General features: G+C 36.3%; 7 protein-coding genes, 1 long non-coding RNA gene and 1 other non-coding gene across 10 annotated transcripts; 5 read left to right on the forward strand and 4 right to left on the reverse strand.

Annotated features, from left to right (window-relative positions):
• Positions 1-245: 245 nt before the first annotated feature.
• Positions 246-9,227, forward strand: LOC106133598 (protein slowmo). Its single transcript, XM_013333386.2, has 4 exons — positions 246-415; positions 505-670; positions 1,976-2,170; positions 7,507-9,227. The coding sequence occupies exons 1-4, from the start codon at positions 384-386 to the stop codon at positions 7,798-7,800; spliced, it is 687 nt and encodes a 228-aa protein (XP_013188840.1). The 5' UTR covers positions 246-383; the 3' UTR covers positions 7,801-9,227.
• LOC132901993 (uncharacterized) lies at positions 1,964-3,229 on the reverse strand. Its single transcript, XR_009656971.1, has 2 exons — positions 3,119-3,229; positions 1,964-2,235 (listed from the first exon to the last, which is right to left on the reverse strand). It is a non-coding gene; the product is annotated as an uncharacterized LOC132901993 (long non-coding RNA).
• A 436-nt stretch (positions 9,228-9,663) lies between the features above and the next one.
• LOC106133597 (mediator of RNA polymerase II transcription subunit 11) lies at positions 9,664-10,669 on the reverse strand. The gene is made up of 2 exons (XM_013333385.2): positions 10,324-10,669; positions 9,664-10,243 (listed from the first exon to the last, which is right to left on the reverse strand). The coding sequence occupies exons 1-2, from the start codon at positions 10,397-10,399 to the stop codon at positions 9,912-9,914; spliced, it is 408 nt and encodes a 135-aa protein (XP_013188839.1). The 5' UTR covers positions 10,400-10,669; the 3' UTR covers positions 9,664-9,911.
• Positions 10,670-13,300: 2,631 nt separating this feature from the next.
• Positions 13,301-16,388, forward strand: LOC106133596 (large ribosomal subunit protein uL3). Its single transcript, XM_013333384.2, has 7 exons — positions 13,301-13,427; positions 13,710-13,902; positions 13,985-14,153; positions 14,421-14,743; positions 14,922-15,101; positions 15,322-15,500; positions 16,149-16,388. The coding sequence occupies exons 1-7, from the start codon at positions 13,425-13,427 to the stop codon at positions 16,341-16,343; spliced, it is 1,242 nt and encodes a 413-aa protein (XP_013188838.1). The 5' UTR covers positions 13,301-13,424; the 3' UTR covers positions 16,344-16,388.
• On the forward strand, positions 13,566-13,642 carry LOC132902397 (small nucleolar RNA U43). The gene has a single exon (XR_009657119.1). It is a non-coding gene; the product is annotated as a small nucleolar RNA U43 (small nucleolar RNA).
• A 1,538-nt stretch (positions 16,389-17,926) lies between the features above and the next one.
• LOC106133595 (nuclear FMR1 interacting protein 1) lies at positions 17,927-21,346 on the reverse strand. The gene is made up of 3 exons (XM_013333383.2): positions 20,919-21,346; positions 19,838-20,102; positions 17,927-18,751 (listed from the first exon to the last, which is right to left on the reverse strand). The coding sequence occupies exons 1-3, from the start codon at positions 21,162-21,164 to the stop codon at positions 17,982-17,984; spliced, it is 1,281 nt and encodes a 426-aa protein (XP_013188837.2). The 5' UTR covers positions 21,165-21,346; the 3' UTR covers positions 17,927-17,981.
• Positions 21,347-24,842: 3,496 nt separating this feature from the next.
• LOC106133581 (chromatin complexes subunit BAP18-like) lies at positions 24,843-28,136 on the forward strand. Its single transcript, XM_013333363.2, has 4 exons — positions 24,843-25,060; positions 25,203-25,294; positions 25,663-25,780; positions 26,668-28,136. The coding sequence occupies exons 1-4, from the start codon at positions 25,040-25,042 to the stop codon at positions 26,773-26,775; spliced, it is 339 nt and encodes a 112-aa protein (XP_013188817.1). The 5' UTR covers positions 24,843-25,039; the 3' UTR covers positions 26,776-28,136.
• Positions 27,560-28,626, reverse strand: LOC106133575 (probable RNA methyltransferase CG11342). The gene has a single exon (XM_013333357.2). It carries the CDS (start codon positions 28,331-28,333, stop codon positions 27,560-27,562), a length of 774 nt encoding a protein of 257 aa, XP_013188811.2. The 5' UTR covers positions 28,334-28,626.
• A 6,204-nt stretch (positions 28,627-34,830) lies between these two features.
• On the forward strand, positions 34,831-36,087 carry LOC106133584 (uncharacterized). Of its 2 annotated transcripts, none has more exons than XM_013333366.2 (4): positions 34,831-35,102; positions 35,182-35,374; positions 35,461-35,680; positions 35,792-36,087. In XM_013333366.2, the coding sequence occupies exons 1-4, from the start codon at positions 34,836-34,838 to the stop codon at positions 35,877-35,879; spliced, it is 768 nt and encodes a 255-aa protein (XP_013188820.2). In that variant the 5' UTR covers positions 34,831-34,835; the 3' UTR covers positions 35,880-36,087. The 2 variants fall into 2 exon arrangements, with proteins under 2 accessions (XP_013188820.2, XP_060802881.1); XM_060946898.1 differs by having other exon boundaries at positions 35,778-35,909.
• The last annotated feature ends 35,436 nt before the right edge of the window (positions 36,088-71,523 follow it).

Raw genomic sequence — 71,523 nt, forward strand, 5'->3', positions numbered from 1 at the left:
ATTGTAATGTATTGTATGGTTTTTAATGAATAAAAATGAAAACAATAAAAATATTAGAAAACCACAAAAAATTGTGAAAACGAAAATAAAACGACCCTATTTCTGTGTCTTTTTGGCGCGAGACAAAGGAGCGAAGAACGCGAGAGTGGATTTAGCGCCTTCAGGTGGTAGATTGTTGGCAACAGTGTTTGTCAGTGTCAGTCATTTTCGTTTCGTAAATTTTTTTATTCATTATCATGTCATTCATTTCGAGTAGTATTGTGGAGGAGTGTTCTTATTCTATCAACGTGATGTGAAAATAGATTAAATATATCTTTCCATTCGTTGAGATAAATTTTATCTTTATTAAGAACCACAAAGTACATCAATTCTACATTTTAAACATGAAAATCTGGACTTCAGAACACACGTTTAAGTAAGTACAATGTGACGCAATCTCTTACATACTTCGATTAAAACCTTTACTTGTCTGATTCACATAATCCATTATCATTGTTCATGCAGCCATCCTTGGGAAACTGTTGCCCAAGCAGCATGGAGAAAATATCCAAATCCAATGAATCCAGCAGTGATTGGAACAGATGTTGTAGAGAGGAAGGTCGTTGATGGGGTTCTTCATTCTCACAGGCTTGTCAGTTCCAAATGGTTTTTTCCGCGATGGGCGCAAGCAGTAAGTCCAAATTCCATTGTTATTTACGTTATTACTGATTTTTAAGGCAAATTTGAATTATATGTGTATGTTATATTCAATTGTAAGTAGGTAGATGTGTAATACAAAGTTGTATTATTGATTATATGAATTTCATAAAAAGAGAAGTGAAATGTACTATTCAATATATATTTTGATATAATATACATGCATATAAATGAATCTCATACTGCAATTAGATATCAATATGACATAGGTACAGACACCAGTTGCCTACAATGTGAAGATTTAACAACCTGCTACTGTAATCAAGATATTTTTAGTTACATATTATATACCTTTTTTATTTTACTTAATTATTCTTGTTCCTTTATTGTTTGACTGAAGGAAATCCCTTCATGTCCGCCATTGCAAGTGATTTATTTCTTTTATAATTATGTATGTACTATTTCTTGTAACTGTGTAAATTTCTGTGCAATAAGTATATTACAAACAAACAAACATTGTAAAACACAATTTTGTTCATTACACTATAAAATTGTCACCCTTTCCATTATGTCTCCTTGTTTTGGGTCTGTATGAAAAGATTTCTTTTAAAAAAAGGCAGACTCTATCTACTATTTTTTATTTTGTTTATTATTCGTGTATATTTTCTTTATAAAAATAAATCACGAAAAGTGCATTGAAAAAATACAATGACTAAAATACCAGATTAATTTACAATATTACAATACTTTATAATATGTTTACAAAGAACATATTATAAAGTTGTTGTTAATTAATTTGGTTATGAAAGAGTATAGCTTTTTTTTTAGGGTCAGCATTCCAAATTACATGCCCAAAATTCTTATTTAAAGTCAAAGCTCCAAAAAGCCTATCCCTTTAATCAGTATGTTAAAACTCTTCCATTACTGAGTGACTGACAAACATCACACAGCTGAAACTTCTGAGTGTAGAAAGTTGAAATTTAGTTCGAAGATTTGATACAGAGTATTCGGGAGCACTGAGAGAGGATTACCTGAAATTCCCGCAGGAACCAAATTTTTCGTTGAAGGCGGGTTTGGCCAGCCTCTAGTTTTTTATTAGATTATCTCAATGAAACAAAGCATTATAGCCAGCCAAAAGCCATTATACATTATAGTATAGCTGTACTGTGCAATGTTATTATTAAAGCCGTTGCTTACAACATTGTCTGCCTTAAAACTTTAAATTTTAACTTGTATAAAACTCGAAATTTGTCTCTTTTCTAATATTATAAGAGGAGGATTTTATAAAAAAAATATTCAAATTTGATTTCCCTTCTACATGTTCGAATTTTATTTTCAGATTATAGGAACGGCGAAAATATGCTATGCAAGTGAAAAATCAGAGGTGAACCCCCAACAGAGGCTTATGACTTTAAAAACTACGAACTTGACCTTCTGCCACTATATTGCTGTTGATGAAACAGTAAGATACACTCCTCATCCATCAGACTCTTCAAAGACACTCCTGACTCAAGAAGCAGTTGTTACTGTGCAGGTAAGTTTTTTTTTATATTTCCCTTACATTATGAAGTTCTGACATGAAAAGATTGATGAATGTGGCTGGAACAAAAAAAGGTATTCATGGATTTTGGCAAAGGGAAAAATGTAGTCTCTGCCTATGTCTCCGAGGAAGAGGATGTATTTATCTTGCTTTAAAAGTCTATTAAATATTTATGAATTTATCTTTACTAGCTATTGAATTGATACATGATTAAATTAGGCATGTAGGTACTTACAACTTTAATATTGTAGTATTTACTTCTGTTTTAGTTATAAACTTGTTCATACAAATATCAAGTTAGTATTCTTCTCAATTCATACTTAGACTGATAAAATATTTTCAGCATCAGGCAACAATTAGATAGAGTACAAAATTATCTCTTAAACAAAAGGAACCAAGTTTGAATTTCATAGCTGCAAATGACTCTTTTAAATGACTTGCATTAGTTTGAAACATAAAAAAATACAGTTATTAAACGCCCACAACATTAACATTAATAATACACTAATTACGAAAAAACTAAGTTACGTTAAGAAACCTGCAACTAAATCTAACATCCAACTATAATCCAAAAATGTAACTATGATCCAAATTGATTCAAATTTCCGTGTGAATAACTACCAGGTAGAAGGCTACATGGCGCTACTGGGAAGAACACCCGAAAGGATTACTTTTATTAATTTTTAGTAATCAATTAGACACTATTATTTGATAATTTACGAATTTTATTAAATTACCTACTAGATTCGTAGAATAAACAGAACTACAGAGCATGCCTTCGTTTTGTTTTCATTTCGACTTAACACTCAGAAATTACCCAAATCCATTCCATATTAATGGAAAAATGTTATCGGCAGTCGTTAAAGAGTTTTAATTTTAAAAGGTTGATCATCCCTGTAAAACAGCATTAATGATTTTGTTTTAAAGGAAGATAACAGTTACCTATTTATTTTTATCTGCCGACGTCACTTTAGATATCTGATAGAAATTTATCATGAAATTAAACATGTCTCGTCTCGTGTTGTCCGCACGTGCGTTTCTACGGCACATTGCCCGTGCTGGCCTTAACATTAGTATATGACCTGTTATCTAATATTGTGTACATATACTTACTAATAACTGCCACGTACTATTCTTGTAGACAGTATAGCACGTGCGTGGTAAAGTGCCAAACTACATTTTATTGTTTGAAATTCGTCATCTTGCCAACAAAACTTTTTTCTTGGCATTATATTTTAGTTTAATTGGCGTATAAACGTAAATCTATACAATACAAACTTTGACCTTTAGGGGTTGAATTTTGTAAACTCCTTTCATCACAGGAATACGTGGTAACATAAAAGTAATGTCCAAATTTCAATTTTGTAACTTCTATGGCTGGACGTAGATAAGACAGTCATCCTTTTTCTTTTATATATATGACAAATCAGCTACAACGCTACACAATTTCTCACAAATATAGACTACCTCGTCTTCTAAACAAGGCTGACTATAACTACCTACATTCCTTTCAATACTTAAAATATATGGAGCTAAATACGTAGTTCTAGCTCTTGAAAAAGAAGCTTGAAGATAGACCAGAACATTGACTACTTATTTAATTATGTATCATTTATCACCATTCTCCTACATACATACATATGGTCACGTCTATCTCCCTTGCGGGGTAGACAGAGTCAACAGTCTTGAAAAGACTGAATGGCCACGTTTAGCTATTTGGCTTAACGATAGAATTGAGATTCAACTAGTGACAGGTTGCTAACCCATCGCCTAAAAAAGAAACCCAAGTTTCTAAGCCTATCCCTTAGTTGCCTTTTACGACTTCATGGGAAAGAGATGAAGTGGTCCTATTCTTTTTTGTATTGGTGCCGGGAATTACACGGTACTACACAACCACAGTGGGCCTATTACTATGATCTTGGATTGTGAAAGGTCTTTACACAAAGCGACCCCGTAAGTCCTCCGCAACATTAAAAGAGAAACCAAACCCATATCATCATAGTTGCACATCCAGTTGCCAGAATATGCATGTTTCCTCACCGTAATAGCATCGGTTAGCAATGAAACTGGTGATATAAAAACAAGATAAGCGTCCAGACGTGCAAAAACGCAAATGGAAAAGTAGATACATTGATAAAATACATTGTACACTTTGAACCTGCAACCGGATGTAAAACACTCGTAGTTTTTGTAAAACTATGACCGCTCTACTTTTAATTAATGACTATACCTGCGTATATAAATATCGAGAATCTTTTGCTCACTTCCTCTTTAGTTGTTATTAATGTATTAGGTACCTAAAGGAATAAATGATATCATATTTCTTCTTAAAATTCATACATATGTATATATAGTCACTCTGTATCCCTTGCGGAGTAGACAGAGCCATCAGTCAGTCCAAAAAACTGATAGACAACGTTCAGCTATTTGGTTTTATGATAGAAAAAAAAGAAAATCTTCCATATCCAGCCATGCGATATACCGAAAATATTGCTGACTGCAGAATAATTGTCGAGTTAGGTAGGTATCTTAGAAAAACAAATGATCACAATTACACACTGTTAGAGGCGGGTGTGGATTCAGACTCTTAAGTAGAATAAATACCCATTAAGGAAAACAGTAGCATGGCTCATTGAATTGACATATAGGTACGTACTTTAAGTTTACGGTATACATACATAAAATCACGCCTCTTTCCCGGAGGGGCAAGCAAAGACTACATCTTTCCACTTGCCACGATCCCGATTCTTTTCGTCCACTTTTATTAAACTCTTCATACAAGCTCGTCAGTTTCGGTCGAGTACTCTTAACTTAGGTATCCCTCTGCCAGAACGTCTCCGATTTGATACAGGTTAGTACATTTTAGGCCTTCCCACTGTAACGTTCCTATGCACTCCCCTTGTATATTTGCTTAGTCAAAACTGTTCATTCATCCTCTCCACATAACCAAACTATCTAAGCTTTCCCTTTTCTATTCCTGTCACTATATCTTCTTTCACATTGGGATGTTGATTGACATTCCCTTATCACGCTGTTCCTTATCCTGTCACTTAATTTTACACCGATCATATTCCTTAAGATAAACTATGGTATATATTACCTATACTTCATCTACTTAAATTCAAAATCAAAATTTTTATTCATTTGGGACATTTCAAACATCACTTAATAATTTTTATATCATTTGGTTTCCGGAGGGGTAGGCAGAGACTACCTCTTTCCACTTGCCACGATCCCTGCATACTTCCTTTGCTTCATCCACATTCATAACTCTCTTCATGCAAGCTCGGCGGTTTCGGGCACTTTTGACCTGACCCTTCACCAGGACGTCCTTAATTTGATCAAGATATGTTCGTCTAGGTCTTCCCACCCCGACCTTTCCCTCCACACTCTCCTTGTATATCTGCTTAGTCAACCTGTTTTCATTCATCCTCTCCACATAACCGAACCATCTCAACATACCCTTTTCTATTCCTGTAACTACATCTTCTTTCACATCACAACATTCCCTACCCCTGCCTACCCCTCCGGGAAAGAGGCGTGAGTTTATGTATGTATGTATTTGGTTTCACAACTCCACTGTTGCAATCAAACCGCGTCGGTGATGACAAAAGCTAGACGACTTAATAGGTACCAATATGCTAACCGATGCATCGTATCTGAGAGGAGAATGATTGATTTCATACATGCATTGGAATATCTTCGGTTAAGAGTAGAATAAGTACTAACGACTTAGGTACTAAAGTATTAGTAGTACTAGACGTTATAACAATATAGGTACTGTGGCGTGTGGCAATCCATGACACAAAATGTTGTGAATATTGTAAAAACTACGTTATTGCATCATTTTTATAAAGGGGAATGGCATCGGCTATAAAGATTTCTATGACTAGCTGTGCCCGCGACTTCGTTCGCCTGAAATAGTTATTTTGGGTATCATTAAACCCCTTAAAGATGAATTATTTTTCCCGTTTTTTTTCACATTTTCCATTATTTCTTTACTCCTAATATGTAGTTGCAGCGTGATGTTATATGGTCTATTAAACACAAAAATAATTTTTCAATTTTTCAATATGAACCAGTAGTTCCTGAATTAAGCGCGTTCAAACAAGCAAACAAACTCTTCAGCTTTATAATATTAGTATAGACTAGCTGTGCCCGCGACTCCGTCCGCGTTGAATAGTTATTTTGGGCAACATTAAAGCTCTCATGATGAATAATTATCCCCGTTTTTTTTTCACATATTACATTATTTCTTATAGTTGCAGAGTGATGTTATATATCCCAAAGCCTTCCTCGATAAATGGTCTATTCAAGACAAAAAGAATTTTTCAATTCGAACTAGTAGTTCCTGAGATTAACGCGTTCAAACAAACAAACTATTCAGCTTTATAATATTTGCATAGATAATAGACCCCGGTGGCTATGCATTGGTAGACTGTAGTTAGGTACCACATAAAGTACTACTTATATTATCAATTTATTATCATAAAATAACTACTCCATGTAATTTGAGTTCTCACAAATATTCTAATAGAATTATAACCAGAAATATGTACCTACAAAGAAATGAAAATAAAGTTGAAACGCCTGTGCAATACTATCTAATTAAACCTATTTCACTTAAAAATAAATAATAAATACCTATAACTACTATAATTAATAAGAGTACCTATGCTAATACAAAAAAAAATAATATAAATTACCCGAAACTAACCTATCTAGTATCTAAAATCTATGCGTACTATTACTACTTAACCTAAAAATAAATAAAATAGAAACTATTAATAATTTAGAATTTAAACAAAACAACTAAACCTATTTTATAAAATAACAACAAAAGAAATTAAAATACACGTGTTATTGTGAGTCAACCATAAAAGATAGACTTATGCTGTCTTGGGATATTTTTTTAATAATTTTATATAGAATATTTCCGTTATTCATGGTTTGCTGTATCTTTAACCATTAAAGCTGCACACGCGACGGAAGCTTAAAAAATCAAGTAACTTCTCCCGTTTTCCCAACATTTCCTTTCACTGCTCTGCTCCTACTGATTGTAGCGTAATAAAAGAAGAATAACTGTACCAAGTTTCGTTAAAATCCGTCAAGTAGTTTTTGACTTTTGTTTCTATTAAGAACATACAGACAGACAGACAAAAGTTTTACTGATTGCATTTTTGGCATCAGTATCGATCACTAATCACCCCCTGATAGTTATTTTGAAAATATATTCCATGTACAGAATTGACCTCTCTACAGATTTATTATAAGTATAGTTTACTAGTGTTTGATTAGGAAGTGTTCAATAATTTATTTTTAACTTACAGGGTGTTCCTCTAAGCAGCTATATGGAGGATTTGCTAACAAATAAAATATCATTGAATGCAGGAAAGGGCCGCCAAGCAATTGAATGGGTAATAGGCAAAATTGATTCCGAAATCAAAGAACTTGCGAGCACAGCTGCTAAAAGTACTGACGAATTATTGTCACACACAAAGAAATCCCTCGACGATATAACATCTACGGCAAGACGATCAATGGACGACATTTCGACCAAAGCCAAGAGATCTCTTGATGACATTGAAAAATTCACAAAAGCAAACGCGAACCAACGAAGCTGAAAAGAGGAGTGATTCCGGCTTTGTCTAGTTTCAATTGAGCTTGTTTTGCTAAGTGCCATGGCACACAATTTAGACATGCGTTCAAACCTGATCTGTGTAATATTACTGATAATGAGCGATGTAACATAGTCTAATGTATTTATTAATTTTTGTAATAGCACAATTACTGACTTTATTTCAGGTTTAGTTAGGTTTCATTTTATAAATGTTGCTAAAACTAATGTAAAATTTGTAATTATTTTATATCCTTTCCAAGAATATGAATTTACTGTGTTTTATTTGTTATGATTTGTCAAAGTTGAAGTAGCAAATAGGAAATAGTTCGAGCGATAAATATTTTTTAAACTTTCAAAATTTTATATATTAAAAAATATTACATTCTTTTCATCTTCTCGTCCCCACAATGGACGAAAGCCAGGGTAGTAACTCTACTGTTGTGTAAAACCATATATATTTTCTTTTACTGCCAATGCTCATTTCGTTGATATTTACATGTTTTATAAATTACCTCTGATACCTATTGATATTTTGGTATTCATTTGTTTTTTTTTTAATATACCTACTAGTTTGGATCTCGAGCTTCACCGTGCCCACATTGAAGTGGCCATTGATTTATGTTTGTGCTGTATTCCTTCCAAACATCAATACTATTGAACAGAAAGTACCTACACATTAGCATTGGGCTATTCTCTAATAGTTATTGCTTCTGGTAGGGACAAGTGAAATATCAACCCTAGATTTGATATCATCTCATTGACTGGTGGTATACATACTCTTTTTTCAATTGAAGTTTCAATGATAGATAATGTATACAAAATAAATTACACAAATTGATTTAGCCTCAAAGTAAGTTCGAAACTGTGTTACAAGATACAACTCAACAATACTATTATTTTATATGAAATGTTTACATAGATAAATATCCAAGCCCCAGGCAAATCATAAGTTTGTTTGTCATCATGCTGAGGCCGTAATTCGAACCCGGGTCTTTAATGTCACAGACAATGCATCACCACAAGGCAGTTGTGTGAAAATAATGTAGGTAATTATGCACAGAACATTCATAGCTAATGGTTACGGGTATCAATTTGAGTAATGAGATTGACTCTTTGATAATTGAAATGAGGTATGACTGACAATACAACAGTTTAGTAAAAGAATATAACATCAGAATACAATAAGATTTATATTCATGCTTGCATGATCAATGCCTAAATTTATTGTACAGTTTGATAATGTGGTTATTAAAGGATAACAGGGGGTGTGTAGTTTGTAAATGAATAGTTGCTTGTGAGTGCAATGTAGAATATTTATTTATTTATTAATTACAAAAAATACTTGTGAAAATATTCTATGTCAAAACTACACTAAATGGTTTTTGTATCTTTCCCTATGTAAATAAAATGTCTAAGGTAATTTATAGACAAGTTTTTCATTTTATTTAACAATAAATTCTAGTTTTATTTTACATAAATTTTGGATGTATTTTGTTATACCAGCAGTTACAAATAACCACCCGTACATCTTTATGTCTTCAGCAGCTGTCGCAGTCACAAGTGAAAGATCACGTTTGAAATTTATTCAACAACAAGCTTTGCTTGCAGCTCTGCCTGCCCATGTTAAAATGGTACTATTTCCTTCTCTTTGCTTCATACTTTAAGTAGGTATGCAAAATTTCATGCAGATTGGCTTAGTGGTGTAACTTCAAAAAGTAAAAAACTCACTTTTGCATTTATATTAGTATATTATATTAAAAAAGATGGTACATACAAGTGAGATGTAATGTTTATTTGTACATAGCACACTGATAGATGAAATATTTCAATTCAATCCGGGGTATGTTGGCCCAAAGGGCAGTCAATTTGATAAGACTATCTCAAGGATCCCCAGAACAAGGGTGAGAAAAGGTATGACATTATGTATTTTCAAAGTTCAGGAATTATTGTCCCTCTGAAGCAGCTCGTAATTTATAAAGGAAATTATGAACACTGAACAATTGTAGTTATTCAGCATACATAAATATACAATACCAGAAAAATCCAAACAGAAGTTTCCACAGACATTTGATATCACACACCAGTTCAAAAAAACTATTAAGTTAATTAGTTGTATCATGTACTGGTTCCAGATGATGTCATATTTCCATTAGGAATTGCACCTGATGTAGTTCTGTTAGCAGCAGCCAAGTGTGAAGATTTAAGCCGATCTAGTTCATTTACCCAGGACCGCACATGCTCCAGTCTGTGCCAGGCCATCTGCAAAACTTTTTGTGATGCATATCCAGAGCCCTCATGAGGCTGGCCAGTCGACACTTGAGTTAAATAATTTATTTGATCACTGAGCTTTGATTCAACTTGATTTAGAGTTCGCAGGAATTGTGAAGTGTTAGTCTCTGCTTGTTTCTGTCCAGATTTTTCTTTGCTGAGTTCTAATAAAGTTTGAGCTGAAAGTATCAAAAATAAAATCAAAATTACAGGAATAATTAAACAATGCATCAATAAAACATAATGTTCATGATTTTACCAGCACACTGAAGACAAGTTAGAATATCCTTTTCGATATCATCAAGAACTTGAATCCTTTCCATGGGACCTCCCATTTTATAGAACGGAGATGGTTGATGTAATGCAGGTTTAAGTTGTAGAATTCTCGAAGGAGACGAGTATTTAAAAAAAATCTTTACAGCAGAAAAGACGCAACAAAAATTGCCACGCACGCTCGACTCGTGGGTGATTACAGATGATAATATTATACAATAGTGGTTATAGGTATTCTCTTTTGTATTTGACAACAACTCTAAAGAAAACAAGCGATTGTATGAAACGATACGGAATTTTTAAGGCGTTTATGTTTGAAAGACTCTTGATTTATTAAAATTTTACGGAAAACTGGCTTTCGAAATTTGTCGGATTATATTAGCCGCCATCTTTAATATGCCATGCCATGCTGATTATCAAAGTATTGACATTTCATTGAAGATTTCCAGTTTGACAAAATTGTGTTAGTCATAAAATTTCAGGAGCAAGAAGAAAGAAAGAAAGAAAAATCTTTATTTGGCGCAAGATGTAACATAACATTTTCATTCTTAAACATAGAAATAAAAATAAAAAAAAAATACATGATGCGACCAAAAGGGTTTCCACTCAGCATATGCATGTGTATGATGAAGCATTAACTTCTTTAAGATACTCACCTCAATCATCATATTCTGAAGGACTTTGGTGAGAAATTCCGGTTGCTGGCCCGTCGTGCTGTGTAGTGTGATATATACTTATAATCAAATCATGTGATGTCCAAGTCGATGTATTTGTTCAAACGTAATAAAATATTTTTAATATTGGCATGATAATAACTTATGTAATAACTTGAAACAGAAGGTCCTTTTTAGTAGAGACTAAATAGATTAACCGACTTGGTATTACATGGATCTCACAACTTTTTACGGTAGAAAGACTGAGCTGCGAGACTTGGGTTTTTTACAGGATGTTTTTGATGGCATCTCACTTCTTGAGTCCTACTTTTTGGTACCATTATATTTATTTCTTAGATTTTCGTACTTCAAGACATGTGCAATCATGTGTTTTTCATTCCGTCGACCATTTTACAAGTAATAATGTTATTCAGTTTCATGGACTAAACACACCCTTACCCACCCTATACCCTCTAATGAAAATGTTATGTTACATCTTGCGCCAAATAAAGATTTTTCTTTCTTTCTTCTTTCTTTCCTCTCCCGTTATGCCTCATATAGTAATAATACTATTATACAGTAATAATGATTCATTAACTGCAAATGTACCTGCAACGTTGTAATCCTATACATTTATATGGGATTACAAAGTTATTCATGCAGTTGGTGTATTTAGAAAAATGGACCGAAATTAAAAAATATTTAGGTTTTTCCATGATTAAGACACTAAAATCTATTCGTATTCTTAATTTGAAGCTTCTATTTTTTTTTTAATTGTTTATTCATGATCAACTTTGGATCAATTTTTGTTAGTAAAATAAAATCTTAAAAATAATGTTAGTAAGTACATACAAAGACATACAAAAAACATTAGATACACCTGTTCGTTCCTCAGAATGTGTATCATTGAGCAATGATTCACATACTGAAAATTTACATGGGTGGCAAACCTCAGAATACTGTTGGAGCTGTCCCGGAGCCTGCTCGCCAGGGATGTGCACCGATTGCGCATGGTAGAGTAGAAACAATCCACACGTGCCTCGGCTCGGCGAACATCCCCGACGCGCTGCAACGTCGAGACAACCCCAACAGCACCCTGAAGGCATCATTGTACTGGACCCGCAGGGCGCTAAATTGCTTTTTCGTATATTGCACCCATAGACTGCTCGTGTAGAAGGACATACAATATGCTCTAAAGAGAGTTATTTTAATTGGTCTAGAACAACGTGCAAATCTACGGGCTATCATGTTAGCACGCATCGAAAGCGCCCTACGTTCCCGCTCAATGTCTGCATTATCCTTTAGATCGGAAGTCAGCCAGTGTCCCAGATATTTGAATTCATAAACTGAAAGGGAGTCTTATTTAGTTTAATGTCTGGAACAGAATTCGGACATTTCCTTCCAGCCTGAAAGACCAAACAAACACTCTTCTTCTCATTATATAATAAGCCTGCTATAAGTGCCTTGGACTTTTGATGATCGGCGAGTCAGTCAGTCAGTGAGTGACAATTTTCAGAAATTTTTAATAAGTTGTCATTCTTAAACTACTGCTTCAAATTGACTGAAATTTTAAATATACCTGATTTTAATAAATTCAGGCTTCTTGTTTTATCCACAACAAAATTATAGGGGGGTCGAAAATAGCCTGAATTGCTTCAAGAAAAGGTTGGTACGGCAGTGCCGCTTTTTTTTTGCTCGACTTAGCGAGGCACTGCCTTGCCCCCGGATAAAAGCATTGTTTCACGAAAAAGCCGAATAAATGACAGACTAAGATTTTAATTGAAGGAAAAAGATTATTGTGTTCCTCTATAAGTAGGCAAATGTTCAAAAGGCTCAAGCAATCAAGAGAAAGGTCGATGTAAAAGTGAGTGACAGGTTATGGAGCAGCTGGAAGAATATAGAAAGAAGGAAGATATGTGACAGGACTAGAAATGGCAACGCTTGGCTTGGTCGTGTGAAGAGGATGAAAGCGAATATACAAGGAGCATGTAAATGGGAACGTTGTAAAGGGATGATCTAGATGAAAGTAACTTGATCATATCTGGTCCCTCCTGGTGAAAGATAAGATCAAGACTACCCAGCCGTCGATCTTCCTTAAAGAGATTTAAAAAAAAATACGAGCATAAAACGAAAAATGTATGAAACAATCGTGGCAAGTACAAAGACATAGTGCTGTCTACCCCTCTGGGAAAAAAGTGTGTTTTTATTTTAGCGTTTATAAGCACTTACCACAGATTTAAAAACATAGGTAACTTGCGCTTACGCGAAAATAGGTCTCGGTCTCGGACTCTCCATTAAAACTAGTCCATGCACATTAATACGTCTGTCACCCGCTAGCAATTTTCTGTATTGCCAACTGTAATAAAAAAAAAACAAGAACGAAAGCAAATTACGACTTCGATATCGGCCATTTTCGTTGCGGTTGTCTTCAGACATGGTAAGTGTTCGGTCTCCGAAATTTAATTAATTGTAATCATAGTCATCGTTTTGAATCTTATAATAAAAATACATTTTTTAAGCAAAACGATGTCTGTTTGCAAACTAATTCTGATTATTAATGTAAATGGTGTTTCAAGTGATGAATAACCTATCAAATAAATCACGGTTAGAACCTGATTCAATGTGAAGATTTATCTAGGGCGGACTGATGTATTATTTTAGTAAGTCGTTTTGTAAATTGTTTTGGTTCATACATTAATCTAGTCATCAAAAATTTCAGTCGCACAGGAAATTCTCTGCACCCCGCCATGGGTCTATGGGATTCTACCCCAAGAAGCGGTCCCGTCGTCATCGTGGTAAAGTGAAGGCATTCCCCAAAGATGATCCTAGCAAACCTGTGCATCTAACCGCATTTATTGGTTACAAGGCTGGTATGACCCACGTGGTTCGTGAACCTGACCGTCCTGGTTCAAGTGAGTGCATATTAAATCCTCTATCGTATTTTATAACTATTTCATTTCATTATGCACATTGAACGTTAATTTATTTCATCAGAGATCAACAAGAAGGAGATTGTGGAAGCCGTAACTATCATCGAGACACCACCAATGGTGTGCGTCGGAGTAGTTGGTTACATTGAAACTCCGCATGGTCTCCGTGCTTTGCTCACTGTGTGGGCTGAGCACATGTCGGAAGACTGCCGTCGTCGCTTCTATAAGAATTGGTGAGATTTTATGTTTATTCCTGTATTACCAATTTTTTATGATCCGTTTAGTGTGTAAAACTGTCTTATTATTTTCAACGGGCTTGTTTATAAATATTTAACTATATATATACATATATAACTAATTCTCTCAAATAGCTCTCCAATCTCTGATGAGAGCATTTTGTCCAATGTGCCACAAGCACATTATTACCAAGTGGTCTCCGCTCAACGATGAGGCTACTTGGTTTTTCTTACAGAGACAACTTTGATATGTGCCCTTAATAGGTACAAGTGCAAGAAGAAGGCCTTTACCAAGTCTAGCAAGAAATGGCAAGATGAGCTGGGCCGGAAATCAATTGAAAAAGATTTCAAGAAAATGATCCGTTACTGTAGTGTAGTCAGGATTATTGCGCATACTCAGATGAAGTTGCTGAAACAACGCCAAAAGAAGGCTCATATTATGGAGATCCAGGTCAATGGTGGGACTATTGAAGATAAAGTGAAATGGGCTAGAGAGCACTTGGAGAAACCCATCCCAGTTGATTCTGTATTTGCTCAAGATGAGATGATTGACTGCATTGGAGTCACAAAGGGCAAAGGATACAAAGGTAATTTGTCTTTTTGTATACCATTTTATTTCAAAACAAAGTCAGTAAAACTAAACAATAAAATGTCTTAGTTTAATTATTTTGTCAATTTGTAATATAAGTATTTAAGTTTATGTAAATTAAAAAATTATTACCTATTACTTTTTGTCATCTTATTTTAATTTGAATAAAATTTCAGGTGTGACTTCACGTTGGCACACCAAGAAGCTTCCACGTAAGACCCATAAAGGTCTGCGAAAGGTTGCTTGTATTGGAGCATGGCATCCATCAAGAGTGTCCTTCACTGTAGCTCGTGCTGGTCAGAAGGGCTATCACCACCGTACCGAGATGAACAAAAAAATATACCGTATTGGACAAGGTAATTATCCCCTATTTTTTTTTTTATTATGATTGCAGTAAGTTTGTTTTTTCTACACTTGTGCTTAGTAACTTAAGAAATGTATGATGTCAAAGTTTATTGAGTAATTTCTTCCTTCAGTAACCTTTTCAAAAATCTAGAAGAAAAAGTTTCTGAACCTTAAGTATCCCTGTTAATATAATAAAGACTGTCTACTAATAGAAAAATTACCTTCTTCCAGGTATCCACACTAAGGATGGGAAGGTTATCAAGAACAATGCTTCTACTGAATATGACCTGTCTGAGAAGTCTATCACACCTATGGGTGGTTTCCCTCACTATGGAGAAGTAAACAATGATTTTGTGATGATCAAGGGTTGCTGTATGGGACCTAAGAAACGAGTCATCACTCTTAGAAAGGTGAATTAGATTTTCATTCATATTCATAGTTTTTAAAAAAACATTTGCCAAATCAGCTTGGAATCACTTGTGGCAATGTGGTTGCTTGATTTGGGTTACTAATAATAAAAAAAAAACAAAATAAATATATACGGACAAATTACACAGATTGAGTTAGCCTCAAAGTAAGTTCGAAACTTGTGTTACGAGATACTAACTCAACAATAATTATATCTATACATATAATTTAATGGTAAAAGTATTTTGTCTGTACATTTAATATTTTGACTGAAACAGATAATTTTTTTTTACAGTTTTGTCCGTCTTCTGACTTTCATGATTCATTTTGATGATGATAAATTTGAAATTGATGATTCAACTCGAAATTTACGCTAAGTCGCGGGCAACAGCTAGTTTTGTAATAAATACTTACATAGATATACATCCAAGACCCAGGTCAATCGGAGAAAGTTAGTTTCCCATCATACCCTGGCCGGGGGCATTCGAACCTGGTACCTCCGGTGTCACAGACAAGCGCACTACTGCTGCGCAACCGAGGCCGTCAAATTATTTTTATTACAAACGTTCAATATTAAAATTTGGTGTTAGTGGTAAATTAAAGCAAGTGAAAATTTCGGCATTAAATTATTAATTACTTACATATTACAGTCGCTCCGAGTTCACACCAAGAGGGCCGCTCTCGAGAAAATCAACCTCAAGTTCATTGATACATCGTCCAAGTTTGGTCACGGTCGCTTCCAGACGCCGGCTGACAAGGCCGCCTTCATGGGTACTCTCAAGAAGGATCGCATCCGGGAAGAAGCTGCAGCCACCACCGCCCCTGCTGCAGCTCCTCAATCCTAAATAAATAGGATTAAAATAACAAATAAATGTAATTGACATTACAAAGCACGTGTATTTCTGGTATACCCTACCTACCTGTTAATTTTTAAAATCATACATTGTAATACGTTTAGTATATCCCTTGTGGGTAGACTTTTGCAGCACTTTTGAAAAAATTAAGGCCACAGCTCATGGTTATTTATGTATTGTTTAAGACGTAGATACTTGCTGATATTCGAAAATGTTTATTACGTTAGCTACATACAATTACAATTTATTAAAAAGACCTTTAGGACCTTAGATCAGGTTGGGACTTCCTACCACAACTCGGGAGTACACAATATAGAGGCTTGGACCTCAGACCACTAGATCTTCAGTCGAGAGATGCAGTTTACGAAAAGACCTACCCTTTCCTTGCGGCGGGCGTCATCTTTTGCCTTAAATTGGTTTCCCGCTTAACGAGTAGAGCAACTCCCGTCTGTAACATGAACGTCAAGATGACTGAGCCACCTCGCAAAACACAAATATTGTCGAACCAGCCCTTAGTACCTGGTTTGTACCTTTTGGTACCTATATCAAAAAATTTTGTACCTCAAAGAATTCAAAAATATCGATTGTGATATGTGGTTCCTCTATCTTGACGTCAAAATGGAGGAACCACCTTCGTTTCTTATAAAAAAAACGTATACCGTCGAGATGACCACACGGACACTTAGTACCTGGTTAGTACCTCCCAAGATCTTATCGCTATAATCGTTTTTTAAAGCAGTAATAATTAACAAAAAGAAAATGACAGAAGTGCCTGTGATTAATTATAGCAAAATGTATTAAACGAAAACTTTACTTCAAAATAGTTCTAGGCGTTTAGGATTTAGTTCAAATTTTATTTTCTGAAAAAACTACTTTAAAAAACGATTATAGCGATAAGATCTTGGGAGGTACTAAGTGTCCGTGTGGTCATCTCGACGGTATACATTATATTTTTATAAGAAACGAAGGTGGTTCCTCCATTTTGACGTCAAGATGGAGGAACCACATATCACAATCGATATTTTTGAATTCTTTGAGGTACAAAATTTTTTGATTTAGGTACAAACCAGGTACTAAGGGCTGGTTCGACAATATTTGTGTTGCGGGGTGGCTCCGTCATCTTGACGTTCATTCTGTAACGGCGTAACCTTTGTAGTAGGAACCTAACCCGTGTTGGATCATATGGTTACACATCCAGGTGCGTGCCTGAATGTATAGGTTTCCTCATGATATAACTTCGAAAATAGTCATTGGTACATGCCCGAGGTGGGATTCGAACCTGTGCTTGTTTTAGCGATTCGGCCACCGATGCACCACATTCGGATAAATGTTTCTCGTATGCCAGCACCCGAGTTGTCTGTACCTATAATTTTGAAAACCAGGTTCTTTGTTGAAAACTTAATATTACGCCGCTTCTGAATCGCCAGGAGGCATTGATGCCGCCCTCTACAGAAAAACATCTTTGTTAGGACGTAATATCTCGCCCATCGTTGTGCAGAATTTGGACCTCGTACAGAATCGCCCGTACAGTACAGAGACGGCGGGATAAATGGTCCCGCATGGAAAGTGTTAAATAATAAAAAAAACTTTATTTATTATTAAAATATATTAAGTAACACTAGTAGGTAGCTAATTTTCAAAATAATTATTCTTGACAATATGCCTTACGCATTGTAAAATAACATTCCTCTCATGTCGGACTTCTTTTTGCAGTAACTTTTGAAGAAGTGTTGATGGTACTTTGGGTTTAGGTCTTATATGTGAGCGCTTGTTTTCTTTAACAGGAATATTTCTTCTTGGGGCTGGTTTAGAAGTTACATTTATGTTGGCTGCAGATTTATTACTAATTAAATCTTCATTAACCTTGACCACAGTGGCTTCTTCAGGACCACTATCATCATCACTTTTGTCATTCACATCTACTTTGGGTGTGTTAATTTTTTGTATATACTTTGTATCTTTATTATCTTTTATAGTCAAATTGTCTTCTTCCTGAATACTTTTTGATTTAGCTTCTGTATTTTCTTCATCTGATGATCCATAATTACACATTAACGAAGTTAAAGCACCACAAAATGATGTCATCTTTTCAGTCTTTACTTCTTCAATTGAATGTAATGTTTCACAATCATCATATTCTATATCAAAAGTGGAATCAAGTTGTTCTATTTCTTCATTAGAGTCACTGTCTATATACATATTTTGAATTCCAGCAAATGGTCTTAGTTTCCTAGTTTGATTTGAAAATGCAATAGTATTAATGTTTTTTGGTAGTGCCTCAATTTTAGATTTATCTTTTAAATGATTAGATTTATCGAAATTATTTTGTTTGACATGTCTTTTTAATTTGTGATTATTACATCCATCATTGTAATTGTTCTTTCGTTTCATTGAAAAACCTGTAAAATTTTTTGTTAAAAAATTAGAAATCATTTAATCTGCGATCTGAGGCTATGCTCCCATGGGAATTTTGAAATAAAAAGTACTCTATCTGTAATTCTAGGTTATATTCTACCTATGTACTAAATCTCTATCTCTAATTTATGGATAGTTGTTTGACAGCTTTGAAAGAGTCTGAAAGTGGATTGATTAAGGAGGAATGAGTTACTCGTCAAATGTCTGCTCTATGCCGACGATCAGGTTAGACTGGCGTCACCAGCGGAGGAGTTACAGGAGATGGTAAACTGTATGCATGAAGCTTTGAAAGAGAAAGGAATAAAAGTGAACGTAAGTAAAACTAAAATACTGGTTTTTGAAATGGAGAAAGAAATGACAACATGTAATATTTTGATTGGAGGAGAAAAAGTTGAGCAAGTGAAGAAAGTTTGTATATCTAGGATCAAAGTTTACATCAGATGGCTAGTGTGAACAGGGAACATGGTGAATGGAGCTTTGCATGCCTTTATGAGCAGTCAGAAACTATCCAAAAAGGCTCGACTGGCTGTGCATAGGGGCGTGTTGGTCCCGACATTAATGTATGGGAGTGAAAGTTGGGTATGGCAAAAGAAAAGAAAAGCACGAAAGCAGAATAAATGCAGTGCATGAATGAAAGCAGGTTGACTACGCAGATATATCTTGATCAAATTAAGAGTGTCTTGGTAAAGGGTCAGGTCAAGAGTACCCGAAACCGCCAAGCTTGAAGAGAGTTATGAATGTGGATGAAGCAAAGGAAGTATGTAGAGATTGTGGCAAGTGGAAAGAGGTAGTCCTTGCCTAACCCTCCAGGAAAGAGGCGTGATTTTATGTATGTATGTACTAAATCTCATCAAAATCTGTTTAGTAGTTCTTGCATAAAAGAAATACACTATGAAACATGAACAAGAAATAAAGCCACATAAATCCTTACAAATTTATAATAGAATAGAAAACATAACAAAATGAAAATTCATAAAACTAGCATAGTACCTAAGTTTACTACAAATTGTTAACTTTTAATCTGATTTTGTATTAATAGTGATCTGACAATATAATTACAAAGTACATACCTTTCGAATCATTTTTCTGAAACCTGCCTTGACAGAGCCCCATTTTTTCACCCCTCTCAATTTTCTCCTTTGTTTCTGCTGATTTTCTCTCTATATTCTCTTTAGTTGGATACTTTTTCTTTCTTTCTTGTATCCATTTTTTTATTTCTTCAGGGTTATCCAATTTAGCTATTCTTTTATATAAACCTGAAGAATGTTGCATTTGAATGTGTTTTGTAATAACTTTTGGATGAGCAACAAATTGACAACCATCAATATTACATTTCTGAAAATTAACAATGATAAAAATCAATTTCTACTTACTCAATTCTTAATATTTAAAATGTAAAAGCTTGTATGTTTCTGAAATGCAGAAACTTTTAAACAGATGAACCATTTTTACAGCAGTACAACCCTGAGCATTAGCGAGATTGAATATAATAATGTAAAGGGGAGTAGGTAATATATAATATGAGGTAGACATTCTTTATATTTTACAGAAATTGGCATTGCGAAATAAATTTGGCAGTCAAAAATTAAATTGTGGACATTCTAAGATTTGTTAATAAACATGGAAATAAAATAACACAGTACAATTTTGTATAGAACAAATTGACACAATGCAAAGATATTTACATTATACAATACTAACTCAATGATACTTTATTGCTATTATAAATAAAAATACATATGTGTGTGATGTGTGGCTTCCTGCCAGAAACCGCCCCATTAGAAAAAAGACCACTCTATCTTCACTGACAGATGTTGTAAAAGGCTTATGAACTAGGGATCTTCTATTAGATGATGGGCTAACAACATGTCACTATTTGAATCTCTATTCTATTATTCAGGCATACATAACAGCTGAACGTGGTCTACCAGTTTTTTCAAGACTGGACTTTGTCTACCCTGCAGGGGATATAAATTAAATGTGATTTTATGCAGGGATGTGTGTTTGACAACACCACCCATGCGGGAAAAATGGTTTTAAATTAAGTATAAATGGTTAATTCCAGACCTACCAAGACAATCTTTCACATCTTGGTTTTTGGTTGGTCACTACAAAATCAATGGCAGATGTAAAAGTAAAATAATTTCAAACCTGATGTTGTTGTTTATGTCCTTCAAGTTGCTGCAATGTTTTGAATCCTCTGTCACAAGTTTCACACCAATGTTGTTCAGAGTTATTGAAACCATGCTGATATCCATTATACTGCGTATTTCTGTTTTGATGCATTTGTTTATTTTGAGGTGGTGGATTCCACTGAAAACTGGGATGTTTATATTCTTGTTGTCTATTGTACTTAACGAAGGGTTTGTTATTAATTGCGCCAGCAAAATGAGTCATAGTTAATATTTATATAAAAGAAGAAATACGAAGCTTTACGAGACGCTACAACACAAGATAAGGCGTCTGAATACTTTATATAAAATAATATTTGCAATAAGATCGCAGAGAATTACAGTTAGAGATACTAATAAAAAGTATTTCAATCACTCTGTGAGGTTACCTAGGTTATGAGATAAGCAGTGCTGTGCTGCCATACCCAAGTTTCCAAAAGGTACACAATTAGCGCCAAAATGTAGGTAATTGTGAGTAAAAAGGTACATAAATTATTTTTATTTAAACTTGGGATTTGTAGTTGACGGCAAAAAAAAGGTCGGCGAACATTTTCTATCTGATATAGCTACGGACAAGAAATTATGCGCATAAAACCTGAATTAAGTACTTAATACTTACCGTTCTTTTTTTGTACGACCGGACCGCAAAAATGTAATAATAAATAAACAGGTACACATGACACATTGGAAGCTGTAGAATAATTGACCAATTCTCCGTAAATTATTATTTATTCTTTATTCAATAAAATTATACAGTGACTTGAGTACCTATGTGACAAAAATGAAATATTCCTTTTAAGATAAGGTGTTAAAGCTAGTGTGAAAGTTGCATATCATCACATTCTCCCAAGGTTTTCGAGAAAGATCGTAATCTTAAAGATTAGATGGTGGACATCGGACTTTAGTCAAACGTTGCAGTTCAAATTAACTGGTTCCTGTCCTTCAGTTATTGTCCCTTCATTTGACTCTGCCGTATCCCAATTAGTAAGATGAATCAGAGTCAATCTTCTGTATTAGACGAAGTTCCCATTCGGGTTAAATGCCTGTTTAAAACTATTAAATCTCGTCCATTCTGTAATCTTATGTGTGAATGAAGGCTGTTAGCTTCTTATAATTGTACTTCTTCTACAAGAGGGTCATATTTACTTGTTGTAAATTTCTATCAGTTGTGGCACAAATTTTTGGAAAAAAAGAGGTATTTTTCCTAACATACATTATAAGATCAAAAATATACTGGGACGCTACTGTAGGGTTGTTTATTTCCTTAAAGAGTTGTCTTAACGAGTCTCTTGGTCCTAAACAGTAAATTGCGCGAACGGCCCTTTTTTGAATTATAAAAATAGTTTGTATATCAGCCTCACTACCCCATATAGGTAAACCATAAGATAAATAACAAGCTATGAAAATAGCTGAAATAAACAAGCCTAGCTGTAGCTACATCTGTCAATTGTCGGATCCTCCTAACAGCATAAGCGGCAGAGCTCAGTCTATTGGAAAGTTTAGAAATATGAGCACCCCACTGTAGCTTTGCATCTATTATAATTCCTAAAAACTTTGTATTTTCAACAAATTCTAATTTCTGGCCTTCCAGTATTATGTCAATATTGGCCTGCCTTACGTTTGGAAGGGTAAATTTAATGCATTGGGTCTTATTAGCCTTTAAAAGAAGATTGTTGGTTGAAAACTAGATAGTTATGGCCGACAGTATATTATTAACCGAACTACGAGTAACATTTTCGCTATAACGATCAAATTTAAATAATAAAGAAGTGTCATCGGCAAACAGCACCACCATAAAAGGCAGGTCATTGACATATGCTAAGAAGAGGAATGGTCCCAAAATTGAGCCCCGAGGAACACCCCCATTGTGACGATTGATCCGTTTGACTTTACTCCATGCCATTAGTTCAGTTGATTTGTGGTCAAACCCATATTCTTGTGAACATACCCCCCCCCCTCCCCTGCGTCGTAGATTTGAGTAACAAGTGCTACTCCCGCGTCAGTGCATCTGTTGCATTTGATTGATCATCATCTTCTCAAACACCTTGCTCAAAACTGTCAATATAGAAATAGGTCTATAATTCCCAAGGACTGTTTTCTCCCTTTTTTGAATAAAGGTATTAATTTGCTACATTTAATTAAATTTGGAAAAATACCTTCATCAATACATCCACTAAATATAAAAGCTGGATCAGATGCAATAATAATTAAATTAATAAAAAAAAGAAATTATCAAAAGCATTTACTATGTCCTGAGTTTCAGAAATATTTTTGTTACCGGAAGCTATTTTGTTAATTCTGTCGCTATCTTTGATTTTGCCAGATTCTTTATTAATAACGTTCCATGTTTCTTTAATTTTATTTGGTGCGTTGTTTATTTTACTAACCTTTAACCGCTACGCTTAATTTAGTTGTCGTGCCCCCAGCGCTAGGCTAATTAAACGACAAATAAATACATACAACAAATGGAGATGTTCAGTATTACCTACCTATAGGTATTGATATTTCTTTCGAAATTTTCTTTTCATACTATTTTAGGTAAATATCACGTAACAGATAGATAGAAAGAGTTACTTTGTTATTTATTGTAATTTTATTTCCAATAGGTTCCTCGGTAACACAATGAAACAAAAGCATATAAAAAAAAAATTGTTTTGAAAAGAATTACGTAATAAACTCATTTATTTCTACAGTAACAATTGCTCTATTTGTTTTATAATAAATAAGTAAATATAAACGGTAGTAGTTTAATTTATGTGGATTTTTGTGTCAGTCAATTAGCCTTGGCGTTGGATATCAATACACTTTTCCATAAATACTATCAGTAATTTCTTTAACTTTAGACATTAATTTTAAGTCTTCTAATTATGAAACTTAAGTGTACCTACTTCATCATCTATTTATCACATAATGACACCTATTTTTATATTCGTAATACAGAATCTATCAAACAAAAAGGCAGATTAAAAGGACAGATATTTACGGTCATATACCATTAGTATATGACCGTAAATATCCGTCCTTGGCGATTCGAGCACGAAAATTTTTGGCGGATTAATCCGTTCTTGGCGGTTAAAGGACTAATGTGAAAAGACTTGGCTTGCCTGCCAACTTTTTTAAATAATTTTTGACAATATACAAAATTTGTATTTAATACAAAATGACAATTATGCGCTAAGTGGGCAACCCTGGTTATATTTGCGGCATTTATTCAGAGTGCAGCAGTGAACAAATCTTTGATGCAAATACAAACATAGTGACTTAGGGATGTCGGAAATGCAATAAAGTATCGATATATATTGTATCGATAATTTTTGAATATATCAATATCGATATTGATATTTTTATTTAAAAATATCGATATATCGGTGTACACACATTACATGAAACGTTTTGTCTGTCTATTTTTTTGAAAAAGTTCCATACAACACTAGACATGACTGGAATGCTCGAATTATTTTGTTCATATACGTGAATTAATTATTGATTTAATTAGTTAGATTGTTTGAGAACTATAATCAACTCAAATGCAGGCAGAAATACGCTCGCGTTGAGGTTATAATACGGACGGATAACAGACGGATAGTTGAAGCACAGACACTGACACTGAAATGACATTGACAGACAGAGTTGCCAACTTAAAAGCCAACTTAAGTACCAAATTAAAACGCAGTAAATCGAGTCGACCAAAGACAAAAAAAATGTAATTTGTTAAAAAATGTTAGTATAAAAAAAGTATTCTTATTTAGGATTTTTTAATTATAAAAAATATCGATTTTTATACCTTTTCAATACTTGTAATTTTATATCGATACCTCGATAAATCGAAACATTAAATATCGCTCAAAAATATCGATACATTGAAAAAATAACATCGATATATCGATATTTTTTCGACGAGCCTATAGTGACTGTCAAAAGAAAGAGTTCAAACAAAATCAATATTTAATTTTGGCTTAAAGTGCCCTGACTGAATCGAAAACAAAAACACTCGAGACCAAGATACCGACCTCTGTAGTCAAATTTATTTATAAAACCGGCTGTCCTTGAGTATTGTCAAACAAAATATTTCTTGAATACAATACGGTACAATTGAACGCTATGAATAATTCTGCTGCAAAGGTATGTGTATATTGAATAGTTTGTAAATACAATCATTCCACAACAGTTCATAGCAAGAAAACTTCTAATATTTTTAATCAATATGTTTTATCAAATAACTTACTAATTATTGGTTGAGAATTTAATAAAGTTATAATGACAGGTCGGTGAAATATTTACTGAGGCTGGAGCTGCTTTCAATAAATTGGCAGAAATGACTATGATGTTACATCCAACTGCAGAGTCAGTGCCTAGGTAAATATTAAAGTAATTGAATTATTAGTTATTTATTCTAGGTACTCAAAAATAGAAAAACGCTAATGGGCCACAGTAAGCACTTAGCTTTTGTTTTTTTATAAACACAAAATAAACAAACCTTAGAAAATTTACGTCTAGAAGTAATAAAATATCTGTGAAGATAAGTGCTAATAGGAATCATAACCATCACATCAATAGTGAGTATATTACTAACACTGCTACTACTAAATCTTTTGAAAGAAGCAACAAGCCTATCCTGGAAACAGTCCCGTTGCTATGTCCAGGCTCAAGTAGAAGAATTGGGTGAAAAAATACAGCATCTGTCTCTTTACACATCTCATATATATATATCTTACTGATTTCAGCTTGCAAGTAAAAACACCAGTCAAGAGGAAGCCTGCAGAAGAACGTGCAGTACCTGCTAGCAACCCCCCTGCTGCTCAATCACAGCATACATTACACACATCATCTTTATCACAACAGGTCTCATAATCTTAGTAATTTTTTAAATTAGGAAACCATAAGCAAATTATGAAGGTAGCCACAAATAATTAGTGGGTGGGTTTCATTGCAATGCACAAAACAACTGTAAGTATGGGGCTAGAAGTATATTTTTATAATATAAAACCATAAAACCTGAATCTCTTCATGTAGATGTCTTTTTAGTGCTTTTACCACAACCAATCATATGGGTAAGGAGCCTGTAAAAAGGTTGCAGTTGTTTTAATGCCAGGAACAAGCAGATCTGAAGAGAGAATTTTAACATTATGTAAAATACCCAGATCATCATCAGGGTAATATTTCGGATTTTATTAAAGGTTTTAATTACCTTTATTTGTAAACTAGCGACATGCCTCAGCTATGCATGGTTAGCATTTAAAGATATAAATTTTTCAAAAACCCCTCTTTCCAACGTTTCAAACTGGAACAAGATCCATCCACAACCTAAGAGTGCAAACATCAACAGAAAATAGGCAGACTTTATAATATGTAGTGATGAAATGCTTTTTCACAAATGGGCCAATAGATCGCGTTTTAATGAAATATGCGTTCATTTTATTTATTTATGAACAAAATTATTATATTACATATAATTTTGTTTATTATATAAGGTTAATATTACCTGCAATTAGCAGTTTATGGCTGGAATGTGTACTGGTACAAATGGAAATTATTCCACAGCAGATTGATTTAGTATATGCACTCATTTTATCCTGTTTTTTATGGATGTCCTACTCTGCCCCATGGGTGAATAAGCTTGTTTGTTTGAGTCTTCTGTAGTGAGGGTTATAAACATTAGAAAGATAATTTCAATTTGCCAAATTGTTGTTTTGTATTCTACATTATTACATTATACCTTTTTCTTACAGGTTACTCTCAATATGTTGAATGCCCAGGAGTCTGAAATGGATGTGGAAGGACTTGGAAATAATGTAAAGTTAGAATTTGAATCCGGCACAGAAGAGGTGACTACTTAGTTGAGGAACTGTAACAGCATCAAATAATGAGATGTTTTTCATGTTATTTATGTAAATATATTGTTGCCTATAAATAAAAAAATTGAAATAAGGAAAAATATTTCACTGACATACATCATCACATCTTAATACCTCAGAAGTCTTGAAGGCCATATTTAGCTGATAGTTATTAAATTCAGATAGCTGTACAAGAAGAATCGTAATAAGCCTGACCCACATATTTTTGCACAAAGGAAAGAAGTTGACTACACTTCTTTATTTTTTGTTTTTTTCTATTTCCAGCAGGGATGCTCGCATCAAATGTATGAGCTTGTAGCAGGAGGGATGATTCGGCTCGACCACCAGGATAGGTGTTATGCCTAGGGAACTAGGTTGTATATATTGCTCCAATCAATGAAATCTTTGCTTGCGCGATTTAGGTTTTTTGCTGTTTTTGACAGATAGCATTGCGTAATTTTATTTTTTATTGTTGTGACTTGTGGTGTATAGATAGATATCGCCATATTCTAGTAGTATCCTTTCACGATATTAAAACTTTTTAATTTTGCAGTACACATACATATCGTTGATATCTGTCTGATTATATATGGGTAGTTACACAAAATAGGTTAGCAACAAACAAACAGCAAATAAGGGTTTTTTTTTTATAAAAAATAAATTCCAATTTTAATAAATATTGTGTAATAACATGTCATAAGGCCAATGCATTCAGCTGATTCTTAGGGATGTTGTTAGCACATTTGAAATAAAAAATTTAGCTGTTTTATTACAATACTTTATATTACTAGGTATCTGATATTCTGTGAAAGCTCTGGACTTTTCTATTCCACTTAGAATTTGGAGATTCAAATACTTTCTTGTGAGTGTTCTCTGATATTTTTTGTTCAATAACACTGTCTACATTGCTTCTTATTTTTAATGCGTCATAAAAAGGAAAGCCACTTCCAGATCTTTTCATTCTTCTCTGTGCATTTCTGTAGCATTTCCATGGCTGAGGTTCAACTACTATTGACCGGGAAATAGATTTTAATAAGTTTATTAATTTAAATAAACCTTCATCTCCATTATTGATGTGAATCCACAGTGTCACAGAGAAACAAAATACAATATCAAAATCATTTCGACCATGTGAATGTAGATAATTTGTTATGGATTTACCACTATCAGCATCCATTATATCTTCAGTTTGATAAATAATATCACAATTGGAGCAATATTTCTGTGCTTTCTTAATTAATTTTGAGTCAATATCAATTGCCAATATTTTTACATTACAGTTAGGAAAAACCTTTTTTAAATATGAATGTAAAGCAATTGTGAGTTCTCCTGTGTTGCATCCAATATCCAGACAGACAATGGTTTGGTTTGGTTCAAAAACTGGAAACATTTCTGGGTTGAGATTACTTATTCTTTGCCCAACACTATGAAAGGAGTAATAGTTAATAAAGTTTCCGAATTTAGTTGCTCCTGGGTCATTTCCAATAAAATTAAGATCATCAGTATTTATTTCTCTTTTGGTTGGAGATTTATTGTTTTCAAAGAAATCTTTGTAAGACATGATGTCTGAGTATTAGGTAGGTACTGAGATTAACGATGGACTGAATCGTAGCTAAAGGTCTCGTAAAACTTTCACATGTTAGTTCCTTACCTAATTATAATAGTTTGTTGTCGTCTCCACAACTATATCAAAAGCGAAACACCATGTACCGCATATATATACACGTATTCATCTAGCTTTTTTTCTGGGAATGAGTTAAACAAAAAGTCAATAATTTGTGTCACATGAAATGAAAAGTTCATTGAGAAATTATTTATTTCAATATACTTTCTAGTCAACACCACAGATCTACACAGTACAGTACCTACATCTAATCTATGGACTACTTGTCAAATAAGTACTTATGTTGTCAATTTGTCATTGTCTCACTTTTTTGTTATCATTAGAGAAGGTAACAGAATAAATATAACTTATATTATTTTTTATTCAGTAACATATTTTAATAATAGCTAAGACTAATATATTAGTACAAAAGTATTTTTTTATTATATATGAGAACAACGCCATCTATCATAAGCTTGCGTAAACTAGTCACTTTGATTTTAATGGCGTCTTTTAAACTGGAGGCGTCTGTGAAATAATTTTTGGATGATAAATTCATGACAAAGATGTCTCTGTCTCATCCTAAAATGAAATTGTGTAAAAGTCACAGCTAACACTCGACAAAATTCTATTAAAAAAACATTAAAAAAATCTTTTCTTAATAAATTAAAACCACCTCCAATCTATTCTATTTTGAAGTGGGTTAAAATTATTAAATTGGTGTAACAAATACTTACTTGAAAACCTACAGACTTACTAAATATAGTATATATACTAAACTACAAATAAATACTAAATATACCTACTATAGCTGTAGGTACTTTTCTCGGGACTTTTTGGGTCAACATGAAAAGTCGCTAAATCCGTTATTTTAAAACTTTCCTACACTCATAATTGTCCACGAACATCTAAAAATCATTAATAGTTGATCAAACACACATTTTGGAAAAATTTGCACAACCAACATGACGTTCGGGTGCCTGCCAAGAAGTTCTGTCAAATGTCATGTCGATAAAGGTGAGCGTTTAAACGATAAAACTTAATAATACTTTTATTTATTTATGTACACAAAATTATATACAGGAGCATTTATTACTATAATTCTAGTACAAAGGTGCTACTTATTTCAAAAGAAATGTCTTCCAGTAGACCTGTGGTGACATGTCTACGCCACTCGTCAACAACATCAAATCACACAACAACTGTCAATCATCGCGAAGAAATTGACGCGCTGAACCAATAGCAGCGAAGAATCTAAGACGCGATTTCAGAGATTTCACGGATTGGAGCTATATATACAACCTCCGACACAACATCGTCGGAGCCGCGGTTCCCCAGGCATAACACCTAGCCTGGCGGAAGATCTTCCCTTTGGTGGCGGTCGAGCCGAAACATCGCTCCCGCTACATTGGTGACCCCGACGTGATTGGAAGCAACCTTCTTCATCATCATCTCCAATCAAAGCAGTGTCTCACAGCAAGCCAGCAACTGGGTATCGCAGCAGGTCAATCGCAGCCGACTTACCGAGCTTCCTGGTCCTGTCTCCACCCGCACTCACTCTCATCGACTTCGGCGACCGACGCATCTATCGCAGCCCACGCCGGCCGCTCTTCTCTCCAGCGTGGCAGCTCTGCACGATATCTCCCGGCGCCAACAAGTCGGCTTCGCTCTCTACTGTCTCGACTCACCGCAGACTACGAGCAACGCAACGGCTCACTCCTGACTCACTAGGACTTCGAGCAACTTCCGACTCACTGGAAGACAACTGGCACTTGCAAGCTACAACTGAAGCACAGATTGCACAGCAAGATCAAGACTTCAGACCTCCGGTCTTGGGGGGGAGTACCGTGGCGACATGTCTACGCCACTCGTCAACAACATCAAATCACACAACAACTGTCAATCATCGCGAAGAAATTGACGCGCTGAACCAATAGCAGCGAAGAATCTAAGACGCGATTTCAGAGATTTCACGGATTGGAGCTATATACAACCTCCGACACAACATCGTCGGAGCCGCGGTTCCCCAGGCATCATAACACCTAGCCTGGCGAAAGATCTTCCCTTTGGTGGCGGTCGAGCCGAATCATCGCTCCCGCTACAGACCCATGAGAGGAAAGATGAATTTCAGAGCGGTATGGCGTGTGCATAAATAACGTTTAACATATTTAACTAAACATACATGCTATATTTATATACTTACATAATTAAACATGGAATAATTAAACAAATGACAGTTATAAACTACATAAACAAACATACCAATATATATATAAGTCTATTTGGAGAGATAATAGTCTTTAACTTGTCGTTTGAATGGAGAGAGAGTTTTGGAATCGCGAATATCATGCGGTAAGGAATTCCACAGTCGTACAGCATGAGCAGAGAAGGAAAAAGAGTAGAAGGAAGTCTTGTGGGTAGGAATAGTAAGAATGGTGCGCAAATGAGATCTGCAAGTTTGAATCTATAGTATGACCAAGGTTCCTTGCAGATTTGGTGAATTCAATTGAAGAACTATTATAGTACAGGCTTGGCAGTATATCAATGTTGATTTGATTACACATATAATAAGTACCAATTATCATAGCCTTAGATTTGACAGGATTAACCAAAAGACCATAACACTTCGCCCATTCAGAAATCCGATCAAGTTCCGCATTCATCTCCGCAATGGCTGTCAAGTAGTGTTTCTCTTTAAAATGACAATATATCTGTAAATCATCAGCGAAAAGATGGTAATTGCATGACAGTAGTTTAGAGACTGATGTTATAAATACCGAAAATAGCAACGGCGAGAGTATACCGCCCTTTAATTTAAGCACAAAATTAAATTATAATTTATTAAAGCTTAAATTTACTACTTACGCATAATTTTAACACTCGGGCAATTTGATTCGATGGACTGCGAAAATTAGACCAATCCACAAATCAAGCGAGACCAATCTCGCATGATCGCCGGTGGTCGCCGTCCTGCGAAAGCCGGGAGAGGATGACTACGCAAATCCAAAGTTTTACCGACCTATCGGATTTTTACCGGTGCTCGGTAAGATTTTGGAGAAAATGCTAATGGCGAGGATTCGCTGGCACGTCCTCCCCGACATGAGCTGCCGTCACTACGGCTTCATGCCGCAGCGCTGCACCGAGGACTCCCTCTATGTCCTGGTCACATCAGGCAGAGGATTAAAGATAAAAAACTCGTTCTGATGGTATCCTTGGATATAGAGGGAGCCTTCGACAACACGTGGTGGCCGGCCATTAAGTGCAGACTGGCGGAGACGCAGTGCCCTCCGAATCTACGCCGAATAGTTGATAGCTATTTGGGGGATAGGAGCGGAGAGTGTCAGCGCAACCTCGAAGGGATGTGTCCAGGGGTCAATAGGAGGCCCGACCTTCTGGAATTTGCTTCTGGACCCGCTGCTTGTGGGGCTAGATGTTCTGTCATGTCAAGCGTTCGCTGACGACGTGGTCCTCGTATTCTCCGGGGACACGGCACAGGAAGTCCAGGGACGTGCCAATGGAGCCCTCGAATATGTTCGAAGATGGGGAGTCGAAAATAAATTGAGGCTTGCTCCATTAAAAACAAAGGCAATGGTGCTCACCAACAAACTTAAATACGACACTCCAATTCTGAGCATGGGCGGGGTATCCATTGATATGACCCAGGAAATCAAAATCCTCGGTCTCACCTTGGACAACAAGCTCACCTTTAACGCCCATGTGGCGAACATATGCCGGAAGGCGTTAAATATATATAAGCAGCTGTTCAGGGCGGCCAGGATTGGCTGGGGTTTGAACTCGGAGGTGATAAGGACCATATACGTGGCGGTGGTCGAGCTGGTCATCATGTACGCATCTAGCGTGTGGGCATCGGCCACGCACAAGCTGGGGGTGTAGAAGCAACTAAACGTGGTGCAGCGAGGCTTCGCACAGAAGATCGTCAGAGCGTATCGCACCGTCTCTCTGAACGCGGCGCTGCTACTCACCAGACTGCTTCCTCTGGACATGAGGATCAAGGAGGCAGCTTCTTCACGAAGTGAAGAAGGGTATATCTCGGCGAGTGGTAGGAGACCGGGAGATAGAGAGACCCGTCGACTTTCTGGAAGCGCCTCACCCGGCTGGAAGGTTCGGACCGGACTTTCGTGCCTGGAAGACCGTGCGCAGGTTGACGAGCAGCAGCACGCGCAGCTCCACATTTATACGGATGGGAGCAAGCACGATGGGAAAGCCGGCGCAGCGCTGACGGTATGGGAAGGCGGGCGGGCGGCAGGCGGAAAGAGGGCTGACGATAGATGTCCGGTCTCATTCGTCAAGCGGCAGATCCGAATGGATACCATTGACGAATGGAACCGGCGCTACGTGGAGGGGGAGTAATCAGAGGGTAATAATCCAGGCTGTCCATAATGGATTCACCACTAGCTCATGTAAATAAAAAAATCTCGCATGATTGGTTAGCGCTTGCACGCGCCAACCTTTGACCGCTAGACAAACTGGGTAGGTAACAAACAAATTTGTAATATCAATAAGCCATACAGCTATATTTGGCCTTGTAGTCTTTGCGAGGCTGCGGGCTCTGTCTAAGTCTGTCCCCGTAAGGCGTAAAGATTGGAATGATATACCTATACCTTAAAGTATCATAACATACATAACAAGGAAGGAACTACTTTTATATACAACAGTTGTTGTTAAACTTTCGCGTCGCATACATTTATAAATAATACAGTTATTAAACGCGCACGTTAAGCAAGTACCTACCTTGTTTTTATCTCGGATATTTCGAATCATGTTACAATAATCCGTGGACTATGTATGTTATTGTAACACTCCAAAACTCATCACCAATCATTAAAATTATTAGTACCTAGTCGATGAAACACACATGTTCGGAAAAAAAATTCACAATAAATACAACATGACGTTTGGGTCAAAAGTCCGTCATGTTAGTCTTTTAATCTTTCAACATAATTAATGGTGTAACCTAGAAACCCAGCTCAGAATACGGTTGAAGATGCTACGTTTTCTGTCAACCTATCACTTAACCAATTTTTGATACCTAGTAGTCTATAATGTAGCTCCTGAAAGTTTTGTCAGTCTCTGTGCCAAAAAGTATCTAAGTATCATGAAAATCAGTTGGTCAAATTTAGCTTGCAAAATACAAACATCGGTACAGGCAAAACTAAATAAAATAAATGAAACAATAATTTAAAAATAAAAGTTTGTAAAAATAGGTATATTAAAAATAAGGGCCATTAATAATTATGAACAACTTGAATCAGAAGCTTAACTTTAATGAAACCTAGCCGTTTATAAAACAAAAAATATTTTTCATCAATACTTTCTTCTTTCGACACATGCATAAATACGAGTAGATGTAAGTATATTGCACCCTTTTGTTTGTTCGGGTGTCAAAAATTCTAGTATATAAGGACATGGTGAGAATGTTTTTAAAGCGTCCTCTTTTATCCCTTTGTTTCATAAACATCTTGGCCGCTTTAATAGCTGTAGCTTAGGAACTACTGGGGAGATCCGGGGGCCCGCCAATGACTGCTTTATCTCTTGTTTCTCTCAATACTTGCCGAATAATCTACTAATTAATTACGTTTACGTTTTCCTGCTTACAGGGGCACGGAGGTACCTAAGACGAGACGAGACGATTCTCGTCTGGATACCTAGGCTCTCGGTTTCTAGATTTTATTAATCTGCCTCTGGATATTAGCGAAGCTCCAGCACCTTTTCAGGAAGGGTGTCACCTGGACAATTATCAGGAGAGGATAATAAAAATCAAATATGTGTTATATAATTTTGAGTCAGTAAAGTTAATTTATATTTTGATCTATAATATTTGGACACAGCTGTTCAGTTCAATGCTTTTACTTTCCTTTTGTGGCAATAAACGTACTTAGTTCCTGTTATACTGTGCTGTGCATGTATTGGCAAAATATAAGTTATATTCTTAGAAATACTGCAGACATGCGACCCAAGCCGACTTGCAAAACAACCTTGCACTTTGCGCACACGCCGATAAAGGCTGAAATTATGCTCGCACTATATTCTAAACAAATGTCGAATAGACTGAAACCGGTCGTCCGTGAGTGAAATGTGGGACTGAATGGTTCCTGCAGCACACGCAAACTCATATGTAATTACCTGCACTTTTCACACACACGTAAACATGAAGAGCAACATCGAGTGCAATCGGCAACAGATATGTGTCTCGCTTTTTGCCGTGCATTTTATTGGAGAAATTTGCTTGGAAAATGGTTCTCGATCATTTTCAAGTTCAGTTACATAAGTACGCGTGTGGAGAATTGGTGCGGAATAGCGGATGTTTGGTGGTGCTCGACGACCAAGTGGCGCACAGTTATAAGCTCTCACCCGCTCCACTGCCCGTCAGTTGCCGCTAGACCACCCTCGTACACGTCGATTTTTAGTTTTTAGTGCAGTGTGTGGAACTTCAAACAAAATGTGTAACCCTTTCCGGATAACCATCGTGTCAGTTCTCTGCGTGGCAGTTGCTTCCAGCCACGTCCACGGGAGGAGATCCCGGGTCATGAACATGGAAGATGAGACACAAAACGAAATCGATAGCGGAAGATCCGAAGACAGTTGGTGGCCATCAGCCGAGTTCACAATTTTACAAAAAGTTTATGACGATTGCAGTGCACACAAACAGTTTTCGACGTGTCTAAAGGGCAAAGCATTGACGGCGCTGACCAGAGCAGTAGAAATGGTGAATATTGTGTGTGCTTGTGTAAAGTTTGGATTAGTGTTCTGGATAGTGGGTTGTAATAGTTTCTTGTGTTATACAGGACAGCGTTCAACTCGCGGACGGGCTAACGTTGGTGAAGCAGGCAGACGCGCCCTCTGCGATTGCAGAGCCTCGCTTCTACTCCGGAATGTCACTGGAAGACAAACTTGACACGATGTTACGTACCAAATTCGAGCAGTTGATGAACTCGCACACCATATCCATGGACCTCGCGTCAGAAGGCAGAGGCAGAGGTATGTCAATAAACATATTACATGTGTCATTAGCTAAATTAAAATTATTAAATAAAATGTAAATCGTTTGATCAAATTTGTTTTAGGAAAGAAAGTGCTGCCTTATCTGTTACTTGGTATCTTTACAACCATGAGCATAGTTGGTGGTATGGCTCTGAAGACACTAGCTGCCATTGCCGGCAAGGCCCTCATCGCCAGTAAGGTAGCGCTGACGATTGCAGGAATCATTGCCCTAAAGAAGCTATTCAGTCACGACGGTAGCAATGGTGAAACTACTTTCCAAGTGCACGCAGATGGACACCATAGGTAACTACCATACTATTCCATAAAACTAAATTATGAAGTTGATTCAAATTTATTGAATATAGGCTCTATTTTAATTTGTTATGTATTTTAATTCTAGTCTTTAATTCGAAGGCGCAATCTGTATGTGGTGAGGCAAGCGAAACCAAGCGGAGTGGATCCTTACCGGTTGTATGCGGAGCAGACGACCGCGAGCGCATAACCCCGGCGTCGCCGTCGCCGCCCTGCCGCGCGGCATCGTGCGACACCGCGCGGCATTGCCCGCCGCGCCTCTGCCGCCTGTTCGCCACCGGACACCACTGCATCATCTAAACAAAATAACCTCAAACCAAAGTACCGTCCACAAACTGGACACCACTCTCAGACCGATGGGTCGTCCATTCTCATTCTCAAATCTATGTCAGTAAATTATTTAAAGTAATTTATTTATTTGTGACTACGGTTGTATGTAATATACTTAATTTAATAAGTATTGTAAGATATAATAAAAGACGTTACACAGTCATTAGTTTCATTTTAAATGCTATTTATGTCCAATATAAACTCAATAATTAATTGCTAGTTTCCCGCAATAATATCCATAGGGAGGCGAGGTATTCGTGGCAAAAATATTAGGCAATAGGTTGGTAACAAGTATCCAATACAAAAAACAGAACGAAAAATAATATGTAACTATTCGGCAGCTAATAGACGTTATTTTCACACCTAACCTAATTATGTCTATTAGCTAATTTTACATATAAATAGCTAATATTTTAATAAATACTCGTATTTATATTATAAATAAGTTTCCTCTATTTGTAACTTAAATCTTTTTTATTCCTAGATTAAGTATCTAATGGCACAATGTGATAATAATTTAGTTCCGAATTAATTATGATGAACTTGTTTTAACATCAGTATTTATTGTATTAATCAGCTCTGAGATACAAATTTAAGTCTAATTTTACTTAAATCAATTTTGTAAACATTTGATCAAGATTAGTGACATAAATGAAATATGTTAATATGTTATACCTATTTCCAAAGCAATTTAGTTTATCTTTGACAAACGTTTCAATAACGTAATTTTTATTACTAATTTGTTAATCTTCCAAATTGTTAACTACTTACTTTTTGCAACGGTTTAAGTTTAAACAAGAGATCCGATGTGGTCATGCACAAACGCATCCATAACTACACCGCGTGTGCATCACGTACTGTAAATATAGACAGTTTTTCAATTAATTGCAATACTAACCCGCTTTCTTTACGCGCTCTAGTGGAGAGGAGACCGTGAAATGTTGAGATTTTCCATTAATGTGGGCGCAGAACATGGAAAGTAGAAAGTTTTAATCGATTCACTGCACATACACGCATGTCGTCGCTCGTATCTATGTACTGATTGAGTTATGATAAATTTTTTTAATTGATCTTCGCGAAAACCTAGCTTCTACGACTTTTTTGTTTGGTTTCAGGTTCGGCAATATCCGCGTCTTTAACATATTTTTCGCACTATCCAAATGTGCTCGCCTGTGAAGTAAGTATGTAGTTCCATCATGGAACTGTACCATGGTACTAGTGTCAAAGAACGTAAAGAAGTCTTCAATAAAATATTCATAATTTATTTTAATGTTACATTAGGATTTAATGTCGATCTGAGAACATAATTTTGTGATATAATGACCTATTACCAATTCTGTTAGGAGCCATCAATTGTAAATTCGGTTTGCGGAGTCGTCGGAGTGATGATCTGCCTAATTTGAGACGTAGACGGTCATCAAGTATTGACGGTAGACAGAGGCGTGTAGTGGTCAGCAGCAAGTAATATTAGCCAGCGAGACCGGAGCCCTGGCTCGGGAGACCTGCTGTCAATTACTACACTATCGATACCATTGGGTATGCAAATGCGAGTGGAGAATAATATAGTTAGCATTAATTTATATTTAGATACATATATGTATAACTTATTATGTAATACACATACAATTGCAAAAAATCTGACTTGACCTTCGTCCGTACTACACGAAGAGATCTTTATAGGGTGTAAGTAGCTTGTTTAAGTTTGGACATAACTGATTTTAAGACAATCAAATAGCTATGGAAACGGATAAAATATAGGCATGGCAATGCCACCAGCCACGGATAGTTAAAAACAAATGCAAGTCAGAAAACTAATCAAGTGTCAGTGTATCCAAAGCAGGCAGCGGGAATGAAGCCCGTGCGACCACCGCTGCACCGCTTAATCAGCGCCGGACCGCCGCCCTATATTTGCGTATGCAAAGAGACGCCAGCCGCATTAACGATGCCATATAGCCAACGTAGCGTGCACCGATTGGGCAAACACATATCTGCATTATAAACAGCATCCGGGCTCACAAACGCGCACTGTGGTCGGCCTTTACTGGCGGCGCTCGGCTAATCAACGCGCTGACCTTCTGAACAAACGCTGTACCACACTGGACTGCCGCTAGCACAGATAATTGGACTTTCTTTGTATTTTCTATTCATTTAAATTCTATATTTATTTATTACGTCAAATGTTAGTGTGTATAATATGATAGCATAGATAATTGAATCAAATAGTGACAGGTTGTTAACACCTCGCCTGAAAGAAGTATCAAGTGTATCATTTTTACAATGAAATTTTATTGGCCACTAGAAGCTAAGATATGAAATTACTTTAGGTATCCTCTAAATCATAGATAATATGCAGATCATGCTTATAGTGGCGATAGGTATATAGTATATAAAATAATGTCCACTGCTGAACAAAGACCTGTACTTAGGTACTTCATCTAGATTATTGCAAGAAAGTATTTATTATAGTCATCCTTTGAGGTCGAGGATATAGGATATGAGGTCGTCACTCGCCAGCGAACTAACTTTACGGTTGAATGGTCAAAGTATCCGACATAAACCTATTTTGTTCTCTTCTTATATTGGACGCCGCTTCTTCACTCGCCACGCCACTGAAGGCTGATGTGTCTCTTCTAGGGTTGCCTGTTATACTATTATTTTTCACTAGAGTAAACCTTCAATGACTCTATTAAAAACTGCTGCATAAAAATCCGTCGTGTACTTTTAAAGATCTAAGCATACATTAAACATCATACATACAGCATCTGTAATTTGTCCCGTATTTATTTATTTATTTATACAGCATCTGTCCCTTACGCGGGAATGATGCGCTTTACTGTATACAGTAGTATTAGTAGGTACTAATACTACTACACTATTAGGCATACGGCATCACTATCACTACTTAGTAAAGGTTTACTAAGTAGTGATAGTGATGCCGCGATTGACTATATGTATAAATATTTTAGTTATGGATATAACACACACTTACCTATATCATTAATCCTGAAAAATCTCAAAACTAAAATTGGGTATAAGTATCCGTTAGCTTTGGTGACTTCCGGTTCTTAAGTGAGAGGTACCGGGTTTGAATGTAACTCAGTTAAATTTTTCTAAGATTAAAAGCAAACTATTTGCCTAGTTTATAACCTAGGTGATGATTTTCTCAATAATCCTAAAACCAAGAGGTCCTTTTAGGCAACTACAAAACGAGCTACACATAAACACCGTTCAGCCCTAGAGGCAGGCGTGGCTCCGCAAGGAAGTTTTGCTGGGAATTATGTTGGTACGTGCCAAAGCCATTATTGCTGTGAGAAAAGTTCATCAATTTCATTTCTATCCTGAAACATGTTCGTGCCCGCGCCAACTGTCCTACGCTCGCGCTGAAAGTCCTTTGCACATAATGTTTATCAATAAAATCAGGACATTTGTATCAAAAATCCATTAACGTTATTAGTGACTAAGTATTTTAATTTTGTTTAGCGAAAAAACCGAATAGAAGAAAAAAGCTATGACAGTTGCATTTGTGGTCGTAGTTCAGGCATGTTTGTACCTACAATGCAAAAGTGAATTTGTTGATATTATTGCAAACATTTTCAACATGTTTTTCCAATCTAAATCGTCAACTTATTACCTAGATATTGTCCATTTTACCCTATTATTTTTTTTCCTTCGTGTGTTATATTTAGATCAGTCGAATTATAAAAAATTATATAATAACTATGTCTTACTAATATTTATTATATATAAGCCTGTCAAATATCAAATTTTGAGTCATATCGATTACTGTTCGATGAATATTTAAATTATCTGGTATAAGTAATCGAGTTAGGTATAAGTAATCGAGTTATTATTTGGATTATTAAGGATGGTGATAATCACTGAAATATCATCAACAAATTATATATTTTTATGTGCGGTGATATTTGGCAAGGCATTTATATAAACCAAAAACAGCAATGGCCCAAAAATACTTCGTTGTGGAACACTGGATGTGTTTTCCTTATAGGAAGATCTGTATTTTTTGCAGAATTTATTATTTTCTAATGTAATAATTTCTATACTTTGTTTCCTATTCTTGAGGTGTGATTTTATCCATTTGCAAATAAAAAAATTGAATTGTATATAGAATTGGGTAGGTGCTTATTATTTTGTTCTCCATTTGGATACCTCGGATCTATACACCCTGAAATTATGAGAGGCTTGCATGGGATATAAATCCAACGTAGAGGCCCTTTCGAGAAGTTGATGTTATGTTGTTCTGCATTAAGTAAATTGACAAAATGTTCATTAAATGTATTGGCTAACAATTCAGGGTTATCTATAGTTTGCTTATTACATTCCATTTTATTTGTCAAGTGAGTGCAATTTATGGAAGTTTATATCTCATTTTTTAATAATTTTCCATGAGGCTTAACATCTATTATTCGGTTTAGAACTTATTTTTATTTTAATTACAGGAAAATAATTTTTGTATAGCAAGCAAAACCAATCGTAAAAATTGTTGATTGCACTGTTGGCATCAGTTTCATTGTAATTTTCTTGAAATGAAATGCTTGCTAAATAGTCTTTATGTTTTCATATATTCATCAGTATAACATCTTCTGAAACAGGAAATTTCGGAGGAATGTTTTTTGATTTAATTTTGAATCCTCGACATGTACCAATGACTAGTTTTGAAGTTATGTACATAGTTTGAATACTAATCGATGCTCTTACGGTAAGGGAAAACATCAAGGAAACCTGCACATTAAGGCAACTGGCTGTGGAACCATGATGGATCCAATACGGGTTAGGTTACCTACAAAGGTTACGGAGGTTAGATGGGAGTCGCTTCGTGTAAAACCCTGACTCATCCAATCCGAGATCCATGGCCAAAGGCATACCCCGGGGCTCCTTTTCGTAGTGGTGAGGTTGCAATCTGAACTAAAGCCGGGAGAAAGAAGAGGATAATAGGTAACACAGGTAAACGTGGGTAAAAGCAATTTTATAAAGATAAACCGAAGTGATACCTAGTTACTTGTAAGCTGCAGAGGCCGTTATGCTTTAATAATATTTATTTAATATTGGTCCTTAATTCCTTATTGTCTTAGCGCTTAAGTAACATGCTGTTAATATAATGGAAAATATGTTTAAAAGTGACTGGCAAACATCGTACTCTAGGCTTATCATATTTCAGTTGGTTATCAAGACTACTTAGGTATGCTAGTTTAGTTCTAGATTAGGGTGGATATAATAGATAATATATTATACTGGAACTGAATTGACATACATAAATATAATCACGTCTCTATTCCTTGTGGGGTAGGCAGAGCCAAAAGTCTTGACAAGACTCTGGAAGGCCTCGTTGAGCTGCATGGCTTTATGATGTCATTGAAATTCAGATAGAGACAGTTTGCTACCCCATCGGCTTCAAGAAGAATCCCAAATTTATTAGCTCCCTTAGTCACCTTTTACGACATACATGGGAAATATATGGAGTGGTTCTTTTGTAAAGTGCCGGGAACCACACGGTTTCTGAATCGAATTGAAATCGGATTAAATTGAGAAAGAGTACAGGAGAAAGTAAGTGCATGCACACGCGCTTGTTTGCAATGGAATTATTGAAATCAAAGAGCATTTCAAATAGAATTTACACGCGGCATTTCACTTTCCAATTTTCACTCTGCGTTCAGTTGATGAAAATAAATTCGCAGTTACAGAAATTTGTATGGAAATGCCACCATTAGGGTGGGAAAAGCGAATTTATGTATTTACACTAGGAAACATTAAGCAAAATACTCTTCTTCTCTATGAATTTTCCCAGATAGTATATATATATTTTAAATTTCAAATGAACTTGTTTTATTCTAGTAACCGTGACAATGAGTGCGCAAGGCCTAGTTCGTAGAGCCGTAGCTCTAACGGTTCCTTAGCATGTGGGTGCGTCATACTCGTATCATGTAACGAGTTATTATGTGTTATTTCCAGGTGCAGGTGCGCGTGCGCAGCGCAGATGCAATCAGTGGCCCGCTTCGAAGCGGTGACCCGCTTAGGCACGTGCCATCCTCAGGGAACACACTTAAATCAAACATAAATTACATATTGCTATTACGAAACAGTTAAGCATTCCCCTGTCATATTTGGAACGTTATAAGAGTAAGGTCTAGACTTTGAATTTGGAAACGCAACGAAGGGATTCTGGTGAAAGGGCAGGTCAAAAGTATCCTTAACTACGAGCTTGAATTAACAGATTGAATGAGGTTGAAACAAAAGATATGCAGGGATCTGAATAAGTAGTAAGGAAGTAGTCTCTGCCTTCCTCTTCAGGAAAGAGATGTGATCCTATGTATGTAATTTTGCTGTCCCGGATATCTAATGTTTTGCTTTCGATTTCAGTGAAACGAGGAAAATATAATACAGACTAATGTCTTGTAGTTGTTTGTCGTGATTAGAATGTACTTATATGACATGCATTTACTTGATTAATTAATTCGTGACTACTCATTTAATTCATTGGATTCTTTCACGCGATTAATTTTTATATTTTACCTACATAAAAGTAAGTTAGGAATAAGGTTTAAAAATCGCAGTTGCATTTCAAGCATGAACGCTATTTGATTAATCACGAAATGCGGCCACACCTTGTTATGTTTTTGCCAGGTATAATTAGTGTCATTCATACTTGTATTTACAGCATACAATTATTACCAGCATACAAAGTGGCACGTAACTTAGCTAATTCTAATATCGGAATATAGGTAGTAGTCGCGATGGTACAGGGTGCTCCAATTATCTGTGGTTTCGGGGTGGTCAGGTAGTCGCGACTGCACCCAAACGAGCAAGATCTCCCCGGGAGGCTGGGCAACAGACCTTGACTGATGTCTGATCCTGTTACATCATCCTTTTTTCTTTAGAAATAGAGTCTCTATTCCCATACCCCGTCTACAATAACATGTTTGTCGTCTGGACTCTGGACGCCCCCTGGCCGCTAGTCGGTCGTCATTATGTATCATTAGTTTTGCGACACTGACCAAATGACTGGTCTGCGATATCGAATGACTCATCTCGTTTGTGATTATCTTTTCTGTATTTCTCAACATGCCCAATGCCAAACTTGATTTATAAATAAACAATATCATTCATAATTTGTCTACGAAATTCTTATTTATTAATTTTTAGAGTTCTATAAACCGGGAACCAATTATTATGCCTCTGCTTTAGTTCTAATGATTTGCGTTAGATGGCGTTGCTATAAAAACCCAAGAAATTGCATGGGGTTTTTTTCATATCTTAAGCAATTTTTGACCATTTTTAAGAATAGGTAACTAAAAACTAATTTAAAGTACCTGAAGTTAATATAAAAAATTATATTGTAAAAATAAACGTGATGACGGCACGGAACCGTTCGTGCGCGAGTCTGAATCGCACTTAGCCAGTTTTTTAAAACTTAGCAAACAAACAAACAAAAAAACAAAAATTTACGTTTGGAGTTTTAAAGTAACAATTTTATTTTAATTGGCTTTACATATTAATAGCTACGTTTGTTGGTTTTAAACTTAATTGAAGTTGAAACTGATAATTTGAACCAATTTGCAGTATTCGGAGACACTCACTCTATTAACCTTTAACTTTAATGTTTCTTCTTCTACACACATCACCTGCGATTTTGGATAGTTAAGCGATTTTTTAACAATAACTAAACAGTAGAAGCGGGCTTTCCAGATTTTTAGAATATACAAAGATTGCCCGTCATTCAATATTTCATTTTTTTGCCCGTCATTCAAACTCGATATTCCTAATTTCTGTTTCCATACTTGAGGGACTTTATAAATTCCAAGTGATTTGTTCTACCTCATTCCAAGTATACCAATTACGAGCCATGTTCAAATTTAGCTCAATGGGCTCAAACAAAGTTACGTGGCCGCCTTATGTGCTCAGCAAACGCTCGGCCGCTCTAATTATACGATAAATTTCACTTAGCAAGATCAATGAGATGTTATTGGAAATTTGCCATTAGTTATCCTCTATACTAAGATACATTATTACGGGGAGAACCCTCCTTAAATTGCTTTTTGGGAAATTAAAGCAGATGAAACGAAATATGTAGGTATTGTTTCTTTTATAGTCATTGTTACGAGGGGGACTTCAGGCATTCAGGTCGTTTTTCATATACCTAACTTAAGAATAACTGTAAAATTAAACACGTACTATCCTATCTATATATATGGCAATAATTTCAAATGTTCTTTTGCACATACGTACATATTATCGCGTCTATATCCCTTATGGGGTAGACAGAGACTGATACTACTACTACTTGAAAAGACTGATATGCCACGTTTAGCTTATTTGTGTTTGAACAAAATGAGGAATCTGTCTATGTTTTTATGGTCACGTTATAGCCGTTTAAATTAGCGTAAGCCTGTACTTTTAAATTTTACATCGAACTACTGAATCTTTATTTTATCTGCTGTTTCCAAAAAGTTTTTAGTTTATTTTCTGAACTGCTTATACTGGGGCAGCGGCATCCGCGGGCGCCAAGCGGGGCGGTGAGCGGCGCGCACATCTGAAGGAAAACGCTTCATTCCCGCCGGAATATAATCGTCCAGTCGTAATTTATATTGTCTGCTGCAGAGGCGAGTCCCGCTGCACATTCATTTATTTTATGTGCCATTTACAATTGTCGGTCGATGGTCAAGGGAGAGGGCAGCGAGGGGGTAGGGGGACGCCGGACGACGCTGCCTTCGCATTATAAAACCGTGCGGTCATCTGCGAACTCCGTAATGGTATTTGTAATAGGGCCGCATGAATTGTGATGACCGGTCGGCTCGGAACACATGGGTCTGATGGTTTATTTATAAGATTAATTTGACCGCATCCGACGTCGAAATGCTTTCAGTAGACCGTGGACCGCTTCCTTGACGTGAATAGATAGATTAGGTTTCATTTCAACCCTTTCATGTTATGTGGGACTCGAAATAATAACTAATGTTGAATTTTTATGAAGCCTCTTGTGAGTTATATGAAGCATTTGTTTCAAAAAATATAAAACAATGACTTTGAATCGCGACATTCAGTTTCATTGGTTTTTTTTTGCTCTAAAATATTAAGAACTGCAAATTTTGGGATTATTCTCTTAGTTGTGACGTGAATGATGTTATAATGAAAGTTCATTAATATAGGTTACTTATTAATTAATATTTAGATATATAAACCCGCTTATAGAAAGTTCTATTTTAGTTATCATATCTCATCATCATCATATCGACTTATGGACAGTCTGTGATTTATAAACTCCTACTACTGTTTACAAATCCAGTTAGAATATAGTATCTTTTCTCTCGATGGCGGAAAATTACAATTAGTGTCTGTAACTTTCCGTAATTAAAAGTTGGCCACGTGAGACAAAGTTCCGGTAATGGCCACTGCAGTTATCGTAGCTCTTGCCGGAAAACTAAACATTATGATATCTAGTATTGGATTTAACAAAACCGTAATTACGAGTTTAGTTATTAATTTTGATAATCATTCTTATTGGCTATGATGTTGTATCGGCTGAAAATATACTTCTTAATACAAAACAGCTCTTGTTAGAATTAGTATTATAAAATTTCTGAAAAAGTGATGCTATTTGGTCAATAGGAAGAGATTCATAATTTAAATTTAAAATATTAGTGAATTATATTATATTTAATATTCACTGATATTTTATACAATATACAAATACAGACATACAATTGAAAAAAAAAATCTCAACCGAGTGTCGCGATGCTCAATACCTACTTAGGTATTGATTTTCTTTTTGAAACACGGATTTAATTGTCGGTAGTTGCATTTTTCGCATGAAAGCCGAGCGGGTGGCGGCTAAGAGGCTGAGTGGCTCTGTATTCTTTTGTTTTTTAATTATAACGCCAGCGACGGTGGGGGCTCCTCCGCCAAGTTCTGGTGGAGGTGCTTTCTTGTTAAGCCCGGCGGGCGCTCGCCTCCTACGTGCCTCGGCCATTCATTTCGTGGAAACTTATAACCTGACCCGCGTACTTATGAGCGTCGCCAATAAATATAGCGATGACCGGAGGCGCGCGGCGGCGATGCTCGTCGTTCTCGCATGGTTCGTGGTGGTTGAAAAGGGATGGAAGACTGTGGTACGTAGCCGTCGCTCGCGGCGAGGCATTGTTAGCTAAATATCTAGGTGGTCAGTTGGGCGGGCGGGAGAGTGGGCGGCAAGAAGACGGGCGCGGGGCGGCGGACGTGCCCGGCGCCGGCCGATGTATTGAGCGCGTATTGCAGACGCGGTCACGCGCTGCAATATTGCGTTCGCTCTGCGATATTGCCCCTCGGTAACTCAATTTGATAAATTGTATAAAGTTCGCCAGCTCCGCGTCGCTATCAGCTCCATCGACGTGTTGCATGTAATGAAACATTTGATTTATACTGCTGCATACGTATCACCAATTTTTTTCCCGTCTTGCTTTTTTATTATCTAATATTCGATACATTTTCTAAATATCCCAATAGTAAAATACTAACATGTTTGTTCGAATTTCGTTAAAACATGTTTTTCAGAGATCCTAAGTAGCATACACATATTATATACAAAGCGCACATTTAGCGCACCGTACGAGGTAGGCAGAGCCTAGAACTTTCCACTTGCTACGATCCCTGCATATATGTACTTACTTTTATTCATCTACATTCATCAATCTTTTCATGCAAGTACCTATACAAAGTAAAGTACATAATAGTCAGGTGCATTCACCTTTAACGAAAGGTCCTTATTCGTGCCCCTCGTTCTCAGCCAATAGGCGTTCGTTATGATATTATATCAGGCAATATCAGCCAATCCCGGCGCGTTATGATATTGTAGGCGGGCGGCAGTTTTTCCGCGATGGGCGGGCGGGCTTATGATATTGTGTTATGATTTTAGTAGGGCGCTTAACTGGGGTTATTTCTTGCTCCAATCATAATTGCCATCGGGTTGCGTTATGTTTATTTATGGTTTCTATTGAGAGGTATATATGAAGATATTAACTGACATAATGTGTATCTAATAAAGCTTTTTTTGAAACTTTACATAATATTTGATACAAATTATTATGTAATAAAAAGAAATCATCAAGGTACTCATATTTTTTTATACTGACTGTTCAGAACATTATATAAAAAAATAAATTGGACTGCTTCTGTATATTAGTCTTATTTTTAGTGGCAGTTCTCTTGAATAACAATACTCCGAATATGTAAATAAAAAATGCGATCGTAAAAAGCGAGAATAACGTGTATTGTAATCACTGTTTCTCAGATCTTATAACATTAAATGTTGTAATCATGTATAACGCGAGTATAGTTTATTACCTGCGATACATCGCTACGTTATCATAGTACCATGGCCGCTCGTAAAAATGTTTTATTCACCCCATACGGCGTCGTAAAAGGCGTAATAACGCGAGGAAGCAATTACCGATCTGTTATAGTTTGTTACAAAGGCGCCTGTTTATTAACCTTTTATTATCAACTCATTCGCCGAACAAGGATACCGTTTAAGTCAATACTCTTTAATGACATTAATTTGCACTAAGGCGAAGGCAATTTGAATTTCATAATGAAATAAGTTATTACTATTAAAACTCTGTAGACATCATAACAATAAAATGCATTTATGTCGGCGTCTCGTGGTTTGTTCCAGTTATAAAACTGGCAGAATTTAATTACCTATATGATAAATTAATTATTGTTTTTGCACGTCAAGATAGTCCAATATAACTATAATTTTATATAATTTTATTTCATTTTATTTTTATTTTTTCTTAACTTATCTTGATCAAATTAAGGACGTCCTGGTAAAGGGTCAGGTCAAAAGTACCTGAAACCGCCGAGCTTGTATGAAGAGAGTTATGAATGTGGATGAAGCGAAGGAAGTATGCAGAGATCGTGGCAAGTGGAAAGAGGTAGTCTCTGCCTACCCCTCCGGGAAAGAGGCGTGATTTTATGTATGTATGTATGTATTTTTATTTTTCACGTATATCACTAAAATCAATTGCTTAACGATTTTTGCACATAAAGAATTTGGTACTTTACACAAGAAATTTAATTATTTACTTATTTTATGAATGCAGTTAATCTTTCAGATTACGATTGCGCAAGATCAATGAAATAAAACCAAACGTTCTGCGCCAACACATCCAAAAATAAAAATATGTATTGGCACAAACGACTAAAGAATAATTTAGAATAAAAACCAACTCTTTACTTGATCTAAACAGGATTGGCGCGTGGAGATCCTTATATGATCCTTACACGAATCATATTATAATTCAATCCGTTGCTGTACAACATATGAAATCCTTCAGCGTTCACAATTTTGCATCATCCGTAATCTAATATGTGAGAGCACTTTGAAAGTATCACCGAAGGACGCATGTTGATTCTCAAAGTAAGTATCAGAGTTAGATAATTCAATATATCGGAGTCGGAAGTCTCTCCCTGGAGCATGGGCGCTGGCGGGGTGGCGTGGACACATGGCTCCTCACTCAAATAGATTGCGTCATAGCGTAATGTCGTCCCAAAGCGCAAAACAATTATAGACACAAAATGAATAAAGCATCGGCCGACCTCCTCCGCATTCTACTCTCGTTTCATCTCCGTCGACTTTTTCTTTGTCATTCACCGTACACATGTAATGTTACATTTGCTGAACGTGGATACAATATACATTTTTTTTATTTTTTACTCTAGGGACACTTTTTCGACCCTCGTCCGAGCGGCCTCTTTGAAAAGTGGACATCGGAACGCGAGGGAAGGAGCCCCCGAGGACGTCGGACAGAAAATGCGTTGTAAACATTGCGACTACATTCAATTTCCCGTCATTTTTCAAACTGATAAATAATTCTGTCATCGAACGCTCGGACAGGGGTCGCTATGAAGTGATTGTCGACGGAAGGACACCGTAAAAAATAGCGGCCGATGAGACTCGCCCGGCTCGGCTCCGTATGTGTGCGATAAATTTCTTTTTTATTATCAGATATCGAGGGACTCGGGAATCGAATAAAGCGCTCATATTTAATTCATAAGATACCGGCCATATAGTACTACGCTGGACTATTTTATTTAAGATGTTGAGAGATTACGGACACTAGACTGATTGATGCGAACTTTCATCAATAAAACGTATAGAATTTGGTTTGATTTGTAGCAGATGATAATGTTATATTTCCTAGGAAATCCAGTTCAATGAAAATATCAAATGATAAAGAACATCATGAATGACAGTTATAAATTAATACAATCTTAGTAGTTGTTTAAGTTGGATTGCCTGATCGTCTGGCAGGAGCTTAGTTAGAGGCGCTGGTTTTAACTATCATTGCAGAATTAATAACAAATTGCAAATGCATATCAATGTTCGATTATAAGTAGTATTTTTAATAAATAAGGTAATTTTTTTGTCTAGAACTTCAAACATCCATAATCATAAATTGAATTTCTTCAGTTTATAAATATTTTAAAATAATTTATACGTGCGACGAGCCCACGTATAAACCTTAAAGAATTCATTCTGTATATAAAATTTTTTTTAAATATTTTCTTGGCGAATGGTCAGGTCAAGTCAAGAGAACCTTATCCGATACAAACGAGAGTAATGAATGTGGCTGAAGCGAAAGAAAGATCGTGGCAAGTGGAAAGATAAAGTCTCTATCTACCTCTCCAGGAAATAGGCGAGATATACATATTTTTTATACATTCTAATTGAAACTATAAATATATTTCACATCTAAATAAATTGCACTAACTTGTTCAATATAATAGGTTGGCTGCGTCAAATGTCTGGCAGATGTGTTCAATACATTCACAGCTCCTCGGCGAGGAGCCAGGGTCACTCGCAGTATTAAATAACTCTCGGACAGCTAAATGAGTAGGGGACGGGTGTAACGTTCAGTCAGAGTTATTCTAAATTTCTCGCACTTTTATTCACTAAATTGAATGTGTAGCTGCTAGTTTTCCTGTTTGTAAATAAGTGTTTATGTTTGGTGATTTTAATATTCTTATGGCATTGTTAGAGTGATGAAGATCTGAATCCTACCGTGTATTAACATTATACATTGTAAGAAAAAGGCATATAGCAACTGGATTTGCAATCATGATTCAAGCTGTCTTGTTTTCCTGCAGGGTTGCAGAGGTCAGACGGGAGTCACTTTGTGTTACCTGACATAACCACTCGATTGTGATCACAGGCTAATTCGCGGTTCCTTGCCAGGAAGAAGACGCACCCGGGACTAATGCCAAAAGGATAAAGCCATACGTTATATTACTAGCGTAGTAAAATGCGAAAATTAATTGAAGGTGAAATTTTATTTGAAAAAGAGTTGTAGCTTAAACACCTACGCCCGTACTCTCTTTTTCAAAGCAAATTTAATTTAAGATGACTTAAGATTATAATAATGATATAATTGCTTTACATACGGAACTATAATCACAAAGTATTTTTTAATGTTTTGTTCACAAAGTATATTTCAATGTTTTCAAATTTGAGATAAATCATTGGCAATAATATTACAAATGTAGATGCAAAGATTTACCCAAAATTCACGGGACGATTGCTACGAAACAAGTCAGATAGGAACTCAGTTTATATTTTATTCATACATTGTATTGTTGGAATATCAATTGCCTCACCCGACGGTAGGTAAAGGGTACATTTCCAATCCGCACGGGATTCACTTAGATTTGAAGGAAAATAGATTTCGATTTCCAAAGCTGCGACAAAGCAATCCGATATATTTTTCAGACAGATATTGCTAGCGATTTCTTTGAGCTTTGAAATATAGGGAGGGAATTTAAAAAGATTTCGTATATTTTCCTTTTATGGTTCGAGTTGCATGTAGTGTATCTATACTTTTGAAAGTTAGTCTGCTTAGAGCTGAGAAAAGTATGGTTTGCTGGGTTTGCAACAGTTTTGTGGGATTTATCCAAAGAAAATGTTTGGGAGCATTGAAAAAATAATTAACTGAAGTTTTATTTTTTATTTCTAGAAAAGTTTTAATAGAATTAAAAAAAAACTCTAAGTGATACCAAGGTAGATTTTTTTATTTGATGCAGGTTTTCTTTTTGGATAAGGAACAGCGTGATAAGGGAATGTTGTGATGTGAAAGAAGATGTAGTTACAGGAATAGAAAAGGGTATGTTAAGATGGTTCGGTCATGTGGAGAGGATGAATGAAAGCAGGTTGACTAAGCAGATATACAAGGAGAGTGTGGAGGGAAAGGTCGGAGTGGGAAGACCTAGACGAACGTATCTTGATCAAATTAAGGACGTCCTGGTAAAGGGTCAGGTCAAAAGTACCCGAAACCGCCGAGCTTGTATGAAGAGAGTTATGAATGTGGACGAAGCGAAAGAAGTATGCAGAGATCGTGGCAAGTGGAAAGAGGTAGTCTCTGCCTACCCCTCCGGGAAAGAGGCGTGATTTTATGTATGTATGTATGTATTTCTTCACAATAGTAAAGCGGTGAATTACCATCTTAATTTTTTTTAAAATAACTTATATAAAATACTGTTCACTGTTTGTACATACAGTTTACAGTAAAAAATAAACATTTTTTGTAACTTTTTTACTTTTATGAAATTAAAATTGAAAATCGCTCAGAAAAACATCAATACATATAATAACAGTAAACAAATTTTGTCTGTACATAGAATATATTTAAAAAAATATATTAAAATAAAGAAATAGTAACCGGGCATGAAATTAAAAAAAAAACTGTCTGTTTGTATGTTTGTTGTACACGCTAATCTCTGGACCACCTGAACGGATTTTAACGAAACTTTTTTTTGTTGTATAGCTCTTATGCCTGGCCAACATATAGGGTATGATTTATTTGGAATCTGGAACAGCTGATGTCAAACCATAACAGCAACACATGCAGAACCATTACAGACCAGCTAAAGACGTCTTAACATAAGTTGTTCAGCCTGATGAGCATTTTGTATTAGCGTAAATGTATAAATCGAAGGTCTGGAACACCTGATGGTTCTGCACCATTATAGACCAGCTAAATCATCCGAATTATGAAAAAGACGTCTTAACAAAAGTTGTTCAACCTGATGAGCATTTTCTTTGTGATCATGTGATATGGAAGCCAAAGGGACCAACTTCTCTGTAATATGTACGAATATGACGTCTTAGCAAAAGTTTTTCTACTTGATATATTGGTCCATTAGTTTATGAGTTTATTCGTTACAAACAAAAGTATAAATATTTTTTTCTCTATATAGTAATAGTACGGATTATTAAATATTTGCTGTCAATTATATGTGCCCTGGGGCTCCGCTGCCGCAAGCTTTTCGGGAAATAAAGTATTTTTTGTTAATCCTAATTATATCCTATGTAATGCCGAATTTAGATTAAATTTATTTTGGTGAATTTGAGTAAATTTTATGACGTTAACCTTCGTATTTCCAATAACGAGCAAACGGTGTTGCTAGCAACAGCTAGTAAAAATATTTCAAGACTTTTCGATAATATTTTCAGATATATTAATCGACTTTCGGACCCAGAACGTAAATGAGATCCTTCAAAAGGTCATTGGCGCTTCAAACGGTAGACGGGTTGCTTCCTTTTTTTAATTTCGGCTGCCAGACAATGCACTGAAGGAAACATTAAGGGGAGGCGCGACCCCTTTCCGAAGTGATTAATTTATTATGTTCTTTGTTTCCATTTTGATATTTGTTACGCAAAAACAATTACGTGAATAATTAATGTTTCTTTTTCGGTACCGATCGAGAAAACTGATTATGTTTACTTAATAATTAGTTTGGCTTGAACCTACTTGATTTTTATTTTATCATAAGTGAGCATCAGTAGAGTTACAGAAGTGCTTATATATATTTTTGATGAAAAAAAATATTTGATTTGATTTGATATAAAAAGCAAAATTCTGAACCAATTGACATTAACGCTGAAATGTCTACCTCTTTAGTGTTTGACCCAAGAATTAGGTATTAATATATTTTTTAGTTACAGTTAAAGTAAATTGCTTAGTTAGGTTAAGTAAGTTTTTAGGGGTGAAGCGGAAGATAAAAGCGAAGTATTTAAATAAATATATTACTTAATATATACTAACACCTTAAAATTCTGTTCCTTTGTGAGGAAACTCAAATTAAGGGGAAAGTGCAAAATACAGTAAGTTAATTTTTTATCTGGAACATCTTATAACAATTTGCTTAGGAAGTTTTTTTTAAACGTAATTTTGCGAGTTAGTAAATCTAAGCGTCTTTACGGCGCTGTTACAACCGTGTTGAACTTCACTTAACCCTAAACAGGCCTAAACTAAGAGTACTTATTTTTTTTTAAAACAATAGGTAGGATATTTTCACGTAGTGTAAAATTGATCTAATAAAGCAAAAATAAAATTGCATCGTTTTACTGTATTCCAACCCTACTATTTATTATAAATCAAAAGTAAATAATATAACTATGAAAGTCATTTTTAAAATATAAATGACAAATCCAGGACATCGGTGATCAACAAGTCCCTATCGTGGCCACGTACCAATGATTTTATCTTGAGTTAGTATGTAAGTACATTAGTTTGATATCCAACCAATGCTCTTAAGGTGAGGGAAAACATTGCAAGGAAACCGGCACAATCAGGCAACTCGTTTTAACAATGATTCAATATGGGTTAGGTTCCAGAAGGAAGGCGGGTGTCGTTTGGAATATAACACAATCCATGATCATGGTCATAGCCGAATTTCAGGCTCGGGACGTGAACATGACTAACGCCAAGATGATGATGATGATGATTATGTTTATAATTTATAACAAATGATTTTACCATATATTCTGAAAATGTCAGATATAGCTGTTTTAAGCAATCTGCTATTTACGTTTGATATAAGTTTTCACTTCTAGGTATGTATTGAATTATTTCCGATTTGCTAGAAGCATGCGAAAAACATACATATAGTCACGTCTATATCTCTCGCCGGGTAGACATAGCTAACTACCCACGTTCATCTTTATGGCTTGAAGATAGAATTGAGATTCAACTAGTGACAGGTTGCTAGCCCATCGCCTAAAAGAAGTATCCCAAGTTTATAAGCCATGTGCAAAAGTTAAAAGCAAATAAGCTTTTCTATCTTAACTAATACGAGATGAGCCAATAGTGAAGTAAACGCATAAGTTATGTATCAAACCCGTAAAAGTATCACTCGTGCAATATAAAAGTTAACGACACAAGAAAACGCGTTTTCCACAACATTAAAGATAACAACAATACGGGGGCGAGCGAGTGTAGAGCCTCCCGCGAGGGTGGCGGGCGGGGGTCGAGAAAAATTCAATATTAATATGAAGGAGGTGCGAGCGAGAGCCGCGCTTCATCCCGCTCGCGCGGCCAATGGCGAGCGCCGCCGCCGCTGCGATATGATGAATTTATGGATGTAATAAAAGCGAGGTGCGCGATTGGAGGAGCGGTTAAAGCGAGCTTATTTTCTTTATTTTCATATTTGGAATGTCGATCTTAAGTCGTTCTGCGTCTGTTGTGGACGTCGGACATTTCTATTCTGGGGTTACAAGATAGCTCTCCCCTTGTAGATTATTTATATCGAGACCAGACCAGATAACATATAGGGAAAGGTATATACAAATATGTTTCTATAAAGATTCTCATAGTACCTAGTAACATTCGAGATTGTGAAGTTTCTGCGGCGTAGCTGGAGGGGCACTTGTCGTACAAAGGCTCGTAACTGGCAGTTGATTGAGGCGTGAACGACGCTCGACCGCCGCTCGGGGTTTCTTTCTTGATTTGCTACTCGAGTGGTCGAAACGGCGCTTCTATTTGCATGAGCTGATTTCGGGTATGTAAGACGGGCGAGGAAGGTAAAACAAGTGGAGCACCGCATGTTAGTGGCCTCAGGACAACTAAGTAGGTGAATAAACTTGTCTTAAAGCTTTAAAGGTTATGGGATTTTGATTTTATTAGGTATATTAAGCTTTTATCATGAAACCTTCTAGTACAATTCAGCTGAGTTAGAGATGTTTGTATTTGTTAAATTAGAGTTGTTTGTAAAGCAAAAAATACAAAGTTGAAATGGAAAATACTGATTTAGATAAATGGAACAATAAAAAAATCATATAATTTTCCGAATTAACATTAAAAACTTTGTAAATACAGATTACTAAATGTAAAGGTCGTATGAAAAGATACCGCAACGCAGAAAGCTTTACTTTTAAATTAATCTAGGAAATAAGGCTTTCTCGTATTTTGTTAGGTATACTTACGAAATATATAGCAATAGATAAATTGGTTGATATCAAAATTTATGAGAAACATCGGAAACCTACACCACTGCTAAAATATGATCCAAAAAGAAATGATCAGGAAAGTTAAGACTCTCCCTCAATTTAAAAAAAATTAAAAACGACAAGGTCCCAAGTGAAGTAAAAATAAAGATTTATAAAGATTTTTTTATATAGAGCCTTGGTTATGTATTTGTATAGGTATATTTCTTACACAAAAATACTAAAAGCAAAGATCTCACCTAACGACCCGACAAGAGGAGGCACGTAAGGCGCTTACACAGCAATTCCTATATCTGAAGGGAATTGATACCGTCAATATAATGCGTCGGATAGAAAAGCGTTCAAAAGCCTGACAGCGGCAAAGACAACGCAGACAAAATAAATAAGAGGGCGGCGAGATGAAGTCGGACGGAGAAAAAGCCTCGTAGAAATGTGTTGATTTATGTAGTACTTAGAACAGTTAGCAGTAGTTACAACACAACAAAGTTTGAATCATAAAGGCCCCTAATAGATAAGTGTAAAAAAGATTCTACTATCAAGGCCGAAATGATCACCGATATCAAGAAAATAAGTAATCAAGGCAAATAATAATTGCTGAATATTTCATAATGCCTGTCTTATACCTAAGGAAAAACATAATATAAGGTTATTTTCATGTTTTGTTAGCACCTACAGTAAGAATGTTTCTAAGAACAATAAGATGAAGTTCTGCCTACCCCTCAGCGCAAAGCATGTTTGATATGAAGAAATACGTTACCTGTATTTCTGTACTCCGTGTGTTCTGTGTCGGTAGTGTGCGGCGGCGGAACCAGCGGCTCGGAAGTATTGGGGATCTGCCGAGAGCGCGAGTTTTGAAGTCCAATTATATACAGGTGGAGCGCCCGGGGCGCCTCTGCCGTCGACGTTCAAAACGATTCAATAAACTTTTAATTTTCAAGCCAATAAATCTTTTAACAAATCTAAACATACAAATTCTATAAGAAGTAAAAAAACTGATAAGTGTGTTATAGTTTTGAAATTATTTTATACGTTAGTTAAGAGTGTAGCAATCACTGTCTTTCAGATTCTGCATAAATTTCGTACCATAAATAATAAAACATCTTATTGACCACGTGAATATAAACACTGTTTAATATAATTTAAATTTTCCAAAATACAAACAATAACTTTGCGGGAAGTACTCAAACGAACACAAAAGGGAACCAAAAAATAAACAAGTAATTTATCAATTACATCGGCTTGGTTCAAACAAACACAATATTCGTTTATAGGTAGGCGAGCGAACACTTCACTTCGCAGTGTAGTGAGCACAAAAGGCGAAGTTTTCCCGCAGCGAGATTCCTTTTTCTTTGTTTGGTGTATTTATTGTAAATCTACTCATACCAGCCCGCTCCCGCCGCGCCCGTTACAAGTATTCCAACATAACTTTTGGCTTCAGTACTTTGTACCGTTGGCAACATTCTCCGTAAACCCGATGTGTTATATATGTATTTGATATGTTGTATGTAAATGAAAGCAGTTTGCGGACTTATGGTTGAACATATTTAGGAGTTTGTTAGGTTAGTTAAAGATATTTTGGACAAAACATAACAGTGTACAAATGAAATTTAATAAAGGAACATATGGAATATGAATGATAAGTAAATAATTTATACAGTGTTATGCACAGAGTATTAATCAGAAGATTTCGTAACTAACATCTGATCGCTAGCGACATAATTTTTGATGAACTAAAATGAGCGAAACATTTTAATCCCGCAATATTAAAAAATAGACTGCTTTGCATAAGATGCCAAATAAATGCCTGCGCAGTCCATCCTTATGGAAATTCTTTAGCTGATAATTTGGAAATATTATAAGCAAAGCTATTTCTATTTGCGACTGCATAATCGGACCAAAGTAGATGCAACCAAAATGCAGTGCACTGCAGTAGTCTCGCTAGTACGAGTATAAATGGTTTACAAATCAATGCCTACTCAGTCCACCTTTCAAGAAATTCTAAGACTGGTAGTTTAGAAACATTGCCATTAAAGCTATTTCTAACTATTTTTGACGGGCATAATTGGACCAGCGTGGATGCACTCAAAATGCAGCGCACTGCAGGAGCCCTAGTTAATATGATTTGCAGCGAGCAGCGCCGGGCTGCGTCGACACTCGCGACATTTTAACCAACTTAATAAACTCACAGCGCTCTCGTTTCCCTAATTTTCTGTTAACTTAGTGCTTATACAAGTTTTAAAGTTGCGTCATATTTTGAGAAAGTCAGTTGTATAGATATACAAAGAATAAAACTTATTTTAATTTAACAACATCAAATTATTATCCTTCCTCCCTCCTGGCGTTAGTCCCACTTACATTCTTACCTCTCTCGGAATATATAAAAAGAACGTACGTTGTACATGCCAAATTTGGCATGAATTACTTGAAATTTCAAGTTTCTGAACCCAGTGGTTTATGCTGTGCGTTTGTCAGTCACTCAGTAACGGAAGAGTTTTCTATATATAGATAATATTTGAATTTAAATATTCCATTCCAGTCAGTCAGTGGTATTTTTCCGAAGAGAGAAGAAGTGGGCGTAAAAGAAACAAGGTCAAGACAAATTTACGGTGAGGTACTTCAAAGTGGCTATTATGATAAAATTGATTTTGCTTAGTTGTAATTTTTTTTTTTCAATGATTAATTTATTTGTTATTACAATTATTAAATATGCACATTGTAATGAAACAGAACAGTTTATTACGTCTCAAATGTATACATTGCATAGCTTGATATTTTATTACTATTATATTTGCACTTACTATAGCTATTATCGCTATGATTTTGAATATGATATCGCTTCGTTATATCAATTGGCTATGTGGTTTACATAACAACATTTGTTCAAATACGGTTTAACATGATTCCATATTAAAAGCAACGAAGCTAAGTTTGCTTAAGGTGAGACCACAGGTAAACTTTCGTACACTTTGTATTATGATAATGTTTCCTTACGACATAACATAAAGGCCCATTAGAGTCCGATGCGGCCGCGGGAAGTGCTACAGAAGACGTGTAGTGGGCAGGGGGCGGTGGAGGTCCAGTCTTCAAGATACTTAAGGGGGTGTCCCCCACCCCCCTCGGCGCCGGACGACTTGCTTATTCTATCAAGCGTGGCACACACCCACAGCCCTGCATCCACACGCACACACACATGCACACAGCATTATACGGCCGGCCACCACTCCACTGTGTCAATACAATACACTCTCTTCGGCTGGACTTAGATTATTTAGAAAGCACTTGTAACGCTCATATAAGAAGCGCCGCGGAAGACGTATTCTACGTCACAATGGCCGCTACGTGTCCGCCGCCTCCGAGCCAGGATGCCCCGAAAAAGATTACGATCCTAAAAAAACACCGTCCACTCGTATATACCTAATATTCTTTCCACAATTGACTTTGCTGAAAAGGTGGTTTAGTATTTCATTCTGTTAGCGGGAATTGGAAATACGTGGCTTTTATTATTTGGAACAACAAAATGGACAATACGGTTTTAAATTAAAAAAGGTATAAAGATTATTCGAACTAGGAAGGGTGCTAAGCTTATTATTTAAATATGTATGCGGGGATGACAAATGCATTAAACATGACAGAGAAAGACCATCAGAGTCATAACAGCGGCTACGAGCGCCGTGAGAGCTTGCCACTGGACGCGGATTATCCTCTACGTGGCTACGCCGTAGCACTGTGCTACGAGCGTAGCATTAGCACCTCTACGAGTCGAAGATTACTATTAATCATTACATTTTATAGAGAATCTCAATGCGGTAGAATTAATAAATTAGAAAATTTATTTCTACCTAATTCTTAATGATAAGGATTTGCAATGGGAGTATGCGAGACTAAGAACTTCGGATAATAGATTGTGATAGTGTATGTCGTAGTAAGTTTTAGTGAAATTGGTTATCGAAACTTATCCTTTGCTTGTTCAGTCCTTTGAAATTAATGATCCTTTACATTAATAAGTGACAAAGTTTAGCGACGATATCGGGGCGTGTGTGAGACATTTTCCTATGAAGTCACGAGTTCCCTATGTGTGCGGAGACACCGCCTCATGTGTGGGTACTTTCATAAATCTGTTGGGAGATATATGAGAGCGCAATTTCCGGTATCCGGCCATTAGCGCCGAGCTTTTATAAGCTTAAAGCTTAGGTTAAAGATTTTCTGGGTAGTTTAATACGAATCTTGTAATAGGTACCATAAATTGTCTATAACGTATGTGATTGCATATTAGGTGTCGATTCGGAAACTTTTAATGTGTGTAACTTGGCCTAATGTCTGTTTGTTGTACCTGTTCACTGTAAGTTGTGGCCGTTCGTGTGACCGGGCGGTTTCTTTATTATAGAATTTAATTACGCTGTGTTGAGATAAATGAAAAGTGTCACGAACAAAAAATGAGCGGTGTCCAAACATGGGCGGTTTGGGGGTGTGTGTCTGAAAGGGGCTGAAAGGGGGTCGGGCGTTGCGACTTATTATTTTTATCGACCGTAAAAAGGTGCCGGACCTTGTGTGGACCCTTCCGCGACGATTCTTCTGGGGAGATTCCAATTATTTACGGATATTTTGTTCCAAATCCCGAAAAATACTGACCGGTAAAAGGGTATGGTACTTATGCTTGATTAGTATTTGTCTTACGTAGTACCTACATATACTTTGGAACTAATTGGGCCTGAAATCCTTTGAAGTATTGTGGATTGGGTAAACAACTGAGCTTGCATGATGAGAATTATGAATATAGATGCAGGGAAAGAAGTATATAGGTATCGTGGCGTGTGGAACGATGTAGTCTGCTCTCCTTCCGGGAAAAGGCTTGATTTTATGTACAATGCACAAAAAATTTAAATTCAATATCATTTTATTTTAGACCTTCCTCGTACCTTTGATTTCAGAAAAAAAAACCGTTTTAGTTACAAGGACTTTATTTTCAAGTCATGTCCGCATGTTTTAAGTTCATAATATTAAAAAAATGTTTTTCACTGTAGCTGTCATTAAGTGACAAGTCCGAATAAAAAGCGTGTCATTGTTTAAATAATGGAGTTGGAGCCATTTGTTCCGCTTGTCGGCAGCCGTGACAGGGTAATCATGCTGCAGCTGCAACCCTCGCGTCATCCGCTGCTCAATAATGCAACAATGCAACCTATTGTCCACTTCAACCTCTATACCATAGGGCATAGAGTAAACTCAGAAAATATATTAATTTTTTTTTTACAAGTTTACAATTACATTTTTGACCTTACCTGTTCGCTCAAATTTTTATACGATAGACGTTTTCATACGCTATGGCGCAGAACAAATATTAATCGTATTCTAAAACTCTTTGTAGCACGCTCAAGTTATAATACAATGATTTTTGATTAATTCATTATTAAACATCACAATTGCAAATGTTCCAACGAAACAACTTTCCTAACATCATATTTGCTCACTGGAAAAGTAGCAAAATTGACGTCCACTTCGGTTGATAATAAATTAATAACACATTCATAAACAACACCTATAACTTACTCCAACAAATAGTTTGGCTTCTTTATTTTATACACTAGATAGATTGCAAGAAAGTTCTCTATAATCTTCACGGATTCTGGAAATGTGACAATTGTTACTACATTTTATAAAAATAATGTAATAAAAATTACTTTCATCTCTTTAAAAGGTTTACTAAAATTAGCTAATAAGGGCACTTTGATAGATGATAAATTATGCTTCTGTTAGTTTGTGTAGACTGACTCATAATACTGTAATGAAGCTGCCTAGAAATTTTCAGACGAAATCTTTTGCCAATTACCTACAGCGACAATCTTTATAAATCAATTTCCCCCGAATTGAATGTCAATAAGTAGGGACGATTGTTAAACAAGGCAACGTAAAATAAAACTTTCCGGAGGGCGAAAAGTTCCTGAAAAGGAATATTTACATTAATTCTCGTCATTATGTTTTGAAGAATAATCATGACCACCATTTCCCATTCCACTCACCCGATTGAGTTTTTATTTGAATATTTTTTGCCGGCGCTCCCTGAGTCCGTCTCTGCGCGACAAAAGGAAGTTTTTATTAGCATCTTAATGATTTTACGGCGAGTCCCCGGTTACAACAGCCTTTATGTCGTCAGATTTTCTTAAGTATTTTTTGTCGAGTTTTTGCATTTTACATTATTAAAGTTTTCATTCCGTCGCTTAATGAAGCTCATTTCTTCTGTTCGCCCGGGCCTTGATTGCCTTTGTTTTGCATAAATGCAAGATTTCTATAGGTTTCTTTCTAGCAAATTGAGTAACTTCGAAGACTTGAAATTTGTTCTCGGAAAAGGCAATTTGTTTGGCTTCGATTTTAGATTGCAGAATTTTCAAAAATCTGAATAATACTGTGTTTACTGATATATTTAACTAATATAACTTTTGTATACGTAGTAACAATTTACCTAAATCCAAAAAACAATAAATGCGAGACGTCAAATTTACAATAATTGTAAAATTATTCCTATTTATACTTAGCTTAGGTTTTATTAGCAATAAACACAAACGAATGCACTAGAAACAGCATTATTAACAACAGATGTGTTTCAATTCAAAGTCTCAGTAGTATATGCAAGATGCGGTAGTCCCGTCCGTTGTGGTAATTACATTCATCTCTGCTCAGGACTGATTTATTCTGAAAGTCCTCCTCCATTGTGCCATTAACTACTTTTCCGGCCTGTCTTACGCGCCACAAAATAATAATTGTCCGGAAAATCGGCGTAGGCTGTATGTAATGTTATGAGCGGAAGGTCGTCCGTTTTTCCCGGGCACAATCGAGTCCGATCTTGCTTTCTTTTTAATTTCCCTGCGGTCTCCTAATGAGGTCCCCGCGGCGGCGTGCGCCGTTATCTATGATATTCTTGAGGTTGATGCTTATTGTGCGTGTCACTGATGGTTTCCCTTTATTATCCTCTCGAACACAATTCAGCGGCCGCCCAAATGAGCTCTTCTCATTTGCTTTGCTCTTTTTATTTCTCCAGGCGGCAGTTTGTCTTGTGTCACGACTTAAGTTCTTTTAATTTTATTGGAACGACCACAAAGTGTCGTTCGCTCGGATTTTGTTTTCCTGTATTACATTTGTATTACAATGATCATTAAGTAAAATAGTACTGTTATTAAACTGTGATCAGTTCTTTTTGTTACTTCAGTTTTATATTTATGTTGGGGCAGTGATACTACGAGCGTGTGCCGTACGCTAACAAATCACGCGACTCCGCCTCCACTTATCTATTAAAATGAGAGATTATTGTCGGCTCAGTATAACACCCGGCGGGTCGGTGTTATTTTCACTAGATAGTCTAATATTGTCACAACTCTATGGAAGGGCAATTAGAGACGTGTCACGCGTGGCGGCCACGTGGCGGAGATTCGGGAGCTGCCCGCGCGTACCAAACTCACCCTCATTACCGAACAATGTTTATACTGTACGCGACGCGAGGTGACGCCTCGATACCGATATGTTTAAGTAAAAATCCGCATAATACGCAACAAGATACATATAAAGATAAAAGATAATAAATCGTTTCTTCAATAAATAAAAACTCGAACAGTACGTTCGTATTAGGGGACATTTAAATGACAGATGTTTCACCGACACCCCGACACGACCACGGACGACCTCGCTGAATTAATAAATAAAATTGCAACTGAAAAATTTGGTTATCAAGGAAATCCCCTTCGAGGAATTCACTTCATTTAAATATCGCATTTTTCTTGAAGATTATACCTTACGACAGCCATAAAAGAAAACAGGAGCCCGCCCCTCGATAATGCGACGAGCCCAAGGAATTTTTATTCCGCTCAAATCTCTCCTGACATAGGTATATTTTGCGAGATCGCCTGGAGATTTTAATACCCGATTTTATTTAAATTCGTTTAGGCGGTGTGGGTGACTGCACCCCTAGACATTTATCGCGGGGGCGTGATTGTATTTATAAAAAGAAGGAATTCACACAGCCGTCTGTTTGTAACTGTCGAATAAAACACGTTTATAATTTTTATTGATAATGTTGTGATTAGAACTGGAGCAATCGATATCATTCTATTAAATTGAACTCTCTGTAGGTTTAGATTATGTTTTCTGTTCATCCATTTTAAAGACAGTGATCGATATATAATATATTTCTATACAGTTAGACCTAATAATCTTTTTGTTTCATGGCGGCTTCTGTGAGATAGCGGTAGCGTTTGTCTTTGAATCCGATTTTCAGAGTAAGTTTTATCTCAAGTCAGTTCGAGATGGGAAATAGTGTTTAGGATATTAATCTCGTTAGTGTTTATATTTGTAAATTGAGACATAACAGATCTCATTGTAATAAAAGTTCTGTCATTATTATGTCTTATATTGTAAATTGTGTAAACTCAATTTGTAGTGATGAATTCCACTACTATCATTACAGCATCATCATTCACTTAGAGCGACGTATCATAGCTCCTGCATCGGCCCACCCTCGCTGCATAGAGGTGATCATTCTTCATTTGCAGCCTCCTGTCTCGATCATCCACTTGACCGGATGTGGAAGCTCCATTACCGACCTTATTATATTTCATGCTTCACGTTAGCTACTATTTTAGAACCATTTTTTGGCCCATTTAAATTGACAGATGGACAGAGGTAAATCCTCTTAATATATTTATACAATACCTATATGACTTCTACTCTATCCCTGCCCGTATATGGGATAAATAGGTTTGCCTTAAAGTTAACAAAGTGTGTAACGGGGTTCTTATATACGTGTGTAGGTCGTAGACTGATCGCAAAGATTTTTTCTCTCGAACAATAGTCAAATCAGTGTGAAAAATGAACGTAATTTTTCTTCTCGTTTTTGCTTCTTCCATCTCAATGAATTTCACCGCCAAAATTTTCCTCGCCATTTGTTTCCATCGCGCAAGATCTTTTCGTATGAGGCGAGTTCTCTGTTAATATATGTGCCCGGAATACCGTGGCCATATATTACGCCGACCTCTGCCGGACCGGACATAACAATCCTCGATTTGCTATAATATCGGGCGGGCGTCCCTGTCGGGCGAGTGGCGGCGGCACGCGAGCGAGCAGGCCGGCCGCTGGCGAAGGCGCGGGGTGGCTCTACGTGCCGCGTATAATAAGCATTTCATGCACGGGGTGCGGGCGCGGGCGCGGGGTCCGGAGTTACGTACGTACCTATTTCCCGTAAGTCGTGTACCTAACCGGAGCGGACCGTACATTACGACCGAGGGTCAGCGCCGCGCGCCATCTCTGTCGCGCTCGCCGCCAGTATGCCGCCCAAGAATAATTTCATGTGATATATCGTAGTCTGGGTCACCGTGATGGGCCTCTATGAAAATTGTCCTGCGTTTCACTAATTTGCAGGGTACCATTTCAGTTAAAAGTAACGACTTAACTCTCGTTGCCTAAAGTCATTATCGCTCACTGAGATACATTTAATGTTAATCTCATAAGAGGAATCGTTATTTAAAATACACGTATATTGCAATCAGTGGTACCGAATCAGATATACCTACTTAGATAGCGGTTGCTATAGTACCGAATTCATCTTCTATCTCTACGATTTATATACGAGGAGGCCGTAAAACGGAACAATAAAAACCCAAAACAGCAATAAATTTCAAGCAATAGAGGCAAAGGTTCGAGCGCGCCTTATCAATTCCCTCCACGCATGGGACCCAAATCGCACAATAAACTTATGACGTAAGTTTCCGTTGAGGTGACCTGAAAATATTCCGTTTACTCGATAGCTTTCCAAACTTTGTCAAGTAAAGAATTTGTTAAATGTAAATAGTTAAACAGGAGACGCTGTTTACAAGCAATCAACACTTAGTAGACAATTGTATGAGGGTTTCAGACAGGTAAAACAAATAGTGGACAAGTCCACTGTGGCTCCTCTGAGGGAGGGTCTTAAAGGGCAAGGAAATGTGGCCGCTGCGGATACCACAAGGAGTTCTTTATGCATTAGTAATGACATCTAATTGAAATAGAATTATACGACGCTGACCATCGTTCCTAATCTTGTATTATTTATAGACAGATTTGAGGTGGCCATAGAAAACCTTTTAGAGGACCTACAGTTTCACAGTGAAGCGAGTGTAACTTAAAGATTAATGCAAAATTTGAACAGATAGGATGTGGTCAGTGGCTTGGTGCTAGCGGTGCGGTGCGAGTACTGCTATTAATAATTCGTGGTTGTGGTCCGGAGCACTTACAGCCTCGATTCATTATCGTTACGGTCTCGGCCGGACGGAGATCTACGATATAGCTCCCTGATTGACCCCGCATTAAAAATTACATACAAACAGATAGAGGAAGCGGACTGTAATAACGAGCCGTAGTTTCTTTGTTCCGATTCGTTTCCGAGACCAATCAAAAATTTATAGAGTAGCAACTCGATCGATTGAGTTGCGGCGACCATTCATAACGCTACGGGCACAGATTGTACGTAAGAACGGTTTCGAGTTAAATGCCTCCTTAGATTCGTTAGGTTAATTTCGAAGGGGTTTCGGTGGGCGGGTGTCGCAGTGGTCGCCGGAGGGTCGAATAAATATGTCCCAAAGAGTTAAGTGGAAGAGAAGTGCGGAGCGGCGACCGCGTCCGACGTTTGCTCTTCCACTCGTGTTGTTGCACCACTTATTACACACAAAGTTCTGGTAAAGTTTTCTCGACACTCGAGTGTGAGTTTAATTTACTCGATAGTGTAAATAAAGCGAGCGGAGTGGGAAGTTGGCGAGGATGCCTCGGGCTGCGGTCGAGTGATAATAACGTCCCGCCGCTACGGCGCGTGGGACTTCCTTATTAATCGAGAACGACAAATTTTAACGACAAGAATTAATGAATCTCGTTACACGGGTTAATCCCCCGCTCGTAAAGTGCGCTCGGCGGCAGGAAGGTGCGCGGGGCGGCGTCGTCGGGGCCGTCCGCATACATAGACCACAGACTTACGTGTCACCATATTGTATTGTATTTTAGTAAATTATAATAAATTGAATATAAAAGCTAAAGTCTTATTTACGTTTGGTACATTCAGTCAAAATTTTCAGCTTTGCACTCGAGACATAAATACCAAACAATCATAAAATATTAGAAAGATATTTTCCATACAAGCTAACAACCATAATAGCTAATTATATAACCACATAACTATACCTACATAAATATGTATTATGGTGACCTTACGGTGCGGTGAGACGAAACGGGTGCGAACGACGACTGGACTGAGGGAATCCAAAGATATATCGCCCAGTTAACGAGCATGTGCGAATGGAACTTTATTGTAATTGCCTTTTGTATAAGATCGGGACAGGGTCATTACGGACCGTCCTCTCAAGGACCTCCCGTTTTGCTAAACTTTCCTCTTCAGACGTTTGGTTAACGCGCCAAGATAAATCCGCTAAATACATTGTACTGCGGAAGAAAGTTTCCGTTAGGAAATTCAATTAAAAGTGAAACGTAACATTGATATCGAATTCTATCAGCGGTAATGCTCGCGTCTACGTGCCTATTCATCAGGAGAATAGGTGTGCGGCACATTAGAGGCTCAGGCGGCCTCAAAGCCAGAAGACTGATTATGTCTATCCGCAATTTCTCTCCGGCCCTATTCTCGCGAGCGAAAACTAGCGAGTTTTCCACCACGCTATTAAGCGGTCGCTTTTACATTTGTCCTTATAATGGAAAATGTGCTACTAATTAATTTAAAGCGAAACTCATTTATGTCGAAATGCGTGTCTATTAAGCGATGATGGGATGAACGCCTTTCGGGTCTTCTCTTACATGCCGTGAATGATTTAATTGTTTCTAGATACCTAAAGTAAAGTAATTTCTCTTTTGTCTTCCTGTGTATATGCAGTGGTGAAAATTATACGTGGTCGTATTACAAGCCCTCACCCCATTAAGTAGAGGCGAGCTCATTCTCGGTAAGACTAATCAAATAACAGTCTCCCCATCGGACCCCCCGCGCCCCCTCGCGGCCAGCGGTCATCTCTCTTATCGATTGTGGTGGAATTCGTGCACAGAATGCGATATTTCCCAGCAAGCGCTACACAATCTTAGATACAATCGGAGTACGAAATATTATCTCGGCTTTCTTTTTGAGGGATTTCTTTGTAAGGAATGTGTTTTATTTTTTGGTGACGTATCAATATAACATTTTTGGAATCAGTACAAACAAATATAAGGCTCAAACAATATGTTGTTTGGGTTGTATAGGGCAGCTTTGAAATAATTATTTATAACACGCCTGCTGAAAATTGATTGTATTGTTCCTAAGGCAAGAAACCGCAATGCGTCAGGCGTTCATATTCATATAAGATTTTTTCTTTTTATTAAATTGAAAATTAAACAGCTACATTATAAGTAAATTTACAAATATTATGTATAAAACATATGGTCGGAAGCGTAACGGGCATTCATCGCAGAACCTGAGGGACTTCAATAATTAAACCAACTGAAAGTTGGTGGTTCCAGCTAAAGGTATTCTTTTACTATACATTAAAAAATTTAGATTTCCAACTTTTCTAAATGAACTAAGAAACGGAAAAAGGAACGATTGGTTAAGATTTTTGATTTAATCAGCAGTCTCTTTTTCGTAATACATAGATATATCGCTTTTTTAACCCCTTTGGGTTGACAGAACCAAAAGCAAAGGTGAAAGAACTCAAAGGCTACGTTCAGCTAAACGATGGCATAATGAATAAAGTTGCGATACAGATATAATTACTGTTTGATTATATTAGAATCCACTTAAGATCCTTACATTTATGTTCCTCATAACTTATTGTACTACTTATTTCAGACAATAAACTGTCGTATAAAACTACGCGACATACATCACTGCTTCATGAATATTAACGTGACCTAATTTGTCGCGCATATTTTGGTTTTACTACTTTTTTATTACTACTTCTATTTCATTATTACTTAATAAGATTTTGTGATGTTTTGTTTTACGTGACAAAGTAGAAAAACGATGAAAAGAAATATCACAACACAATCATTATTCAAAATTCGGCTCATTAGTAACTCACATAGGTGAATGTAATGAGGTATGTTTTTGTATACCATAATACGCAAAAGCTAATTTCTGGATATTGAATTGTGAAATGGTAAACTTTACATTAGTTATTTCATTCGAATAGCATTTACCCATTGTGGACCGTCAGTAATCTATTTGCAAATATCGATTGAATGCAAAGATCGGGCCGCGGTGAGACAAATCCTAGTGCAGGGCGATCTGCGTCCGACCATGCGACCGTTCGGGCGTCCGTCCGACATGTAATTCTAATGAGTATTAGTGTCGTACGTCTCGTCCTGCCACTGCACTCTATTAAGTTCCACTATTTCCGGTGCCCGCTCCAAAATTGTACTACAGAACCGATTCTGTACAAAACATGAACACTCAATCGAATGAATATTTTAAGTTTGTGTTAATAGTTCCTGGGTATTGTGTTGCAATAGAAATCACATTTCAATGCTACTTGTATAAGTATTAGTTCTTATTTGAAATAGAACTCAATTTTTGACTTTGCGAAGAATTTTACAACAATTAATATTGGTGATTTGATGATTTGAAGAATTTAGAACAAAAAAAATTTAAATGTCTTATTGTTGATTGAATAATTTTAGTACAAATAATATTGTGCCGTGTGGTTCTCGGCACCAATAGAAAAAAAGAGAATAGGACCACTCCATCTCTTTCCCATGGATGGCTTATAAACTTGGGATTCTCTTTCTCTCTCTCTTTAAGGCGATGGGCTAGCAACTTGTCATTATTTGAATATCAATTCCATCATTAAGCTAATCAGCTGAACGTGGCCTATCAGTCTTTTCAAGACTTCTGTCTACCCTGCAAGGAATACAGACATGATTAGGTGTATAATATTGGTAAGTATACCTACATGCTTAGTTTAAAAATGATCGATTAAATATAAAAAAACTTATTGTACCTACTGACAAAAATACAATATTATTTTTTGTAATAATTTCTCCCAGTTTTTAATTTTTTTAACCTTTCAAGGTTTTGAGTGAATAAAGATTAACATAAACAAAGGAATACACTAAATATCGGAATAGATAGAACAACTATACGGAGCGAGGATCAGTGTTGCCGACCGTACGGCGCTTCACTGGACTGTGAAAATGATTTTGATTTGACCCTTTGAAGGGTGCCTCTACCGCAAAATTACATTTCCATCTGTGAATTTGCTTATGTATCTGACACTCTATTATATATAGCTTGTAATTGGAAGGACTGATTACATTAGTTGCCGTTCTATAATACGACAAATCCTTATTGATTTATAACTGAGTCTTAGTTCGCGTTAGCCTATTTAAATATTAAAGAGATAGTTACGCCTAAATTATAGTTAAAAAGAAAAATCTTAAAATATGTGACTGGAGATTTGAATATGAAGACTTAAAGTAGTAACTTTGTGATTAACATTTAAAGCGTAATGATGAAAATGGTTTCAATATAAACGTCTTACCATTAAAGGGATTTCATATTCAATTCCGCATATGAAAGGCGACAAAACGGAGCGGCGTTTTATCCGTAAATGTGGCATCATAGAAGATAATTTTATTCTGAGAGTATCTCTCCTTACTGCTGATGTATTCAACAGAATATTCCCATATGTGCGTAATTCTGCGGAATGGCAAAAAAGGTCTATTTGAGGGGTGAAATATGTAAATTTATTGTCTTGGGCGGCCCCCGGCGGAGCGGGCCCCGTCATACTACGACACCGACACGTAGGATAAAGGAAATGTTAATGCCCGCCAATTTATGTGCTTTTCTATGATTTTGCTGAATCGGGTACGTCGTTTTCCCCTTTATAGCCGAGCGAGCGTCGTTGTTTTGAAATGAAGTGTTTCCAATATACGAGTAATATCGTTTAATATAATGAGTTTGGAGTATGCCCGTTTTAATATAGTAAAATTGTTTCTAGTGAAATTTAATGTTGATTTCAATTTATTTCCAAATGTTTTTTTACCTATTAAGTCAAAACCAAATTCAATTAATTTGAAGGAAATAAGTAAATACCAATATATTCAGAGCAAAACTCGTATATCAATATTGACACAGTTAACATTAATTTTCAAATTCAAATACTTTGAAGCAGACAGAAGCAATAAATCCATCGGTACGGTCAGCAGACAGCGACGCATAACAGCCAATCTGCTCCCCCTGTACCGGTTACTAATTCACAAAGGCCAAATGTGACATAATACCAGCATAATTCAATGTTTTGCTCACCATATTGTATTTTATTTATGAGTTATGCTCTGTCGAGCGTTATTCATCTCTTTTCCTCGTATGGGAAAATATAGCGTTGTCTCTTTTTGTGGAGAATCGCGAGGGTGTTGTTTCATCGCGGCTGTATGAACGGATGGTTAAATAGTACGAGTTAACTTACACCGCATCCGCTACGCGTCACTTAGGGGTGACGCTGATGACACTATGCAACAATAGGTTCATAGTCAGGTGTAGTAGACTGTAAGTAGAAAATGTTTACAAAATCTATTGCTTAATGCATCAAAATCAATGTAAAAATATAAAAATTAAATATTATATTTGTATTTCGTTTGTTGTGTTTATAATATACCAACACTATTTAATACAAACAACCACTTCATTTATATTCTAATTACTTAGATATGTATACTCTCATCATATTTTTTTCTTTGAACTAAATCTTGTTCTTTTTCTATGCAGTTGTACATTTTAAGTAAATGATCCGCAAAACTTCGAATCAAAATATTATTTATTTATTTAAAACTTTTTTTGTTAAGGTGTAATGAATTCTTGTTGCTTAAACCGATTCTAAAAGATACCGTTTAGAAACGAAAAGTCTTAACTGGGGCGGGCGCATAGGCAAATGGAACGTTTTGGCTCGAATGCCAACATATTTTTCAGATTTTAATTTGGGAGGGTCGGACCTGTCGATATTTAAATTTTAAACCAGAGCCAGGCAAATGCACACAACCAATTTGTTGGTACAATTTTTCGCATAAAAATTAATGCGTTTATTATATTGAATTACGTCGTAAGTAAAGTGTAAAACTCTTTTGAGTATTGTTAAATAATTTTTCATAGGATTAAAAAAATTCTTTCTTATTTCATTACCATGTACCAGACGAGGCCCGCGGCACTGACGTTTACTTAACGAATACATAACTAAAATTCCTTTTTCCGCAAGAA

This window comes from Amyelois transitella, chromosome 2, assembly GCF_032362555.1.
Source record: "Amyelois transitella isolate CPQ chromosome 2, ilAmyTran1.1, whole genome shotgun sequence".
Classification (NCBI taxonomy): Eukaryota; Metazoa; Arthropoda; class Insecta; order Lepidoptera; family Pyralidae; genus Amyelois; species Amyelois transitella.

What these genes read in the sequence shown, in the direction of transcription:
- LOC106133581 (XM_013333363.2), top strand. Translation starts at nt 25,040, where the DNA reads ATGAATAATTCTGCTGCAAAG. An exon ending in TGAATAATTCTGCTGCAAAG is followed by an intron (nt 25,061 to 25,202) that starts GTATGTGTATAT and finishes TTATAATGACAG; the next exon opens with GTCGGTGAAATATTTACTGA. An exon ending in CATCATCTTTATCACAACAG is followed by an intron (nt 25,781 to 26,667) that starts GTCTCATAATCT and finishes TTTTTCTTACAG; the next exon opens with GTTACTCTCAATATGTTGAA.
- LOC106133584 (XM_013333366.2), top strand. Translation starts at nt 34,836, where the DNA reads ATGTGTAACCCTTTCCGGATAACCATCGTGTCAGTTCTCTGCGTGGCA. An exon ending in TGACCAGAGCAGTAGAAATG is followed by an intron (nt 35,103 to 35,181) that starts GTGAATATTGTG and finishes TGTGTTATACAG; the next exon opens with GACAGCGTTCAACTCGCGGA. An exon ending in CACGCAGATGGACACCATAG is followed by an intron (nt 35,681 to 35,791) that starts GTAACTACCATA and finishes TTTAATTCGAAG; the next exon opens with GCGCAATCTGTATGTGGTGA.
- LOC106133575 (XM_013333357.2), bottom strand. Translation starts at nt 28,333, where the DNA reads ATGTCTTACAAAGATTTCTTTGAAAACAATAAATCTCCAACCAAAAGA.
- LOC106133598 (XM_013333386.2), top strand. Translation starts at nt 384, where the DNA reads ATGAAAATCTGGACTTCAGAACACACGTTTAA. An exon ending in ACTTCAGAACACACGTTTAA is followed by an intron (nt 416 to 504) that starts GTAAGTACAATG and finishes TTGTTCATGCAG; the next exon opens with CCATCCTTGGGAAACTGTTG. An exon ending in AAGCAGTTGTTACTGTGCAG is followed by an intron (nt 2,171 to 7,506) that starts GTAAGTTTTTTT and finishes TTTAACTTACAG; the next exon opens with GGTGTTCCTCTAAGCAGCTA.
- LOC106133597 (XM_013333385.2), bottom strand. Translation starts at nt 10,399, where the DNA reads ATGGGAGGTCCCATGGAAAGGATTCAAGTTCTTGATGATATCGAAAAG. An exon ending in AACTTGTCTTCAGTGTGCTG is followed by an intron (nt 10,244 to 10,323) that starts GTAAAATCATGA and finishes TGATACTTTCAG; the next exon opens with CTCAAACTTTATTAGAACTC.
- LOC106133596 (XM_013333384.2), top strand. An exon ending in ACCTGACCGTCCTGGTTCAA is followed by an intron (nt 13,903 to 13,984) that starts GTGAGTGCATAT and finishes TTATTTCATCAG; the next exon opens with AGATCAACAAGAAGGAGATT. An exon ending in CGTCGCTTCTATAAGAATTG is followed by an intron (nt 14,154 to 14,420) that starts GTGAGATTTTAT and finishes TGCCCTTAATAG; the next exon opens with GTACAAGTGCAAGAAGAAGG.
- LOC106133595 (XM_013333383.2), bottom strand. Translation starts at nt 21,164, where the DNA reads ATGACTCATTTTGCTGGCGCAATTAATAACAAACCCTTCGTTAAGTAC. An exon ending in GACATAAACAACAACATCAG is followed by an intron (nt 20,103 to 20,918) that starts GTTTGAAATTAT and finishes GTTAATTTTCAG; the next exon opens with AAATGTAATATTGATGGTTG. An exon ending in TCAGAAAAATGATTCGAAAG is followed by an intron (nt 18,752 to 19,837) that starts GTATGTACTTTG and finishes AAAATTTTACAG; the next exon opens with GTTTTTCAATGAAACGAAAG.